Below are 72089 nucleotides of genomic sequence, written 5' to 3'. Positions count from 1 at the left end.
GGGTAGTGGGTGTTTTTTCTTTTTCTAACACAATTCATCATGCAACCAAGGGCCCTTTAGACAGAAGTTGTTATCATGTGGACCTTACAGCCAGTAGGCAGTCACGCTGATGATAGTGTGCCCAAGTATTCTAATGTAAATTTGTAACTTTAGTCCCAGAGTGTTCCAAATCCTTATTATCTCTTTAAAACACAATGATTTTTGTACAGCAAATTCGATGTGAGGTTGTGGTCAGTGAGCATTCAATTTATTGTCAGAATTTGGGCCACTTCTAATTGGAGCATCAAAAAAGGTGTTCAGTCTAAAAGTAACAAAAAAAGAACAAAGGCAGTTTTCTTATGTGTTTTTTTCTTGGCCTATTTTTTTGCACTTGCACCTTTATGGTAATTTCCTGACATCAAATATCTGTTTTAATGATATGATTGAGGGCAAAGTGCAGCTGAGGCAATTAGCCATTTTGGGTTAGTATTAAAACCTTCTCAGACCAACTATTATTATGGATTATCATAGATGCAGAAATTTATCATGTCATAGCATGGCATGATGTTGTCCAAGATAAGGACAATGCTGGACGATACCGCCCATCCACTTCATATAATATTTTTCCTTGAATTTTCTTTTGCTCACACTAGTTCATAGGGGAAGACTTAGGTATCGATTTATCTTCAAAACTGCTTTGGTAATCAGTTACATAGATAAGAAAGAAATATTTATAAGAGATTTTGGTCCATATTGACATGACAGCATCACAGTTGGTGCAGGACAGCATGAAGGTGCTATACTGGATTATGATCTCATGACAGTCATTTGACCAGAATGACATGTTCAAGAAACCCGTTTCAGATTCTCTGAGTTTTGTCACACTTTATATTGCTAGATGCAACAATCAGAAGATGGGTGCACTGGGATCATAAAGGGGTTGGCATGGTCAGCAATGATCCACCACACCATCACTGTCACGGACCCGGCTCTGGGGACTCGGGGTCCGTGGGCAGTGGGGACTGTGACTATTATTGTTATTGTTGTTATTATTATTATTATTATTATTATTATTTGGTGTGTTGTCTGCACTGCCCCTATGCACATCTGTATGTAGGCAGGTATGTGCGTGTGTGTGTTTTGCCTTTCTGCTGTGGCCAAGTTACAGGCACCTTCAGCCCTGGGGGCGTGGTCTAACTTGAGGGCTGGCCACACCCGAAGTCCTGGCCGCACACCTGCTCCTCATCTGGGCTCGTCGGGGGAGCTACACTCAACAAAAATATAAACGCAACACCTTTGTTACTGCTCCCATTCCCCATGGGATGGACGTAGAGACCTAAAATTCATTCCAGATACACAATATAACCATCCCTCCCAAACAGTGGTCACAAATCAGTCCAAATGTGTGGTAGTGGGCACATCTGCTATATTGAGATAATCCATCCCACCTCACAGGTGTGCCACATCAGGATGCTGATCTGACATCATGAGTAGTGCACAGGTGTACCTCAGACTGCCCACAACAAAAGGCCACCCTGGAATGTGCAGTTTTGTCTCACAGCAAAATGCCACAGATGCCACAAGCAATGAGGGAGCGTGCAATTGGCATGCTGACAGCAGGAATGTCAACCAGATCTGTCGCCCGTGCATTGAATGTTCATTTCTCAACCATAAGCCGTCTCCACAGGCGTTTCAGAGAATATGGCAGCACATCCAACCGGCCTCACAACCGCAGACCTCGTGTAACCACACCAGCCCAGGACCTCCACATCCAGCAGGTTCACCTCCAAGATCGTCTGAGACCAGCCACCCAGACAGCTGCTGGAACAATTGGTTTGCACAACCAAACAATTTCTGCACAAACTGTCAGAAACCGTCTCAGGGACGCTCAACTGCATGCCCGTCGTCCTCATCGGGGTCTTGACCTGACTGCAGCTCGTCGCCGTAACAGACTTGTGTGGGCAAATGCTCACATTCGATGGCGTCTGGCACGTTGGAGAGGTGTGCGCTTCACGGATGAATCATGGTTCACATTGTTCAGGGCAGATGGCAGCTGAGAATGTCCCAGTTCTTGCATGGCCAGCATACTCACCGGACATGTCACCCATTGAGCATGTTCGGGATGTGCTTGACCGGCGTATACGACAGCGTGTACCAGTTCCCACGAATATCCAACAACCTCGCACAGCCATTGAAGTGGAGTGGACCAACATTCCACAGGCCACAATTGACAATCTGATAGACTCCATGCGACCATGTGTTGCACTGCATGAGGCAAATGGTGGTCACACCAGATACTGACCGGTTCTGGGTCCCCAGACCCCCAATAGCGCAAAAAACTGCACATTCCAGGGTGGCCTTTTGTTGTGGGCAGTCTGAGGTACACCTGTGCACTACTCATGATGTCAGATCAGCATCCTGATGTGACACACCTGTGAGGTGGGATGGATTATCTCAATATAGCAGATGTGCCCACTACCACACATTTGGACTGATTTGTGACCACTGTTTGGGAGGGATGGTTATATTGTGTATCTGGAATGAATTTTAGGTCTCTACGTCCATCCCATGGGGAATGGGAGCAGTAACAAAGGTGTTGCGTTTATATTTTTGTTGAGTGTATTTAGATGAGCGATGGAGCTTCCACCGACGCTGGATTATTGCGTTTGACTACACGTCAGTCTTCAAACAAGTCAACTGATGCTTTTTATATTGTTTGCAAAAAATGCTGATCCTACCATGTGAATCTTTCAATAGAAATTTAGACTGTAGCCCATCTGGTTCAATCTCTGATGAGCTGTGTGTTCAGAGATGCTCTTATGCATACCTTGGTTGTAAGAAGTGGGTACAGTATGCAAGTTATTGTTGCCTTCTTATCGGGTTAGTCTGGTCATTCTTCTTTGACCTTTGACATCAGCAGGACATTTTTGCCCAGAGAACTGCTGCTCACCTGGAATTTTCTGATTTTTTGATCATTCTTCATAAACCCTAAAGATGGTTGTTCAGGGAAATCCTAGATCAACCCGTGTAGCATCAAAAAGTGCACTACCTTCAGTCACGAAATTACAATTGATGTATAACATGATGTATAACATTAAAAAGAAAATGGGACACCTAAAAAGTAAATAACATTAGACATCTATGTTTTATATGTTGTTTAAATTGTTTAAATTGTTTTTTAAAATATTTGTATTTTATTTATTTACTTTTTCACACAACAAATGTATTGTTATGTCCCTACAGTTCAAGATCCCAAATCTATATTAAAGATAAATAGATACATTGCATACGATTTGTTTAGTTTGCTTTCATCTAAGCAATAATTTACCAGGTTCTTAATTTGTCCACTCATAAAAGTTATGCTGTTTTTCTTTTGTTCAGCCTGATAACGGCCTCCCTTGCTTGCACTGACACATCTTTGTGCACCATATGTAAAATTACAGTAAAAAGCCGTAAAATACAAATTGAACACTCTGCATCAACTTTATCTATTATGTTTCACTGCTTCACTTGTCATAAATATTTTTTTGAAATAATTGAAAATAATTTTTTACCTCCCAAAAACTGGCATCAGCATTGGTCAAGCCTCTGGCAGGGGGACTTGTTCTTGCAGCTGAGCCAGCAACATACTATTTGTGTTCATTGTTCCATTTACATCACTGGAGTAGTGGATGTTAACATTTAGGATATTATTTATTTTTTAAATATGTTCTTTTGTTTGTTCTTTTCCTCAAAGACTAGAATCTAGCATCCCCATTTCACTTGTTGCTGCTTTCAAACGTGTTTTAAGGAAAGCGTGTGTGATTTGTGATTATTGAAACTCCACCACTCCACCTGCTGATCCTTTCCACTAATATTATGTGCAGTTTCTCTTTCAAATTATGCCCAGCTCCACCAGGTTTGCATCACCACCTGCAGTCAGCAAAATTGCAAAAACGTACTGGTAACATTTATTTGTGATTGTGACCTGAGATTTTCCTTGCTTGTGTTTGTAGCTGTGCTCTCTTTCAGGAAAAGTAGAGCCCCATTTTCTTTGTTTTTTAAAGTGTGCTCTACTGTGAAACATATAAACTCTAGGTAGAAAATAAGTATACCATGTGTATGGTAGAATAACACATCTGCAGCACAGTCTGTAGTCCTTCAGCTGATGTTTTGGTAACAGTATCCCTTTTTCAGATCTTAAAGGAAATGGCAACATCACACTTAGCACTTCCTGGGGAACCAGAAATGTTAGACCATGTATTTTATGTATGATAACCATCTGGCCGCTGAATTAATTTCCTTCTGCATATGGCATGCAAAGTCACAGTATATATAACACGATTTTATCATAAATTTCTATCCCTTCCAAGAAAAGATACAGCATATAAGTAGTACGTTTAAATTGTAGAATGAAAAAAAAGGGGGTTAAAAAAACACTGACTCTTTTCTTCTCTTGACATGTAATAATGAGGGCCAGGGTGGCACCTAGACCTGTTCCTAGTTGCCAGCCTAGGGGAAGTTCACACTAATCAGCCTGGTGTGAAGGTATTAGCCTTGCCTGTGCACTTGGACTGCCTCATTAAACACCTCACCTGATGGGTACCACCAACCAGATTCTTATCTTAAGTCTTTTAGCTTGGCCTTTCACTTTTTTTGAAAGTCTCTCACCATTCACAAACTCTCTGGTCCCAAGGAACCACTGTTTGCAACAGGACAGCACATTCCTCACGAGTAGTGAGAAAGTATAAATTTAACTTCAGCTGCATCTTTAGTTTAGAATATAAAAAATGGAGCATAGCGTTAATGCAAAGGTTGATAACACTTTAACACACTCATTAACATGAATTTACACTTCTGATTTAAGCTTGCCAAATTTTCTGTTCAGTTTTATACCAGCAATTTACAACAACAGTTGCCTCAAGGCATTTTATATTGTAAGACAGGTCTGTCTTACAATATATGAGACAATGAGACAAACTGGTAGGGGTTAAAACTGATGGTTGTCCAAGTCTTACTGGGGAAAATGTTGGACTTTTGAAGCAGATTTGAAATAAAGTGACTAAAAAGAACCAGAACTGAAATTATTTTTGGATTGCAGTACACACTGTGGTGTGTTGCATAAGTCAGATCTGAAAATTATCCATGTTGTTGATGTTTAAACTAAAACTGGGAGACAAGGACAAAAAGTCTCCCAGCAAACTAACCTGTACTTGGTTCAGGACCGCCTGTTGCAGAAATTTTAAAGGCGATTTTCAAAAGCAGAGAGGATCTCTGTCTTCTTGACCCAAACTTGGAACTGGTTCCACACTAGAAGAGTCTGTTTTGCTTTTAGAAGCTCTAGGATCCACAAGCCTGTAGTCTGAGGTCAAAGTGCTATATTAGGATAATATTAAAATATGATGGGGTCTGGTCATTCAGGACTGTGAGGACAAGGATTCTAAAATTCTGGATTTCACTGGGAGCCAATGAAGAGGAGATTATATGGGAGAAATATGATTTCTCTTTGAGTGGACAATGAAGCAGACCCAGACACACTCTCTGTTGGGTTGACAGCACCTATTCTTTACATCAGCTATCATGTTCATTGTTACAAAGTTTCAAATAATATCAAAACCAACAAAAGCCCAAAATGTGAAATAACGCACACAAGCAAGACTGTGGTGGATAAGCAGCCCAAGAAAAAACATCACTGCTGTGATACTTTCTGACTACATTGTATTATTTCTATTAGGTAAGTACACAAAGGAATCTCTGTCCCACTGCATGCAGGGTGCATAATTAGTTATTAAAGGCATATTTTTCTTTTATGTTCTCTTCTGGAGGAATAATGAAAAGCTACATGGGAGAATAAATATTCTGGACGAAGAAAAAGTGACTTTATATGATTAAATGCTTCCCAGTGAATATTGCTGGACAGAAGAGAGCAAACAGAATGGCCGCCAAGCTCCTGTGGAAGACAAACAAACAGGGAACTTTCAACCTCTTACAAAACGGTACAATCTAAAGGGGAATGAGAATAAGTGCAATCTTTGCCCCCACATATGGCTGCCGTGGGGAGCTGTGTATTTGCTTTAACAGCATGGTGGATCAGAAGTCAAGTGGCTGGATTCATTTGTTGGAGTGCTGAGGGAGTGCTCAGAGTTACGAGTGCCACAGAGAGAGGAGGAGGGAGAATCAGTGTCAGAGGATAAAGAGACTGGCAAGCCGTAGGAGGTGAGAGGTAGGTAAGCCTGGAGAGAAAAGAGAGACAGACAGACAGAAAGCAACACTGCTAGTAAGAGGACAAGTGAGAGGGAAAGAGAGGCTTCAGTTCCCAGAGCTCTCTGACAGACACTTGTCCCCAGAGACTTCTTATCTGCAGGGGGCATCTTTGACTTGATAATCCTGTTCTTCGTCACCTATACCGCCCTGAACCCTGAGCACACACACACATACACCTCCACCTCTGCACCTCTGCCCAGGGCCCAGGGGACCGAAAATCTACCTGTCACTGTGCCTATACCTCCAGGCAGCTTGTGGGGCAGTGCGGTGAGGGGTGGGGAGTTGTCAGCGTGCCCGACTAAGTCACCTTTCAGGGATATGAATCTTAATAAGGTGGGGATGAAGAGGAGGTGGGAGCAGATGCATGCTGCTGTTACAGTATGTGTGTTGTGTTTGTGTATGCATCTGTGTATGTGTGTGACAGATGGGGAGTAGCAGAGTGCTGACAGGCCCTCTATGCTTCCTGGCTGCCAGATTATTTTTGGTAATTTATAACCATTGTTGCTTAAAGGGACTTTTATATTCAAGGGTTACTGATACCACAAAACCCCAATAATAGCAATGGAAGTGGCTCCTGCAGAATGGATCTGCGGTTATTTCTGTGTTCTTGTCTTTTTTTGTGTGTTTGAGCATTTGTGTGGTTCTTTTTTTGTATTTATATATATGTAAGACAGCACTGAGGATTCGAATACACTCACTCATGGAGATGAGTGTTTGTGAGAAGGTGTGCAGATAAAAAAAAAAAAGAGTCTGAAAATGTACTATACTTTATGTGAACACAGAACATGGAGGCCAGATACCATAACCTCTTGAGTTTCTGAAAAATGGCTTGTTTATTTGGAATCACTGATGTTTATTGTATGGAGCCTAGTGTTATCTCAAGCACAGCAGTGAGCTCACACATCGGCTTCTTCATGCATGAGTCAGTTTTACTGGCTCCCTCAGCATCCCCACTACCTATTCGCAAAGGTTTTGGTAACTGAGAATTTATTTCTAAAAATGACTCTGACTAAGCGATACAGTGCAACGCACTTAATGCAAGTGTTTTTGATACAACGAATGGGAACGGTTCCCTTAAAAGAACCAACAAAATCTGCATTAGGAGACACATGAGGTGCAGGTTTTTAAAACTCCCATTCAACAAAGAGAACGAAGTCTGAATCCCATTCGGGATCTCTTTTCAATTTGGCCTTTACTTTTTCCCCCTTTGTTTTTATTTGGTTTTACTGGTTGGGCTCTTAAAATGCCGTCTTTTACAATATTAAAGCTCCAGGTTCACTTTCACTCCAGCGGAAAATACCAATGTCTGAGCACATTTTAGGTTGTAATAGCACTCACACAAATGATATTTTATCAATTACAGTAAACATATGTTTAACGGTCATCTTGTAATTTACCAATGGATTGTGTGGGAGCTCAAAGGGAGCAGAGCACAAGTATTTGACATAAATCTATAAATGATTGGCATCCTAACAGATTTTTCTTAGACTGAATAAGTTTTTTTTTTCAATGTTTGGTCTTATATAGAACATATCATGTTTTTTAGTCTAGAAGTGCTGTGACATTTCTGCATAATTCTTAGAGTGCAGAATTAGAATCCAATTGTTGAAGCACAGGAGACAGAACGAGTCAACAAAGGGTGAGTCATTTAATTAAAAATCCAAAAGAAGCATGGAGGAGTATACAACAAAGGAAGTTCAGCAAAGCCAGGCTTTCTTTATGTTAGCTGGCTCGGCAAAACCTGAAATCCCAATTGGAGATAATTAGTATCAACTTTTTCTGTTAGGTTCTGCTTTAAGCTCCTTGTTCTCTCGTATAAAAAGGGGTGTTTCACTCATCATATGACACTTCTTCTGAACAAAATAATATTTATGAGTGCTGGTTATGTTACGACTGGTTTGTAAGGCAGCAATACGAGGACGAACACAATATCCTTACAAATCAGTCGTAAACTAAAACCGGTCGCAGCAGATGGCCCCGCCCCTCCCTGAGCCTGGTTCTGCCGGAGGTTTCTTCCTGTTAAAAGGGAGTTTCTCCTTCCCACTGTCGCCAAAGTGCTTTCTCATAGGGGGTCATATCATTGTTGGGTTTTTCTCTGTATGTATTGTTGTAGGGTCTACCTTACAATATAGAGCGCCTTGAGGTGACAGATGTTGTGATTTGGCGCTGTATAAATAAAATTGAATTGAATTGAATTGAATTGAATTGAATTGAACTGGCAGCACGGTGGCACGGTGGTGAGCACTGTTGCCGCACAGCAAGAAGGTCCTGAGTTCAATTCCAACATCAGGCCGGGGTCTTTCTGTGTGGAGTTTGCATGTTCTCCCCGTGTTTGTGTGGGTTCCCTCCGGGTACTCCGGCTTCCTCCCACCGTCCAAAGACATGCAGTTTGTGGGGATAGGTTAATTGGATAATCCAAATTGCCACTAGGTGTGAATGGTTGTCTGTCCTTGTGTGTTAGCCCTGCGACAGACTGGCGACCTGTCCAGAGTGTACCCTGCCTCTCGCCCTATGACAGCTGGGATTGGCTCCAGCACCCCCCACGACCCTGAAAAGGATAAGCGGTAGCGAATGGATGGATGAATTGAATTGAACGCCCTTCAGCTGCCAATAAATGTTGATTAGTGGGTCCGATAGCACAGCAACTATGTAGTATTTTGGCTAAGATAAACTCGGTTGGAGGGCAAAGGGCTGCAGCTTTGTTTTTGCCCTCCAGGTGCGCATGTCCTAGTAGCTCTGATGTCACGTAAAAACTATGGATGGTTATTGTAGCAAAAGTTATTATAGATAATATCTCCATTGAGTTATGATGGTCAACCAAACTGTGATGTGAACGTGTGAAAATGTGTGTGTACATTTCTTTTTTTATACCAGTCAGAACTCAAGTTGACTGGGGCCGGCCTGACAAAAAAACAATTTGCCAGCACTGCTGATGAGAAGTTCCCAAATGATGGAAATTGCAGACAATTTTTTGAGCTATACAGAACTCTCACACATGTGCATGTGTAATTCAAAAATATGGCTTTTGATTCAAATGGTGAAATGAGTCAGATGAGATGAGCTCATGTTGCGCAGCTTGCTTGTAAAAATGAAAAAAGATAGGTCCCACTGTTTCATTCAAAAAGAGGACACAAATGAAGAAAAAACAAAACAGGCAATGAAAACCAATCCAAAAAAACACCTAAAGACCTACACATGAAAATGGACATGTGAGGGAAGAGGCGGTAAGCAGATAAATTTGACCAGGAAAGGTGACAGGGAAAACTGCAAATACACTCACATGTTAATGAGAGTGTGCAAACAAAAGAGAGGGAAACCAAAGAATGAAGTCCGGAAATAAAATGCAAAATAACTCATAAGGAAAGGACCTTTCAAAATAAGACAGACTGTAATGATTTTTCGAAAGTTAATTAAAAGAGGCATGAGAAGCACAGCAGGAATCACAAGAAGATTCAATAGATACCAGGACACAGCAGTACCTGTGAGTCTAGCGCTTTATTTTTAGCAAAACATGCACCTGTTAAACAGTTAGGATCACACACAGGAACACAGTAGAAGCTGAAATGTTGCTGAATCAGATGGGAATGCATTTATGTTTGATCAACGAGAATTTTAAATTTATTAGACTAGATTATGTGCGTGTTGTCATTGAGCTGAATGTGCAGCCTCTGATGCGATTGGCTACATCAACTATGTGATCTAAGGTCACGGAGAGTGTTTAGGGTCTTTTCAACATTAGACACACTCACCCATCCCTCGAGGCATAAATCGATCAGTTCCCAGCTTGTGTCCAAGTCTGGTCAGCGGCCTATGTATCAGCCTTCATCATCCATGGCCATCCTGAGGTTGTTTATATAATCTTGGATAGTATCAGTGGTAAATAAAGTAAATTCGAATTGCAGGTTTTGCCACCAACTCTCCTGGCTTCATGTCAATTTTTTTTAAAACCCACCAGTGTTCCAAAAATGAAGAATATTAAGATTTATCTGTATTTATTCATAAATTAAAACATGCAGAGATATTCATCTTATGATCAAATGCTAATAATACACACACATTCTCATATTATTTTTCTCTATGCTGAATACCACATTTGCATTTACCTTGTAGGCTAGAAAAGTATAAATCCCTGGGAAAATCACATCAACAAACATTAACTGAAGTCACAAGTTAGCAAACATGAGGTCTAATCAGTGAAACAAGATTGAAAGTGTGGGTCAGAGCTCATTTGACCTGTACAAAAATAAACATTTCAAGTTGTCTTATCACAACAGGCATCTGCTGATGTTAATTATGCCTGGAAAAAAAAGAGTACCTCTGAAGACTTGGGGTCAAGAATTGATGAGTTGATTTACATAAAGCTGGAAAGGGTTACAAAGTCATCTCAAAGTTTAGATATTGATCTGTCTACAGTGGGACAAACTGTAAAATCTATATATGGAGATGATTAAGTACTGTGGTCATTCACCTTAGAAGTGGATGACTCCAAAAGCACAACACAGAATGCTCAGTGAGATTTCAAGAAGAGAGAGAAAGACTTTCCAAAAAGATGTCAGTAGAGCAATATCAGCTCCCAGTCATGGATTTCTACTGTTTGCAATGCAATAGGATTAAATGGCACCTCAGTGATTTGTGATGCTTTCTGATACGCCTTCAATTTCTTCGATCTGTTATTCAAACTGGATTTTCAAAACAGGGGCTTTTTTTTCTCATCCATAACATTGAGCACATCTGAAGCTCATGAGAATGTGATTCAGCTGAAGATAAATGAAAGAATGACTTCTTTTTTAATAAAATCTTGCAAAGGCTAACATTAAAACGCATTCAGATCTGCACCCTCCATTCAAAACCACACTTTTAAACTAAATTTAGTCCAGTTTTACAACCTTAAAATCATTTTAGCTGCATGATAATCAGAAATATTCACATAATCTTCAAATTGATACCAAATGCAACAGAACTTTTTCCTTAAGGCAAAAAAAAAAAAAAATCAAAACACGACAAATGATTGAGCTCTGAAGATTGGCTGATGTCTCTAAAGCTGCACACAGGTACATTTTATTGAAAAATGTGATGACTAATGTACAGAAAATGTCTCAATGCAGGCAAACTGGTTGGCAGTTTGCTCACATTGTTACAAAGAAAGACAAATTATAGGTTTAATTCTGACCTGAGAATTGAACAATTTTCAGCAATTCTTGTCTGTTTCCTACACCGATTACAAATCAATCATAAAAGTTTGCATGTTAAAGACAGCCCTTTGGTATTGAACTATTATCTACACATACCGTAATGCTTTTTTGAAAGGTGAATTTGTCAAAGTGTACATTTATGTGCTTTTATACTGAATGCATGAATCAGGAAATAAAACAGTCTATCAAACCGGTAACTGACCCGCGAAAAGTTGGCTCTTCCTCCTGAACAGAAAACCCAGAGTTGCCCTTATCATGATTAATAGATTAATCATATGACCAGTCACAAACATGTCTACAAGCATGGACTGTGGACTGTGATTTGAAATTGCATGCATTTTGCAGTTGTGGAGAGAAATCTCTCCGGTGGATGTGTCACCTTAAATCAAAATTTTCCCTGCTAGAAACATTTTGTCCTGCTTAAACATCTATGCTATTTAAAATGCTGTATGCAGTATATTTTCTGATGGCCCTGACAAGGGCTGGAACCTATTGGTCAAGTAATAAAGTTGTTCTTCATATTACAAGTGTTTCTGCACCTTTCATCTCTTCAGATATTTCCTCTCCTCCATGCACCTTGAGCCTTTGCCAGAAAGCTTTATTCTGTTTCTGCAAACAAAAGAAAATGCCAACTGCATTAGGTATAGACTTATACGTATCGTGACCCCACCATTACAAAAGAATGTTTTGACTGTAATTATATTCCATTAAATTAAGGTGTTGCTAAAGATTAACAAGGGAACAAATATTAAAACATAATTCAAACCAGTAAATGTACTTAACTGTGTTTTTATAGTTCTATCACTATACTAATGGTTATAAACCAATGAAAAGATTTTCCCAGCAGGGGAAAAGGACAATGCATGAAGTTGATTCTAAAAATTATACATTTTTTATTGACACTTGTCAGGAGAAAGGTAATCTATAGACTCCCTTACTGTCTGTGCACCAGAATGACCTTAATCTTCCAAGAATGGTAACATTATTTTCAAGAGAAATGATTGGTCTGTCATGGTCCTGTACTGGTCAAGGTTTTTTTCCCCAGTGCTATTTATTAAGACTGCTCTCCTGCAGGCAGAGTCTCCTGTTCCCACTCTTCAGCCGCCTCACCTGTTCCTCAAGGCCATCACTAAAAGACCAGTGTAAGCATCCACTCTCCACCAGATTGTCTTCAATCTATAGTTTTCAGTCACGTCACTATTCTGGCAGGCAAAGCATCACTCCATTGTGATGGTCAATAGTGGAGAGGGGGTTGTATCTGTCTTGAGCCAAGACTACTTGGATCATTTATCTATGAAGAGAGACTACAAGTATTGGGGACTTGTAATCCATATTCTGCCTTTCATCTTTATTTGAATCCCTCAAAGTGGTGACGTCTTTTCAGTGATATCTAGCGGTGTCTTATAGAGAACCCCTCACCTTACACTGCCAGTTTGTGGCAAGTGAAAAACAAGCAATTATTCATCGTTAAAGGAAAAGAAAGTAGTACATAGCTAGCTTAAACGAACTACCACATGTAAATCTTGTGTTTTGTTGACTTGGACTTTTACAGTTTATGGCCAGGACAGTTCTGGCTGACAGCCAGGGTTGCTGTGGAGAAGCAGTGATTGGTGCAATTTGGCCTGTAAAGCAGGGTTAGGAGAGGTGTGTTCACAAGTTGGTGCCATATTAAAAGCCCTTCTGGCTGATGTCAATAAATGTTGGTTAATGTATCAATAGCACAGAAACTCCTCCTCTCCCTTGGCTTCCCTGCTTAGCCTCTTGTGTCCTTGTCTAGTCTCGTGTTTTTTGTATTACTTTTCCCTGGAACACTCTCTCACAGTCTGTTTTCTAAAACCTAAAGAGGAATTATGGATTTGATCAGCTGGTCCCTAAATGCAATTGACACCCTTTTCTCAACGAGAAGTCTGGGCTCGGGTGAGCCTGAGTGCTGAAGATATCTACCTATTTGGAACAATGATAACAGGGTTCTTGCTGATCTGAGCTGGCTTGGCCCTGACTTATCGAAGAATCAAGAAAGCGGAACCGGCTGTTCAAACCCCCACAAGGCTGCCCGCTGGGATTGAAACGATGGAACGAGGCGTGAGTTTCTCAAAATGGGCTCATTGAGTGCAGCACGGATAAGATCTTGGAGAAGCTTACGGCTGCCGTGAATACTCAGAACAAGACCTCTGAGTGCAAACTGGATTACATCTTGGAGGGGCTCGCTCAGAATAACACCTCTGAGCGCACACTGGATTACATCTTGGAGAAGCTCACTGCGGACGTGAGTTCTCAGAATCGGCTCTTTGAGCACAAGAATGACAACATCACGGAGCGTATGTTTGATAACATCACGGAGAAGCTCACGGCTCTCCAACGGGAGATTGAGAGACCAGTGTCGAACTGTTAGAACAGCTTTGAAATTCTCATGAGTTGTTCGCACTAAAGTAAAATCCACCATCACTTCATGCGGATACCCCTTCTGCGCCAGCTGCGGTCTCAAGGCTGGAGCTGAACAACAACACCCTGATAACGACTGTGTTTAGACTGTTCTTCCCATTCTATGCAAGGCCACCTGGGTTGGCTGGAAGACTGTTTACTTAGCCTGGCAGGGCGAAGGACACTGTCTCAGCTGAACTCTGGACACATAAACACACACACAAACACAGACATATATACACATGCAGATGTACACTCATCCCCCCTTCCCCTCCAAACGCCTTCGACGCTTATTCCCCTCCGATGCTGACGGTGGCTCAAGGAGACCAGCGCTTATGCTGCAGGCCCGGATGCACTGTCTACACTGGCTGTCTCTCACCCTTTACCCACCCCTGTTGCTTGTCATGTGTTTCTTTGGTGTATTAAGAGTTTTTTTCATGTGCTTTGTGCAGAGGTGTTTTTTTCTGTTCTCAAACTGATCTCCCTGTTGGAGCTCAGTCTGGGGGGAGTTATTTTTTTCTCCTTATCTTTCCTCATGTTTTGCATTTTCCATTGTTATACCTCTCTGACCTGTCTTCCCCATGTGATGTTTGTGTCATGTATGTATGGTCAGAAGGGTGAGATGGTGCTGGCAAAGGTCGGCAGCCTTAACCCAATTTCCTTCGGGGGTCAACCTTCAGGATCAATAAAGTTTTATTGAATTGAATTGAAACTATGTGGCATTTTGGCTAAAGGGCAAAGGACCACAGTACTGTTTTGTCCTTCCATACCCCAGTAGCTCTGATGTCACATAAAAACTATTGATTGTTAAAAAACTGATTGGTAATCCAGCTGCTCTGTGGATCTTGTGTTTTCCATCTTTGGTTTCTTGTCTTCTTGTCTTCTTATTACCAACAAGACTCACTTACCCTGTCCTTGAAAGAACTGGGATCTTTGACCAGTCAAGCCCTTAGGTTCTCTCATGATTCTTCGAGTGAGAAAACACTCCAGTAATAATCCAGTGTCTGCTGCAAAACCTGCCTGGACTAATTTCCATCTCCTGTCTCACAGAGTTACTCATCCAAACTGTGATTGCAGTTGCAAGTTTCTTCGTCATTCCTGGGTCTTTGCTGATTAATGAATGTAAGAAAACATGTGTTTTGTCTTGTGTTGGATTCTGCTTCAGAGTTCTCAGACTTCTTAAACTTAGACTTACCTTTAATGGTTATGCCATGACCAGACTCTTCTCCCAAACATAATGTGGCAGGTTAGAATTGCAGCATATGGCACTACGCCTCAGTAAAAAGTCCACCATCCCTACACTGACACCCTGAAACCGAAAGGACTGCAAAGAATAAAGGGTGACTGACTGACTGACTGACTGATAGACATTGCTGTGCCTAGAGTCACACTGCCAGTGGGTCTAAAAATCTCGGATAAGAGTCGAACTGAGCTGTTCTCGATCCAAAAGTTCTTCACATCAGACCAACTTCACCAGAAGTTGTGCACATTGTGTCACTGTCCAAATAATTCCTGTCACATATTATGTGCTGCCCTGTTCTGACAGACAGACGTAATCAAATCCAATTATTCCACTTCTCCCTTTGCTCCCCATTAGTGCTCATCTCCCATTCTCCTCTCAATTTCCCTTCCTGCAACAAAACATTTGAATGACAATGGCATAGTCCAAACACCAGCGACAGACACAGTGCTCCTGCTCTTCTCCTATGCCTCTCTCACCCTCTCTCCTTTCCACACGTTCTCCTTTCTGAAATCGATAGAAAGGAAAACAAAATGACAGGGTTTCATATCACTGCTGTGATACCCCGAGACTACACAGGGAAATGACTATTTCCACACACAAAAGGCTCCATTACTGCCAGGTGACCTCTCGTCATTGTGTTCCTTAACCTCCGAGTTAGACACCCCAGAATCGGCACGTCGGTGTGTGTGTTGGCAGGCGTGTTTGTGTGTGTTTATGTGTGACTGAGCGATGTAATTGTGTCTGTACCAGAGCTCCTCATGCAGTGAGGAGGAATTCATCCTGTCATTCATCCTCAGGTTTTTTTTCCTCACCCTCTTTTTGCTGTCATGTTTGCAATGACTGCGTGGCCTTCTATTTTTAGTCGTAAGACTTCCAGCTTTAAAAAAAAAGGTGCCAGAGGCAGTGCTAATTATATTTTCCTTTGTCCATTGAAACATAGGTGCAATTATTTAGGAAAAAAACATCCTATTGGTAGTTAAGACACTTTATTCTGTATATCCACAATGGACAAATTATTGAAGTGCTTCCACAACCCACTGCCTCTGTGTGCATTAACATATAAACAAGTAATCTTGGTATCTGTGAATACACACAAAGATTTAATAGATGTATTGTAACAATACTGATTAATTCTTTTGCAGCATATTTTTCTTTCTGTTCCCCACATTTATCCCCATTTCTTCCTCTGTTACGGCTTCGCTATCTTTGTTTTTCTTCGATTGTCCTCCAAGTCTAAGTGGATTTATAATGTACATTAAGGACAGTATTAGCATCCACCCACTGTATATTATACATTCATATTCACATTATGCATGTTTAAAGTTTAAAAAATTCAAATAGTAAGTCAGAGTATTTTCAAGTAATCCCTGTGGGCCAAAAGCTCAGGCTTTCTGCTTATAACTCTTGGTCTTAACGCATGATGTAAAAGCAGCTATCCCAAATATGGTAATCTCAAGTACACAGCTCTGCCTGAGATTACAGAAATCTCACCTACCTGTTGTTCATACCTCTGCATACGAGGGGCAGCCAATCAGAAGAAAGTTGGCATTAAAACATGTTGGAGGAGAGCTCAAACCAGTCTGTTTTTCACACTAAAGATTATTAGAATGATCGTAAACTGTGAATCATAAAAAGCTATATTAGAATAGAATTTTCGGGAGAGCGTGAGGTCGCTGCGTCTACACGCGCCGCCATTTTCAAAGTCATTTTTTATATATTTTTTATATTCATTACGTGACGTAGATTTCCTGGAAATTGTAACTACCCATCGGGGTTGCAGTGGCTGAGGAGATACCACAGGAAGATTTCTGCCAGATTGGGTTCCACCTTCTAGGTTCCCACTCTAATGGAGATTGTTGATAATGGAGATGTCATGCACCAAGCTGCTGAAAGACTCAGTGTCAATAATAATACATGTGTTGTCAATTTGCTCATCAGAATTATCATGTTCTCAGTAAAAGAAATAACTGCAACACATTCATTGTTTAGAAACAGTTATTTCTCACGAAACTAGTGTCCCGTGGTGTTTGGAGCCAAAGCAAATAAGTGTAATTTCTCTGAAACAGGGGTGTCAGTAATGAGGTGAGGTAAAATACATTGTAGGCAATTCAACTGAGCCTGGTATTCTGATTAGAATTGGTTTAAAGCCCCAAAGAGGATTAAAAGCACTCCATATAAACACCTCAATCAGGCCAAAATCGACCAAGCAGATTCAGAGAGGTGAAATAAACATTTTCATAAACAATTTTCCAAAAATGGCAGCTTCAAAGTTGAACCGGTGCTTTGCAAAGAGCAAACTCTTAAAGACTGGAGAACAACACATGATGGTAGCTACTGTGCTGAAGAGACGATAGATAACCATAATCAGGTAGCTGATAGCTGTTAAAGACAAATGAATGACATTTTCATCACTATTTTGCATGTCACACTGTTACGATTAAATGTGCCGGATCACCTGTTTAAATGTAAACAGAATCTTCAATCAGAGGATTATAAATCAGAAGGAAAAATGATGTATGTGCGTTCACACTGTGTGCGTACTAGTACACTGTCTCTTTTCATGACAAAGGAAATCCCATCCAGCCATTGATTCATCATCCATCATCCATCCATTTTCTTGTGCTCATTAAATGCTAAAAAAAAGTCTAATAAGAGCAAATAAGTAACATGCAATACATTAATCCAGTGTACACTTTAACACATGAATTTACCCATTCTACAACAAGATTCCCTCTAATATAAATCCAGCTTTTTTTTCTTAGCTTCATCCCTTCCTCTTCCTTGAGATATTGCATCCTTCCTTCCCACCCTCTGCTCCTCCTCCTCCCTGTTGTCCATCTTTCCCTCTGTCCCTTTTCCCCACCACTGCCTATTCTTCTTGGCCTTCCACTTCTGCTTTTCCTTGGCTTCTAATCCTGCTTCCACTACCTGCTTTCTCCTCCTCCGTCATACTCGCACCATTGTCCTCCTCTCTTATCCCTCTTTACCACCTTCTCTCATCCTCCACCTGGCTTAAGCTCAATCCATCAAAGAGCTTTAACGATAAAACGTGACCATTTTCCTACTCTTAAGTCTTCACTGTAATCTGTTTTCTTTAATGATACGTGTTTGTTAATTTGTTTGCGAACGCGGCGATGATAAACACGAGCAGCCTTTAAGTGTGCAGTTTTAGAAATGATGAAACTTTCTCCTGACATCTTGGGAGGCAAAAGAGGAATAATGATGCGGGGATGATATTTGTGAAAGTAGATGCACTCGGCTCTTGCTCGGAGCATGTTCATTCATTTACTATAACCATGCAGCGACTGAGTGACTCGGAATAGTAGTGTCGCTGCTAAGTGGAACAGAGAAGGGGAGCAGCTGGGCGAAATTCACCTGCCACTTCCAATGTGGATCAGAAATTGCACTCACACCAGCAAGTTCTTCTCCAGCAGTGGGAAGAAAAAAATTAAGGGAAACAGAAGGACAGAGCATGCTGTAGCCATACAAATCACAGACAGTAGATTGAATGGGGGCAGTGATGGAAATGGGAAATGGTCACATTCTTTGAGACCCGCTGTGTTTGATAGACAGCGTTTCATGGTCTGCTGAAGATGAAGCAATGGGTGTAACACACTGATTTACAGCAGCCGTAACACTGACAGAAGCCATAAGAGAAACTTAGTCTGCTGGAAGTAGTTTATTCTTTAAAATCGATGAATTACGAAGTAGAAGTGCAGTTTCATTATGTCCCAAATTGTTTAGCCAAACATCATGCAATATTTATTTGTATATTTTGAGAGAAATAAATGTTTTTACAATATATTTTATGAAAAAGTTAGTCAGGTTGGATGATCGGTGCCCAGCGTCCATAACTTTGACACTGACTTTGACTTTGTGCTTGCGTCCTCAGTGCCTGTGTGCACTTGGGTGCATGCAACAAAAACTTTGGTTTGAAAAAAGAATTTTCTATTCAGTTTGATACTACTAGAGAAAGCACACAGCAAGTGGTTGGATTTCCCAAAATGTACTGAAATTCTGAGTTTCCTAAATTCCAAAAACAAGCTGGATTTAGCTTCAGTTCCGCAGCAGATATTGTTTAAAGTAACAGTTGGCAGCAAAAACATGGAGATAAATCCACAATAAACATTTTATTGTAAAAATTACATTTCCAAACTGATATTGTTTTAAAATACTCTCAATTTACTGTGTTATGATATATTTAGCTGTAGATCACTGTAATTTTAAAGTGTCACTTCCCCTGGCATTATCTGTTGGTAACCCACAGATGACTGAACAAGATTTTTTAATAATAGAATATTTGGTCTTGATTTTTGTTCTAGTTTCCAGGATTGTACTGTTGAAATGATTAGCAGTCATTATAATCGTTGTGCCACTGCATTTCCTCATCACTGTTTGTGTCTTCTCAGCTGATTTCAGTGTTTGCCCCCAGTGTGCAGTGACGCTTTCCTTCGCAGGGAGGCAGTGCTGTGTTATTCACACATTGATGGGAGCTACAATCAGGCTGAAAAGAGCCTGCATCCCAAAGACTGACAACAGATTGCTAATGTACAATATATAAACTCACAGATAATCACAAAGCTCCAAATTTTTACAGAGCACCTCCTCTCCATCTGTGACCGACCAGCCCTACTTTGCAACCTCTGAGCCCATCAACATGGCTGCTGAAGCGGTCCCAGTAGCTGGCCTTGTCAGCACAAGACTAGAAGTATAATGGCATGCTACAGGTGAAATATGCTGTATCTGAAGAAGAAAGTAGTTGATCTGCAGACTTATATCCCCAGCTGTTGTTTCTCTTCATGTGCAGAAAATAAAATCTGCAATATTGCAGATGAGGAATGTGGAGAGAAGATCAGAGAAGAACATCAGTAATTTCTTTTGGGAGACACAGGGAAAAAGAAAAGTTGGTATACTGGATAAGAACCTCATAGTATAAATGTTGTAAATATTGGGTCAAGCTACTGACAGAAAAACAGGTTGAAAAACAACAAATCAGACACAGAAAAATAGACAGCTGGTCAGTCATTCAGACAGACAGTTATACAGGAGGGACATGCTTCATCATACGCCGACAGAAAGTCAAGACAGCCATTATGCTTATACTGAAGAGCCCGTCGCTCAGTCGCTGACAGCAGTATATAATGCCACGCAGACAGAAACAATTCAGCAGGCCAACACACTGATCTCTGCACAAACTTGCAAGACAGGCAAGTAAACACTGTGCATCCCAGATCAGCTCATTTTAAAGGTGGCACAATCAGGCAAGCGGCAGCTGGGACTGGCCATCAGGGAGAAATGTGGGGCCGCGCTGCCCCAATATATCCATGCAACATTAATATTTCAAAATTGTTTTTCTGGGAATTTATAGTCTGGCTAGCTTGGGTTGTTGCCCTCCATCACACACAGTCACCTAAATGTAGCAGTGGAGGTTTGAGATTTTTGTGTAAGATAATGATTGTTTAGCAGTCACAAAAAGGAGACAATGGCATACATTAGTGTTAGACAGTGTCTGTCTGTCTGTCTATCTATCTATTAAAATGCAAGTTGATTCCATCCATGTTAATAAATCCTGCATTACAGCCAAACAAACTAAGAACAAACTATATGAAGATGTCATATAGGAGGAAGTATCACACAAGACTTGTGCTAAAATTCCCTGCAATCTATGTGTTGATTAGTGTATAACATATCTCCTCAACTAACGTCAAAAACAAAAGCAGTCAAAGCAACGGGGGACGTTTTTTCAAACTGACTGATTTGTCCAACTAATGAGTCAAAAATATTCAATTTGCTGTCGCATATAACAAAGAAAGGGGAAAAACAACTTTGGAAACTTAAAAAAGAGACGTTACGCTTAAAAATCAGTCCAGTATAAATAAATATCCAACAAAAGCATCCTGTTTGACGAACAGAGCGTCAGATAGTGTCAGCAGTCACCTCTCGGTGTAAACACTGACTGGACAACATAATCTACATGCAGTTGTGGTCAGTGCGGTTTCCAATAAAGGAGAAGCAGCTGTGCGCCGTGACGCCCGCGCGAAAACAGGGAGAGAAAGACAGAGGGGGTGGGGGGAGGAGAAGGAGAGATAGGGCGCGCGACAGATCTCATCTCTCAAAATCAGCCAGTTAGTATCACAAAACACAAGAAGCGCAGGTGATCTTCAAACGTTCCGCTGTTTGCCTCCACCTTCCAAACTGACTTTCGCACCAAACTTCCGTCAGACGTCCAGCATGAGCGGAGGCAAACACCATGGATGTGCCACATGAGGCGGACCGGAGAAACTGAAACCACCGCTCAAAGTTTGTCTGTAGAAATCACTGTGACTCCGACTAAGCAAACAAACAACTTTATCCGTGTTTTTCTCAAAAACATCACTTGTCGCCTGCCACTTGGGATTGCTTGGATTCCGCGGTGTGTCTTTATATGTTCAGCTGGGGAGACGCGTAGCTTTTCGGCGTGGTCCGCTAAAAGGAAGGTGACATGCAGGTTCTCAGCTGGACCATAGTTCTCCTGAGCCAGTGGATCCTACGGAAGGTGAGTTAACTGTCATATCGAGAAAAGGGAATTAAATGTGTGTTGGTCCACGGAGATTTGGATGATTTCGTAGAGAATCGTCTTCCTTCTTCCTCTAGAGGTTTAGTTTCCTAGAGATCACTCACCTGAGAAAATGATGCAAGCAATAACCTTTTACTATTTCCTCGTAAGAAATCGCATTTTAACTGCGTAAATCCTCCAATTAGTCTAACTTGGCTTAAAGTTATATCTTCAAAACACCAGTTTAACCACGAAACAGACAACAACACGCCTGTTTGGAGGCTTAATTTTGCTTTATTTGACTGCAGAAAGGGTATGGTGACTTTTGCCCGTCTCCAAAAGGCGCAGATTTCTGCTGTCTGAGCATTTCCCCTATTAAGAAGCCCCCTCCTTATCTAGTTATCTATTTGTGCTCTTAGCAACTTCCTCTAATTTTCCTTCTGAAGTTAAACGCGCCCGTGGCTTCTTTTATTATCTCGTCATCGCTATGGCAAAGAGTTTGTGCGCCTAGTTTGGCTGCTGCAGCTGCTGCTGTGTGTGGATGAATATGCGCGTGCACGCACACGCGTGCTCAGTCGGCTGTGCACATTATATTAGAGTTTCTTCTTTTTTATTCTTTACACTGACTGTAATAATGCACAGACTTCCACACATGACAGAGTACAATACAGTACAACAGAATACAATAGAAGGCTGGCTGTCCCAGCAGATACACAGCATCTGTGCTCAGTGTGTCTTTGGCCTTAGCTAAATAAAAGAGAATAAAAACATGACCTTTCACCATATTCTTCCTCTTCTCCCTTTTCCGTACCTGTGACTCCTTCATCTTCCTCTTCATCTTTGCTCAATTTAGTTTTTCTCCAGTTTAGATCTCTTTATCACTATAATACGCCGTTTAATGCGTCTGCAAATAGAGTTTTGGGGGTTTTTTTAAAATAAAAAACTGTGAAACTGTTTAATAATTCTTGAATTTTGACAAAACATTTTAATTTGCTTTTTTTTTTTTTTAAAGTGAAGACTGTGAAGTCTTATTAACAAGCAAATGCTGCTTGATTTAAGTGACAAAGTGTATGAAAAGATGGCAGCTGGGCGAAAAACCTTGAGTTCCAACAGATTTGCCTCGTGGCCGACAATAACCAATATTCTCTCCAAGCAAAAAAACAAAAAGTGACTCAAAAATGACTTGTCTGTTTTGCAATTTTTTTAAAGACTTTTTGCTGCTGGCAGATTGGGGTTAGGTTGTATTGTGACAGGTAAAAGCCCCTGCACTTCTTTTGAAGATTGAATGCAAATCATTTCACCTGCCAAGTAGGACCGCTAAGGCTCATCGTGAGAGTGCCACTAGATTCAAGTATTAGGATTGACTTGGTAATAGATTGAATCAACCATGCTTTTCTGTAATGTGCCATTTGAAATTGTTGCGATAGAGATGAAGGAGGACAGAATCTTGTTTGTTTTCACCAACTATGCCGTGTAGATGATACAGTGATTTGGCTGGCATAATATGACAAGTTGCCTCCTTGGGAGCACTATTAGGTTGAGGGATTAAGGAGTGACGAGCTAAAGGAGGCAGTGAAGAAGTGAAGGCAGGTGAAAAATTGGGTAAACAGCGAGGAGGCATGAGGGAAAAGACAAGTCAGCAGAAGGAAAGAGAGGGCTACGCTAACCACACCTCTAACTTAATTTGACCACCTTTAATGGTCTATTAGAGTAACTTAAAGGGCTGTTTAAGTACACGTGTAAGTGCATAAGTGAGTTTGCAAGGGAAGACGGGGAGACAGAGCGAGAGAGAATCGGAATTCTCGCAGGGTACCTTAAACTCATTTTATGGTTTTTGACAGCATGTAAAATGTAAAACCTATTTTGTAGATCATTTCCATAATATCTTTAAAATGAATTTGCTTTAATGTATTTGAATGGGTGGTTTTCATATTCATGCAAAAAAAGAAGAAGAGAGAAACCTAATAAAACAGTTGCACTTCCTTCATAATATGTCCTCTGCTGCGATATTATAATTTTTTCCACCTTGTGCTTTGAAATGATAGCTACAGTAACAGTACTACAAAAGAAGAAAAGACGTGTGAAAAGCTTCTTTGCTGTTTTATGCTCCCTGTAGAAACAATAGCATTAGCCAGCATCTCAGCCTGACAAAATCCTCTTATCTCCCCCCATAAAACAACTAGCTATATACCCCAGGGATATTTCAGAAACTGAGTTGCTTTGATTTCATTATATATAGTCCTACTTCCTTTGCAATCATGTCTCATGTATTCTGCATAGCTTTGCGTTTCCATAGTCTCCGTAAACGTGTGTGAGAAATGCAGCCGAGTATGTTTCCATGCCTCAAGTGCGTGCCTACATATTATTCACTTATTCGCGCCATTGTGGGGGAAAAAATCTGGGCTATCAGAAACAGCAGGATCAGATGATTTTCCATCAGGGATTAAAGCAGGTGGTTGGTGGTTTCCTTCCCACTTGCTGTCTTTTTGCCCATCCTTCTGGCTGTCTGCGGATCATGTGAACTGTCAAGCAGACAGGAGCCACCACTGGCCTGTAATCTGCACAAATTATACTCTCCATTTACAAAGCGATTAGATATGTAATCTGATAAAACATGATGACTGAAGCAATCACATTACTGCTGTATGTGTTGCCTCTGAAATTATTCCCTGAGATCAAAGAATTAACCTACAAAAATAGCACAGATTCATACTGTATTTTAATTTTTTTAAATTTCAGTTCTAAGACAGTTTGCTTAACCCGTTTGTGCCCAGATTTTTTTCAGAGTTGTAAGGCATATCATTTTATCAGTTGAGTCCCTCTGAATCATGTTATGTATTTATTTTTTCCATTTTGTACTTTTTTTTGAAGAAAATAGCATTTTTATGACTGGCAACAATTGTTGCCAGTAGTCACACAGCTTGTCACTAGGTCAAATGTCACCTAATAATAATAATAGAGAAGTAATAATAATAATATAATAAGAACAAAATAATAATATAGTCATAATAAATAATAACAAAAAGGTGGAGCCTCAGGTTCCCCTGTATAAAATTCAAAACATCAAACAATTTGAACTGATTTCTTTATTCTCAATTTTTTTATACTCAAAAACTCAACAAACATTTTTTTCTTAGAACCTCTAAAAACATATATACATATATAACATATTTCTTCCCATACATTCCATCATCTTTCATGCATGTTCTACTCAGTGTGGTACTTCTTGAAGCACTCCACATGTAGTGGCACATCACACTTTCCACACGCAAATGATGTGCGTCCGCCGCAGTTCTTGCATCGCTTGTACCTGCTACCAGTGTTGCAGGGCCAGTGGTTCAAATTATCAAACCTGGTGGCATCAGTTATCGCCACCGCCATTGAAGATCTTCTGCCCTGCCTACTTGGCTTTGTTCCATGGCGCAGGAGGAGGGTCTGGGCCACCAGCCTCTGGAAGGAGAGGAGATCCTTCTCCCCGCTTTTCCAGGACCTAAATGAATGACAAAACAAGCATGATAGATGCATGAATGTGCATCGTTTCATCCTTTCTACAACGTCATGCCCCATATGTAGAATGTTCTGTAAAAGCAATATCACACTTGAGTTTGTGATGTTGGTCAGGATATCATCACTGTTGCTCTTGTCGACCGAAGAGCACTAGCGATGACCTCGAGTCAAACATCACCAACTCGATTGTGATATCACTAAATAACATACAGCCTTGTGTACCTGTAATAGCACCAGCTGTTCACCATGGCACTGTTCAGGGCCCAGCTGAAGCATGGCCACCACCACTTCTTGGACCGGATGTTGACTCTGTAGCGGCTGACAAACTGGTCATGCAGGTCCACTCCTCCCATGTGTGTGTTGTAGTCCTGGATACACTTGGGCTGTCTGACCTTGTCCATAGTCCGCTTCTGTTTATTCCATCTCTTCGCCTCAGTTTCGGTGAACTCCCTCTCCATGTTCGACACCACGGTGACCACGCTGTTGTCATTCCACCTTACAATCAGCTTCTCTGCCTCAACCAGATACTCAGCATCTCCTCTGGGTGTCTTCTTGAAGGTCTGGGGTGCTGTGAAGGGAACGTTATGGAGCTGAGTTTGTCGCATCGTGCCACAGCTGCCATAGCCTCTCAGGGTCATCTCATCCACCAGGGACAGGGTTGTGAAGAGGTTGTCGTGGTAAAACTTGACTCCAGGTGGCACTTCAGCTTTCTCTGCCAGGCCAAGAACCACACTTGGACCCTGACTCACTGAGGATGAGCACCCAGGATCATCATCGGGGGGATTTGGCAGCTGCATGTCCGAATTAGGTAGAAAGCCGTCACCTTTGAGTATTCTTGATGGGAGGCGGTTATGGTCACCAGTGGCCTCATCATCAGATTGGTCACTGTCACAGTCTGTGTCATGTGCGTGCATTTCTGACTCAGGCACAACTGTGATGTCCGCCACAGTTTCAGAGTCCTGCAGCATGGCCAGGATCTCTGCTACGGTGTACCTAAGGAAAGGACAACATACATGTTAGCTAGCAAGCGAATTTTAGCTAGCAAGAAAATGATGTATGGTAATGTATAAAAATCCTATACACAGAGGCCTTGAATACCTGTGAATTTATTTAGCTAGGAATTATTCTAAAAGGACTAAAATGAGCCATTGTACATCATTCTACAATTTTAAATAAGTAAATTAGGAGCAATCCTGCAGACAGTGTTTTCCTTTAGTTAGCGACATGCTATGTGCCCACTGGCAACTTTTGTTGCCACTCACAGAAATAAGCCCATGAACAAAAAAATATTTATCCTAGGTACAATTTTTTTGGGGAGGGTTACTCTAGAGACTTGAATGATTAAATAATTATAAATATGTTTGGGGGGAAAGTCATAAGAAATTTATGAAAATTACCTCTTTCCAGGATGATTTGCATCCGCCATGTCTTCAGCCAGAAAGAGCGGGAAGCAGATGATGTCATGCGATAGGAAGCACTTGGAAACGATTTTTTAAAAATCAAAACCTTTGTCTAAGTTGTCTACTAGCATATAAGTGGAAAAAGTTGCATTAGTACCTTTGAGATTTTTTATTGTGAGTCGAAAATGACAGTGATAAACTTTGGCAACAATTGTTGCCAGTGGGGCTAAACGGGTTAAGGTCAACCAATGATCCATTTTATTTAATTTGATTTCTCCTTCTTCGACAGCACCATGCCCCATTTTTGACAAACCATTACTTGTGAAATGAGTCATCCCTTGCTTGATGCAGTGAACACCTCAGGCTTTGTATTAGCCTTAAGGAGAGGGAATTTAAATGTGCGAAGATTGATGTAAAATAAAACATTACATAGATTCTGCTTTGCATAAAACCACAATCATCATTGTTTAGTTGTTGGAGTGCACGTAAGACAGTAAATGCAAGCTTGATTGTATTTTGATCATTGAATTATTGCACTGTTTTTAAAATTTTGCAGAGGTAAAGTTGGGTACTAACAACCTTAAAATCCCACTAGTGTTATGAAAACTCTAGATGATCCACTTATAACAAATGGAGGCAAGCAGCAGGCAGAAAATCACTATAATGGTGCCAAAATTAAATTACAAACAAAGTGTACAACCCTCTGTTTGGCAGACAGCTCAGATACATGTGGAGTTGCAAGAAAGGAAGCATTATGTGTGAAATTATTGATAAGGCAATGGTATTATTTTTAAGATGCATGGAAAGAGAAAGCCAGAACATGCTGCAGATTCTGGAAAGAGCTGCTGCTCTTCTCACGGCTGAACAGGCCTTTGCGGGTGTTTGCTTCTTTCCCTGTCAGAGCTTTCAGTTTCTGTTTGACATGCAGATAGAAAAGATGACCCTGGGTCAGGCTTTCAGTTACCTTTCATGCACTGTGAATTTATTTTTCCAAAGTTTTATGTAGTTTAATCCAATTTTCTTTATATAATGCAAAAATTATAACAACAGCTACCTCGACGTGCTTGCAACCTTTGAAGCCAAAGCATAACACAATCTTTAATATAATATTCAACTCTCAATGCTGATAATTATTAGTTATAGGGAAATGGATGCAAACTGCATTTCGTTGCCTTGTACCTGTGACATGTGCAATGACAATAAAGTTGAATTCTATTCTATTCTATTCTATTCTATTCTATTCTATTCTATTCTATATGTTCAGTTGCTTAAGTAAGAGTTGTAATACTGACAACAGTCATGCATGCATGTAATGAGCTTCAAATAAAGTATTCACTAAAAGTGCTCATAAAAACGAAAAAGGATCCCAATCTTTTTTATATTATTCTACTAGATTATTGTTGCGCATGCATTAGTATTTAAGCAGGATTTTACTTTTGGCCAAACCAGTTTAATCTATACAATCAGTTAGTTTAATCAGTATCAGTTAATCCTATCTTTATTAACTGATCAGTTGTAGCCTCCAACTTTAAAGTAACTACAGCTGTAAGTTATTTATAATCAAGCAAGTTGCAAAAAATGGAAATACTACAGTGCAAGTGAATCACAGAACAGCCCTGAAGTGAAAATACTCAGTTATATATCACTATCACAAGGGTTTATTTTCATGTAATTCTGATTTTACTTCACAATTTCTATTTTTGTGTTGCTTCATGTAATGGTAGTGTCATCACAGCTGGTGAATTTGCATTCAAACTTTGTAATACAAGATTTCTAAGACTTAATTAATTTTGCTGGTTCTATATTTTCTGCCAGTTTTAATTCTGAGGATAAAAGTATGGTCATGCTGCTAGTAGTTGATGCTATTTCTAAACGCTCTAAGTTACCCAAGAATAAAAACACCAGGGGGAACTGATCCAGGTGAATTTCCTTAAATTCATATATACAACAAAAGCACGGGTCTTAAAAAGCCCAGGTTTTGTGTAAGTGTGAAAAAATCTAGTATGGAAGCTGTTGTTGCTGTATATTGGGCTGTAAATGGCACGTCAGCTCATTTCCTTACTTCATTCTGCCAGTCTGAAGCAGAACATGCAAACAGACTTTTTCAGTTGAAGAGAAATATCAGGGAAGCAAAATTCAGGGTTCCCTTAAAGTTCTAAAAACTATTTTTAAATAAATTTTAAATATGAATATTTTGCATGTGTCAGTCCTCTTTTACATGTCCTGTTTTACACCTACTTAAAACCAAAGTATATTTGTGTTACTTTGTGAATTAAACACATTTTCAAAATTCACAGTTTTTTTTAATAGTTATTAAACTCTCACTCTGATTGACACCATCATAGTACAATCTGTTCAACGATCAGTAACAAGGTAAAAAGGTTTAGTCATTAAGAGTGAAAAACTGTGAATACGTTGGAGTGCTATTTGAATGAAACGTGAAACAATTTTCCTTTTTGTTTAGTTGTTGCTCATTTTTTCTATTGTAGGTGAAACATTAAAAAAATTTTGCCTCATCATTATCAGTAAAATGATCAGTACCATGCAGTCGTGTATCACTTTACTGCATTGATGGTGCTAATTCTGTTAGCACTGTTAGCTTTTCTCTGCAGAAAAGAGAGAGGAAGAAAATAATATAGCATGTAGGTATTGGTAATTAAATACAAATAAAGCTAAACTTTAATTATTAATAAAGTGGAACACATTTTCAGTCATATTTTAACAAACTGATAAGTTAATAAATAAAAAAACAATTAAAAACACATAAAATGAGCTGAAAAATGTACATTTTATATGCTGCATCTTGAACCAAATGCTGGCGTATTAGGCTGACCGGTTTCCTTAAAGCTAAAAATAACAGCAAAGTGAAAATCCAGAACCCATCACCTGAAATATTTGAACGTTTATAAGACTAATTCATGCTGATGCAGTGATGTTAGTTGGGCTGTTTGTGTGTTCTTGTATCAAATTGAGGGCTTGTGCAACAACTGCACGTGTAAACTCGCTAAAATCATCGGTTCACCCTTTTAACAGTACCATCCCCTGTAAAGGATCAGATGAAATTTAACTTAACTCTTAGTGTTTATTCCATGTCTGCTGTTTTCTATAAATATTCCAGAAAAACAAAATTTTAATTAAATTAACTAGGACAAGCTACTTATAGTAAGAAACAAAAGCAGTTTTGCATGAAATAAGCCAGTTTCTCTGTTGAATTTTGCAAACTAGCCCGCAGCTGTCAGAGGAGTCTTGCTTTGGTTTAGACTGACTGGGCTGTGAGTGCCAGATGGTGGGCTTTCACATTACTGCAAATAACACTGGCAATCGGTTGAAGCTTTTATGTTGGAAAGAAACACATGGAAATCAGAGCGGCAGAAGCAGACAACTTGAATAAATTCCCCTTTTCGTGTCTCGTCTGGTCTCTATTGGTGCTTCAGGAAGCTCAAGTTAATAGAAAATGGTAAACACAATGTCTTTTGTTTGGTAACAGTTTAAAGCATCATGGGAGATATGGCAAAATGTGTTTTCATTGGTTTAATGTTTGGTGATTCATCTTTACTGGCTCAATGAAACATATCTTACTGTGTTCCTGTGTCAATCTGAATTCAGCAAATGAGAGTTTAATAACTGAAAAAGGCTTTAGTGCTGCTGATTGCATGTACAATTTTCTCTTTCATAAAACACTAATGGGGAGTTTGGGGAGTTTATTCACTAATGATTCACATCATTCTTTTGTATATAACATCATAATCTGCAAATTAACACAGTTGTTAAAAATACTGTCCTTAAATTATAGAAACTGTGTTGTAGGGTGTATTTATGTAAAACACACACACACACACACACACACACACACACACACACACACACACACACACACACACACACACACACACACAAGACCATTCAGTTACTAGTAAAAAAAACATGAAGTTAAAATAGGTTGAAAAATGAAAATTAATAAAATGTTATTTATATTGCATATTTAAGGGAAAAATAGCAAAAATACTTTAAAACAAAGCTTAATAAGATGAGTTTTAGTTGGTTTTTAAATAGGCTGTCATTTTAAAATAAAATGCTATAGAGATGATTTTTGCTACCTCATAAATTTAATAGACACAGCAGGACACAAGCGGTTTTAATGTGTCAAATTACAAGTTCAGTGCAGTACATATACTTTACATATAGGTTAGACTGGCGCATCCATTGATTCAGAGTGGTATGTGTACTTGCATTCTAACTATATCCAAAATGAAGGTTGACATATAACATGGATTAGAGTAGCAAAGGCATTCCTTTATTCATTCAGACCCTGGTGAGACAAACACACAGCAAGCCAGTAAGTGTTCCAACCAACATGTCACAGTGTAAGCTTTAAAATTAGCACAAAACATCCCTGACCTGTTGCTGGAAAAGTGAGTTCTTGAGCTTCAGTGAAAACGCGGCCAAACAGAGAGAGGCAGAACACTGGGCTGCACATCAGACCATGCGACCCAGGTTTCACTGCCAGGATAATCTGGAAAAGAAGGCCTGTGGACAGCTGCTGCCTTAGCCTCAAGAGGGTCTCACGTCTCCCGGCCCAAGCTACCGTCCAGCCTCCGATGCTGATCTTTGTGTAACTGCCAGCTTGAGTGGTGGAGGATGTGGCAATAATGGAGATAGCTAGAGGTTTTTGGTATGAAACTGTGTTTCTTGTTCTATTTTCTGTCATTATCATTTTTGTTTTCTCACAGCCTTTTATAGTGGCTCAAAGTTTGTTTGGTCTGTATCTCTCGAGTGAAGGTGAGAAGGATGAGGGCAGAGCGGGCAAAGCACATATGGAGGTCCGGGTCAAGATAACCACACCTGAACTGTCTTGAACTGATCTCTAGGCACACTGCAGAACACACACTCACACAGCATTTTAATGCATCCCCGCCTATCTCAATGGAAGGTCTACCATTATTACAATAGTACTGTGTATGACTCACCAAGTCATATAGAGCAACAGTGGAAAATTGCTCCTCCAGAGGAGTTGGTTGGTAGCTTAGAAAAAGGGGGTGGGGGGTGGGGGTTCTGAGGAGCTGATAACATCAATTTGAAAATATGCCTCGTAATCTGTTGGCTGTAAATATGTGCAACACAGACGTGCATGCAAAGAATGGACCTGCGATAAAATGAATTATCCCCAAACACTCGCATTTACAGCTGAGAGATGAAATTAAGGAATGCAGGGAATAAGGCTTCGTGATTGTTCCGTGTTGTCATCACCAACGTGGGCTTACACAAAGCTTATTTATCACACAGCAATTACCACTGAGGTGTTACAGCTATGATGGCAGGGAGGAGAAAATGAACACTTAGCTGACGCCGATAAAGGGACACTACAGCTGGGTGTGTCGTGACCCTGTAACGCATCTGCCAAGAGGGCAGACATCCATCACTGCGTGGTGTCCTGACCAGAGGAGAAGGGCAGCTGGAACTCCATCACTTTATCCATCACCTCCTTTTTTTCTAATGGCAACTTTAATTCAGAGTGAGACCCAAACGTTTGAGTGCATTCTTTTAAATATTCAGGTTGATTTATTTAGGAGTTGCTTTTTTTCTGGTGCACTTTAAACATGCTGTCTGGTCAGGTATATATTCTAATTATTTCGCAGTTTAAAACATCTCCCAGTTTTATGACGGGTTATAAAGACAAAGTCTTTGTTTGTCTTGCTTGTTTTTAGCCATGCTAGCAGTCAATCCACCACTTTGCTGCAAACTAAAATATCTCAGCAACTATTAGATGGATTGCTATGACATTTCGTACAGACATTTGTGGTCCCGATAGGATGTATCTTAAAGACTTTGTTGATCCCCTGACCTTTCTTTAAGCACTGTCATGAGGCTGACATTTTCCTTTTTAATGCAATATCTCAACTATAGGATGGATTACCATGAAAGACACACACTAATATCATTATAAAGATGAAATATTATCACTTTGGTGACTATATAACGTCCTTTAAAGCTCCACATCAGGTCAATAAGTTATTTTGATCAACGCTTTGAATTATGACCAGGTGAAACTAGTCCCAACTGTGTCTTGTATTTATAGTGAGAAAAAGCATGTTGCTAATATTCTAACATGGAAATAGTCAATATTTTAGCTTTGAAGCATCATAATCTTATTGTTGTATTTTATAAGTTAAACCCATAGATACAAAAGATGGATTTAAATCGGAAACGTTCTTTTTAATGGTCAGCAGGGGGCGACTCTACTGGTTGCAAAAAGATGCTTGGTTGTAAAGAAAGCTACAGGAAAACGACCCTTAGTTCTTTCAGTCAATGACCTCACTAAACGCGTTGCTGATGAGTTTATCAGTGATTGATGCATATTTTTGTTTGTTTGCTGTAATGTATTCTGCTGTTGTTTTTCCTGAATCTCCGCTGGGGTTTAGTTGTTGTTGCCCTCTTTTGCGTGACTTAATAAAATAAAGCAGCAGAGGGAGATTCTAGGTGAAGTGGTCAGCCCTACTTTGGATTGGTCTACTCGCGTTGCTCCACTTTGAGAGGTCCCCAGCCATCTTTGTGATGTGAGCAGCGTGTTAATCTCTCTCTCCCTCGCTCTCTTTTTCCTGGCTGCAAGGAGCAGAGTCGAGCTTTGGAAATAGATCACATCAGAAGGGACGCTTGGCTCCTGATGATGGGCACTGTGTTTGTTTCATACATGCATGATGAGTAGCTCAGCTCTCGGCGGGGGCCACCAGTTATGGCATAACGCTCAGCTCCCCCTGGGAGAAAACACATGCTGTGCTTCATACTTTTGCTATTTGATACAGCAGTGTGTGTTCACGTGTGTTTACTGGTGCGAGAAACAACCATGTGAACTGAACCCGAGCTCACACGGAGCAGTGAGACAACACGCAGAATCTTAAGACGATGACAGATTGTGCAAGTGTGTGTGTGTCATTGTGTGGCGGTTTGCATGCACAATTTCCAACTACTTTTATTAATACACTAAACAAGCACTTTAGTGGGAACACCTGTGCTGCATTATGCAATGACAGTTTACAATCAGGTCTTATACATTTTCAGAAACGTGATAATTCTAGGTTGTGCTTATTATTAAGGTCATAAAGGGTGGACGTGGACTTTCATTGAAAAGTATTGCGTATAGTTTGCTCCTTTTGCAATCTCTTGTGAAGTGAACAAAATATCTATATAATGCAGCTGAGTGCTCGCAAAGTCTGCACCTTATTTTTCCACCTTTTTTTATACATGTGCAAAATATTTGTTTATGAATATCACGCACCTGTAGCAGTTAGGTGGTATGATTGAGCCCTGGGTATTCACAGCATCTTATGATTAATAGTAACACACCTGGGGGAGATATATAGAATAGGATTTTGTAATGAAATATTAAAGCGTAATCCAAGCGACACCAAATATCATAACTCATGGTGCAGATGGCAGAGAATGCTCAGGGTCAGCTCAGTGTGAGGACCCTGCCTCACATGAGACTGTGGAGGAGGGATTCGTTTTTTATCATTTTTTAATATCGCAAGCACAGCTTGTAATGCATTAATTCAGACAAGCATTGAATTTATTGGAGAAGGGAGGGAGGATGAGATGGGGGAAAAAGACATAGGTAACCCAGCTGGATTGGTGACTCTTTTGGTAAGCCTCAGTATGCATCGAGACTCACAGTATCTTAATAAATAAAAGATCACGCAGCGGACATATGAAGGGTTTCATGTTATGTTTTTTAAGCAGATGTGTAATAATATAGTCTTGTCATCTTGCATTCTTTTTTTAGTCTGTGCAGGATTTCAGAAGCTACACAGGATGTATTATTCGATACACTTTCACGTTTTTGTTTGTTTTTTGTTCTTTGGGGTTTTTATTTTTATTTGTTTCCTGCACATTGTTCTCCCATGTCAAAACTTTCTTTATATATTGTTCCCTGGACTCAAGCTTAATGGAGAGTGGTCAGGAGATTTCAGTGGAGAAGCGAGCACTCCGCAAAGACCATTTGGTCACAGATCCCTCGCGCCTCGCACAGTCCATTTCCCTGTCTTTCGCTCTGGCTGTCTTTCATCTTACAGCTCTCTCACCTGCACCTGTCAAAACCTTCACAATTGAGCTTCTATCTTCCACTTCATTGTGCCATTTCTCCTCTTGCAAGCTCTTTCCACTTCCTTGTCTTCCCTGCTCCAACACCTTGATACTGGTCATGCCCGGCCTGCGACTAATTTTCCCAGTGTGTCTGATTAAAACGTAGCCATGGAAGAAATAAAATATGTCGAGAGAATTTCATAGTTTTGGCTTCCAGGTTCTCGTGTTCTGATATTTTTGTGCTAGGGAGACAAAATTTGGCCTTTACTTTTTCCTTTTTCCTCTCCTGGTGGTTTTTGGCTTCAGTCACCACTTTTTTCTCTGTGTGTTTCTGGATCGAGACGTGGCAGTTCTTGCTGCTGAATTATATAAAATCTCTGCTTGGTTTTTAGTTAATTAGCCCGAGCAACGAAGAAGCAGGGGGCACGGGGAGATTGATGGCAAGAGGAAAGAAATGGTCTGTGTGGAGGCGGCGAGGGTAGACTTTCCCTCCTTTAACTTAGTCCAAGTTGGCCCAAAGGAGGCTGCTGTGGAGGGAGTCTAGGTCAGGGGTAAAGAAGGAGAGGAGTGAAGAGCAAACTGAACTTGAGGCTGTGTGGGCAGAAGGAAACATCAGAAAAACATCTCACATCTTAACTGCCCTCACAAAATTGTAATATACTCCTTATGCAGAGCTTAACTGTCAGCATGTGTTGGAGGACCTTGACATGCATTTTACCACTCTGTGCTTTTAATGCTATTATAGGTTCTGAACGAGAGAACGATGCATAATGTAGCTCTGAGTGAGGAAGTAACCTCGTAGAACCAGTCAGCACATATTGTTCTCATAAAGCTTGTGGTATGTTTGTTTTCGCTATTAGCTGGGGTGCAACATTTTCTTGGTAAGAATAAAATCCACTTTTAAAAATGCCTGAGAGGAGAAATGCCTGACACAGTAGGCTGCGATTATTTCTTCATTAATCTGAAGTTAATTGCAGACATCTTGAATTTGTGTATCTGGAATGATCGCTAGATTTTTTTTTCCAGGAAAAATTGCATGGGCATCAGATTTATAGTGCGTGCCTTTTGACTTCTTTAGCGGTTCCTACACATTTTCATCCCGGGCTGTAATATATTGCTGTCCTGTCCCCTCTGTTATGTGCAAAATGTCCTTTGGCATTGATGCTTAGACACACAGCCCACTGCAATATTAGTGGCCAGAGATAATGGTACTATTTTAGAGACCTGCAAAGTTCACCTTTGGATGTTGGAGGGAAGGTACTGGCATAAGTAGGAGGTTTGTCAACCAGGAAACAGATGTTTTTTATCATGTTTTAATGTGGTTTTTTTTTATTTATATATATATATATATTTAAAATTTTTACCTTCTAATGTCACTCCATTTTTTTTCCTTTGTGCTTTGGCTTCCATTTGCCGGTTAGTTTTAGGCACTAAGAACTAATTGGTTGGGTTTGAGAAAAAAACTGGACCTCTTATGAATAAATGAACCACGCCGGCAGCTTTGACAAAACTGCTTTACTTTACAGAATAACAATGGACTGGTATTTCTAAAGCAGGGGTATTCAATCTAATTTAAGTAGATCCAGTCAGAGAAAATTTTCTCAAACAAATGTCTGGAATATCATTCATGTCCTTTTATATTTATGTATATTTATATTTATATGTTTATCTCTATATTTATTTATCTTAATATTTATCTATCAATATCTCTTTTTCTACACTCAGTTTATATGAGTGTTTGATGTTTGTTGTATATTTGCTGCTATGACAACTCAGTTTCTCTCTGGGATTAATAAAGTTTCTCCGATTCCTATTCAGTGGCTCTTCTGTGTACATACATTACAATGACAACAATAAAGAAAAAGGAAAACACTGCACCAATTAAAATAACTCTACTGTAAATATGAAAAAAATAGAAATGTTCCGTCAAAATCAAATAATAGTTCTGTGTTTGTAAACGTGGGCCTCTGGGTACAGCTCTAAGTTCTAAGGTAATAAGAGATGTTATTTAAATTTTGCTGAGTCGTAAATGTTTTAGCAGATTATCTTTCATGTAAATCCTTTAAATCTTTGTGATGTTTAAAGGCTTATATAGGAAACTGTCCAGTCGTATTACACCAGACTACGCTGGTTGATAAGCACTTAAAATATCCATGCTTTACACTGTAATATTAAAAGCAACCTTTTGTATAACCACAAAAGGTCAGTATATTTAAACAAACATGGATAAAGCTCCTAATGGGAATAAATGTTCCAGGACAGTTATCAACTTGCAGGGAGACTGGTTTTTCATCATAATCAATTAGTTCCTACAAAATCACAATTGTTCCCCATCAGTAATCAAGTGTCTGAGCATATAAACTTACCAAACCTAACACATAAGTGATATATTAAGAATAACAGCAATGCTATTGTTGTCCACATTAGCTGTGCAACTTGCTAATGTGCTTTCCTGTTGTCATAGGAATGTTGCTATAAAAAAATGAACACACTTTATTTATGTTTAGCAGAGCTTTGACACTTTTGCTCACTTGTGCAGCCAGTAAGAGATAATTTGGTGCACTTGACTCATCAATGAGACATTGTGAAGTTAACCGAAGCAGCTCTAGGAAGTAGATATAAATACACATGCTTTGTTTTAGGCCAGCTTGGCAGGACTTATGCTAAATGTTTTACACGGTGACGTAGATAAGCAATGAGAGGAATCTCTGGCCTGCCAAAACGTTTACTGTAGGTGTTTTCTGTGGGAGAGAATAACTGCATGGACTTTGTGCTTTGTAACACTGCAGACATTTGACATGCTGAAACAGCTTGATATGTCTGCTTTAACACTAGAACCAATTAGGTGACAACAAACACATCAACACTTTAGATTTAGATTCAGTAGAGGGAACCTCAGATTCTGGCATTAATGGAAGCAAGTGGGACTGCAGCACCCATCACTCACAGCTGGAGCAAAACCACTCATAAAGAAAATCTCGTTTCTTCTGTTTCCTGATCAAAAAGGTGCAGATGGAACCAGTTTCCTAAAGCCTCAGTTCACTCTGCTCAGCAGATGTCACCCTCCCCTCAGCAAACACTTGGACAAACCCCAACCTGCTTGTAGCGACATGACCAGTCAGTGACAGTGACATAATATGGCACCTAGAGAACCAGACAGACAGAGAATGAGTTCTAGGAAGTGATAGAGAGACAAATGAAGAAACAGAATCATATGTCCCACCAGTGAGAGGCTGGGCATCTCTCTGCAGAGAGCTGTGCTTCAATAAGTTCAGCTGAGGAGAGCATGAACAATACGATGCAGCAACAACAAGGAGAACAACAGCAGGATGCTATCCCTGAAGGACCGAGCAGGAGATTGCTGACCATACTCTTCTTTCTCTGCCTCTGACTTTGGGAAAATAAGTTGCAAACAGCATAACCTTAAACTCCCAGTGCATGTCTGCTGTAGGGAAATATGTTGCATCATAGAATGCATGAAGTGCAACTGACTAGAGTTTAGGGATGAAAACACAGTCATGGGTGAGCTGAGCTAATATGCAAGTTCTTTGATGCAGCTGGTCCATCCTGTTTTCAGTGCAGGACTTTAGACTTTGGAATTCATATTTGCGTGGGTTCTCTCCGGGTACTCCGGCTTCCTCCCACTGTCCAAAGACATGCACTTAGTGGGGATAGGTTAATTGGTTAATCCAAATTGCCCATAGGTGTGAATGTGCGAGTGAGCGAGTGAATGTGAGCGCGAATGGTTGTCTGTCTCTGTGTGTTGGCTCTGCGACAGACTGGCGACCTGTCCAGGGTGTACTCCGCCTCTCGCCCTATGACAGCTGGGATAGACTCCAGCGCCCCCCGCGACCCTGAAAAGGATAAGCGGACGCGAATGGATGGATGAATTCATATTTATTTATTATTCATATTTATTAACTGAATAGCTGCCGACCTCCATCAGGTAGTCTACATAACAAATTATAAGACGACTGCATTTGCACAAAGAAAATTTCTCACATGAAATAGCAACCCATTTTTAAAAATAAGAAGATATAAATAGCTTTGAAAGCTTTGCTTAAACACCTCTGTTCAGCTCATTCATCACTGTTCATGAACAAGTTTTTTTTCTGGCCAATATAAACTCCTCGTGCCTTAAAATGGATTGGATGGCACTGCACACCTTTACCTTAAGCATGCACAGGTCTATGAACATTCATATTGTTCCCCACCCTTGTTTTCACCAACCATTCCACTGTAAAACACCCAGAAAGTGATACTGAAGAAGCATGCCAGTGTGTCAGACTGGAAATGTATTTAATGTAACCCTCTTTAACATGGTGAACACAGCAAAGTCACGTCCAGCTTGATAACACAAGTCTTCTGCTTGATTACATTTTCAAACAGCGAATGTTATTTTACTAGTCTTTAATCAACACTTCTGATCGACAGCTACACCCCACACGTTTTCAAGTTGTCTCTTTAGGTGTGTAATTAGCAAGATTTTTGAGATTTGAGTGGGTGAGATTGTGTGAGATTTGCCACTGTCGCCCTTGAGATCGGCGGTCCACACCAAAAGCGGTGTCACAGCTAGGGATGTTTCTGGCTACTGGCTGTTTAAACGAGAGAGACAAAATTAGGCTAGGCCTCGTCTGAAAGACAGAAACACCTCAGAAAACATTTAACACTGAGCACACTTCAAATGGACAATGTTCAACACTGGCCAGACAAATATTTAGGAGCTATATGAAATTGGTAATCATGCTACACGTTAATCAAGTGTTGCTGAAACATGCACAAACTTGCGCCATGTGTAACATTGCAAACACACGATGTCTGATTAGTTTGGCTAACGACAGCAACAGCATGGCCTTGGTTTCTGAGGGTGTTTTCACACCTGTAGGTTGTTTTCTTTGGTCCAAATCAGTTTAAGTGTTTGTAAACTTGTAGCTTTTCCTTGTGGTTTGGTTGTGAAGTGAAATCCAAGCGAACCAAACTGCGTCACTGCGGGAACGACAAAAGTAAATACACGAAGAAGCTGCTGTGTTCAAAGACTGTTCGAGAATCTACAGTCATATCACAGCTAGTTGTTAGCACATACAGACATCTATAGTGCCTTGCCACATTGACAATACGAAGCTAAAACGGCTATGTGACATTTTTAGCTCAAACTTACATTGTACGCCTGATTTGGTTCAGATTGAGGTCAATCATAGACCAGCGTAAGTCTAAGGTTGTTACACTATTAGAATTTCAAACTCAGTACCTATACTCGATACCATTTTCAATACCATTAAAAGACAATGGCAATACAAACAATAACATTAAGAACAAAACTACTTTTAACTTGTCTGAAGCAGGGCAATATTATAGATTAAGATAACTAAATAAGTGAATTTTTCCCAGAGATAGTGTTAAAATGCAATATTTGTAGGTTGACTGAGGGAGTGTTTTATACTACAGTTCATTGCTGATCAAACAGAGTTGGCAAGCTAAACGGCAACTGTTTTGTTTAATTGTTGGCAGAGTTTTCTCAACCTTAATCTGGAACGTAACACTTGTTAGAAACAAATGACTGGGCTCTTTAGTCAAACTAATGCTGTCTATTAACATTAAAGATGGGCAGGATGGATAATGTTCGCTATCTAGCTCCTGTATTAACAATATTCTTTTACTATTGGTCATTCGTGCTAGCTGCTACCTAAACAATAACTTAACAGATAGTGGATGTTGCTGGCATTAATGTGGTAGATGGGTTAATATTCATATTAACTCTTTAATACATAAACCAAACTCTCAAAATTCCTCATGAAATGTTGTTCGGGGTTCTGAATCTGCTCCAATTCATTTGTTATCCCGCTAGTGAGGGTTGTGTGAAGTTGTGCATCAGCTGGAGGAGGCATGTATTGTTGGCATCGATACTGTTACAATTTTTTAGTATCCATTAGTGAATATTTAAAAAAAAAATTGAAACCTTATTTAGGTCAGAGCAGCGCTGCATAAACATGCGGTCTCATGTATCCCTGCTGTCCTTTACCACTTCTCTTACCTCCTCCTCTCAACTTCGGTGTCATCCCAACTCTACTCGTTTTGTAGGTATTCATTTCCTTTACATTTTTTTCTCTGTCACTCTGTGCTAGGATGTTTTTGCACACTAGAGATAAGGAGGCCAGGGTGAACTCATGTCTTGCTACATCAGACACCAAAGTACTGTGAGGCCAGCAGTGTGCCCTGATGGCCTGCTGAACCACATAAATCACACGCATGCACACACAAGGACAGAAAGAAATTGATTAAAAAGATATCTGTGAGAGATTGGCTGCCCTGTTGCCTTGTAAAGCAAAGTGTACATTAAAAAAAAGAAAGGGAAAAAAAACATAGTATTTCATATACGTACCTGTGCAGTAGTCTGGTATCAAAAAGTGCTGTGTGAGACCTTGAATGAGTAAAACCCTGACTTCTGGAGCACCACAATTTACGATGGGGTTTAGTAGATGAACATCATTCTTATGATGAGGACTTAACCTTAAAGTAACATCAAAAATGACACATCCACAAATTTTGCTCTGGTGTAATTGTGCACCTCAAGGTTTATAACATCTAACAAAATCTCATCAGGCAAAGCAATTTCTGTTGAACTAGATGGACATTATTTGAAGATAGCAACATCCACTAAATAGAGATTAAAATGAGATTTACAAATGAATGCTGCTGATGAATGTTTTTGTGTAATTTCCTCGGATGTTTAATCCATGAGGTCAGTGCTTCTCGCTAGCCCCTGCTGCACCACCATTTCAATTGTATAAATCACATTCCTCCCCCATCTTTTTTCCATTTTTATACCAGATGCACTCCCAGGTCTAGTTATGATCTTTCACAGGGTGCGGCATTAAAATTTTATGCGTTCTTAAATAATCCGTGTGTTGTAGACCATGTTAACATTTTTCCGCAGCACCTAACTAAACACCTCTGCTGCCTTTACGCCGATTGCATGCACAGTGATTTCTATTTTTGCAAGAACTGATTTTCATCTGTGATAACAAATGTTCTTTGTTGAGATATCTACCCACCCTCCTATTTTCATTTAGAACGTCTGATGTAGCAAAGATTAGATTCTGTTGCCAAACGGTTTAGTTAATGATTTCATTCTTGTTTCTTTATTGAGATATCAGACCCCACTGTCTCCTTTCCATTCACATTTCCCGTGTTGCAGAGATTACATTCTGTTGCCAAATAATTTCATACTTGTTTTATAGATCAGATTGAATGTCATGTCAGATAAAGAGATGTCAATTCTTAAAGTCTTAGTATTGTATGTCCAACCAACATTGAATGTGTGCTGTGCTATTTATTCATATTTATATTTTCTTCCTTCTTTTACCACAAGCTAGGAAATTATTTGTCGTTCAGCTGATCAAATGAAAAGAGTTCCACTACTTTGGAGAAATCCATCTGATTAGAGTTAAAATAAGATGTGTTGATGCGTGGAAACATAAAAAACATAGAAATGGGTGAACCCCCGTTCATAATGTAATTTGTTAAATTGTTATGAAACTCTTCCCCAATAACCTACCTATTTGAGGGTTTTTTGTTTGTTTTTTTGTTTCAATATTTGCAAAAAGAATGTGTTTTATTTTGTTGGAAGCTTTTAAAATGAGTAGAGATGCTGTTAAATATCAACCTCCTCATTGCTTTATTCAAAGTCTCTGTGGTGCTGCTTAGATAAAATCCTCTGTATAAAAATTACTGGTTCTCAGTTGATCGGCAGTGACTCACTTTGCTGACGGTTTTATCTGTGATACGTGTCTTTAATTTAAATTCAGTCTTTTTCTCTGTATTCCTCATGACTGTACTTTGTTTTATTGATGCTATTTGCTTTGTGCCCTCCGAATGAGTCATGAAGAAATATACACTCACCTGCCACTTTATTAGGCACACCTGTTCAACCGCTCGTTAACAAAAATATCTAATCAGCTAATCACACCGCAGCAACTTAGTGAATTCGCAAATTGCCAAGACCCCTGCTGAAGTTCAAATTGAGCCTCAGAATGGGGAAAAAAGGTGATTTAAGTGACTCAGAACATGGTGCTGCTAGACAAGCTGGTCTGAATTCAGAAAATGTTGATTTTTCTAGGATTTTCTGGCACAATTTCTGTCAGCTAAGAACTGAAATCTGAGGCTACAGTTTGCACAGGTTCATTAAACTGGACAATAGAAGATTGGAAAAATGTTACTTGGTTTGGTAAGTCTCGATTTCTGCTGTGAGATTGGCCGTGTGGCATAAACCACATGACAGCATGGATCCGTCCTGCCCTGTATCAACAGTTGAGACTGCTGCGCTGGTGTATTTGTGTGGGAGATGTTTTCTTTTTGCCCCCTGAGCCCCTCAGGTGGAGCTACAGTCTACATGAGGATTGTAGTTGGCCATGTCAATCCCTGTAACACACACATCTCCTGATGGCTTCTTCCAGCAAGATAACACAACATATCACAAATCTCAGATCATCTCAAACTTGTTTCTCAAAATGAATCAATTGTACTTGAATGGTCTCCACAGATCTAAATCCAATAAAGCATCTTGTGGAGCCTTTGGTGGAATGGGAGATTCACATCATTCACATCATGGATGTACAGCCAGCAAATCTACAGCAGCCCTGTCATGTTGTCATGTCAATATGGATCAAAAACTCTGACAATGTTTTCAGCGCCTTCTTCAATCCCTGCCATGAAGAATTAAGGCAATTCTGAAGGCAATAGAGGTATTACTGTACCAAGGTGTAAAACAGGTAGCGGTGACTGTATATATTTAAATATATTTTAAATCACAAGGTTGAAAAATGTATGCCATTTATCGTCTTCATCTAATTTGAAATATTAAAAAAATACAAATTGTTAAAGGAAACCTTTCCTGGAACTTTTTTCTTTTTTGTCTTTGTTATTATGACGTTAAAGTCAGCGTAACTGAGGCTTTGCTTTACTTTTTACAGTGTAACTATTCCCTTACAGGAGAGGGAAAAAAGTAACCATAATCATAGATAGCATTACTTCCTACTGACAGTTAATTACTAGATCTTATTTTAACACACAAATTTTAGAAGAACTTAAAATCAAAGTATATACTTCAAAAAGCGAGAAAAAGAAGCAGGTTCAAGTTTGACATATTTTTTTGCATCAAAGAAAAAGGTTGAGATGGTGCACCAGCAGTAGTGTTCCCTGTTAGAAAAAAAAAAAACCTCCACACTCAATTTTATTTTGAAGAATTCTCACTGCTTCACACTATTCTGGTATGATCCATGCAGCAGTTTGTAAACACCACTGTATGAATTTAAGTTGGCTCCACTTTTGTTGTCATTTAAATTGATCTGGATTTATTATAATTCTAGCACTCTCAAGAAGGCTCACTTTCAGTCTAGTTTCCCATTACCAGTTAATTGGGATGGCCCAACAGGGATGTGAACAGCTTTACCAAGACCACAAACAAATGTGTAAATAAAGAACGGCTGGCGGGCTGTATTGACTTGAGGATGTATTGGCAAAGCTAACAGACTGTGTTAGATTGGTTTGTTTGTGGGTTAAACGCTCCCTTGACATCAAACCAACTGAAATGAGACAATCTTAAAATTGTTGTTGCCTTTTAGAGCTGTTCCAAGGACACTGTAAAGGTTTATAGCTAGGAATTGTACAAGATAGTCCATATCTGCACTGGGGAGAAGACATTCATTCTTATTACAGGTGAAGTTTACGCAAGAGAGAGAAAAATATAGTCTTCATGTCTGATTTCACTTTGTACTTTTACCTACTTTACTTAAGTATTTATACTAGTTTGTTTTTGTGCCTCACTGAATTTAAATGGAAGTACGTACTAACAACATTACACATTGCTGATTTAAAAACTGAGAACAAATGAATAAAGTTTATTCTAAACAAGTGAAATTATCCATTTATAAATGAGATCAGCAGAAAGTTTCCATTGTATAGTAATAAAGCTTGCTTCCCTTGCAGGTACCTTTATTTAGTGCAATGCTCACTGTCATATAAATAAGGAATCATAAGAGTTCTTTGACTAGTCTTACACTTTTCACCATGCCCACTTTGAGTCTGGTTGGACTCCTGTGTTGCATCTTTCTTTCTTCTTATCATTTCTGGATGTCTGTAATAAAGGCTTAAAAATATAACCTGGAGGATGGCTCTTGTCAGCGAAGGAAATAGAAACTGCAGCATTGATTTTGAAAAATTCACCTTTGTATTTTCTTCACAGTGTAAGCATGTCAATCTTAATTTCACTCATTTCCTTTGTCTCAATTAACCCTTTAAGACCTACAGAACCAAGTGCGCCAGAGCTTATATTATATTTTTACATGCTGTGGAGCCGTTTTTGGGAGCATTTCAAGTTGATATACATCAATACAACCATTATAGCCCAAATTTTAATAATATGTCTGCATTAAGTGCATAGTAATTACATAAATTGCAAAAAAGTGCAATAAACTACAAAAAAATTTTAAATCGTTTTTGTTTTTTTAACATATATTTCTAGTTAGAGAAATTTAAGAGGCTTATCCCTCAAAACTGTAAATACAAAAAAGTTGCACAAAATAGTTTCCCACCACAGGAAATTTATTTTGAGTGTCTTCATAGTTTTATTTTTGAAATACACCAATTTTTATATACTGCAGGAAAAACAAAAATAAATATTATAATGCAAATTTGCAAAAAAAACAGCATATGCATCAAAATAAACTATTTCCAGCAGTGCAATATGAGTCCTAAGCATCCCAGAAACGACACAGAAAGTCATAAAGTCAAACATAACTTTTAAAAACACCAGTATAGGCTCATAAGGCCCTGATGGTAAAAAACTACATTTCCGCAAAATGAAATCACTTTCGGTTTCGGGCAGGACATGGCAGACATGCGATAGTTGATGAACGTAGGAAGTGTTACAAACAGCTGATCGGATTGGCAAAGCGTGTTTCTGGAATATTATGTTTTTGTTGCTGCAAGTGCTTTTTATGCAGTTTTTGCAAAGCTATATGTGGAAGGAAACTGTGACCTAGGACAAGCTGATGGCACATGTATGTATGGATGTAAGTACGACTCCTCCGATTTCATATGCAAAAAAAATTATTGTGCTAGCTTACGTGGTTGCAGTGCTACCGGGATTTTACAAAAGTTATGCAAAACGGAGCGTGCCGCTCCGACCGGCTTTAAAGGGTTAACTGAGGACACCTCACTCCCGGAAATCTCTAAGTTTAAGAAAATGAAACTAAAATTATCTGCGGGATTAAACTATGTACAAAATATATATATATATGTTTACGTTTGTTTGTTTTTTCATTTGATTGGTTGGTCAGTTGTTTTGGTTTGGGTTTTTTCTTCTGGATCTGTATGTGCTCACAGAGTGGCAATCGCCTCAGCATGCTACACACCTGGGTGTGAGCACTGAGCTCAGAAGCCCCTCCCACATGTTTGCAACGAACAGCCAGTCAGAGTTGGGTCATGGCCAGTTTATGCTTGCTGTTGTCATCACCATTAGTGAGGGCCCGTGTGTGTCACGCTATGTATCAGTTTGGCACAGCTGGGTTGGAGAAATCAGGTTGGTGACAAGTGACTTAGTCTTTACTACCAATGGCACATCGATGCAGGAGCTCAGATATGGAGAAGAAGATGCTTCAGCATCTTGAAAGGATCAGGCTTTCTGGAAAAACCCAGCACTGAAGGAAGGATTTTTTTCTTAGACTTTTTCTTAGCGATGACAGAATAAAAAGATGATTCTATAAATGTCCATAATAGATTCACGTGAATTTTCCATTAGAATGAAATTAATCTATTGTAACTGTACATTAATGTGATAAAGTTGTAACACTGAGTCAGACAAAAAAAACCTTAATATGAGTACAGTGCAGATCTCACCCTTTTCCAGTCTAGGTGCAGTAAGGGCAGAAATTGAATTGCTGAAAGTTACTGTTTGTTTTGGTGAAAGTTTTATAGTGCAAGATGCATTATGCCATTACTGATTCAGTCAGCAGAGGGGGTTGTCAGGAAGGATGGAGGGAGAGGAGGAGGAGGAGAGTGCAAAAAACTCTGGCTAAAATTAAAAAATGCCACAAAATGAAATAAAGATGAGTGCTCCACTGAGCCACAGACTGAATATAAAAGACAATCCTGTGAAATATACATGGCTGGCAGGAGAGATGAGCAGAATGCTAAGCTTCAAACCTGTAACCCACAACACAGGCCCTGAGCCTGAGCCTGTTGATCACCCAGGAACATTAAGGGATCATGCCAACAGCAATGATCTGTCCAACGTAGTGGTTTTCTGATCACCTAGGCAACAAGAGACAGGAAGACATGCAGTAGAAAGGACGAGACTATCTCCCATATTTAATAAGATTTGATGTTATTTTTCCCTGTCTGTAATGCTTTTATTATTGCAGATTGGCTTAGCTGTGAAAGGTATTGATTGTGAGCCAGAGCCCCAACCGGGACTGAAGGAAACAGAGATGGAAGGTGTGAGCTGTCAACTGCAGGTGATTTGTATTTATTAAAAAACAAAACAAAAGAAACTCTTTCCCTCAGTTCTGTATATGGTGATATTTTCCAGCGTACTTTACTCTAAAGCAGAGAATGGATCATTTATTAATTTAAATCAAAGCCGTTGGAACTTCAGGGCCTGAAACACTACCTTAGGGAGATTTAACCGTAATAACAGGTGTGTGTGCATGTAGCAACATGTCCATGCTCTGTTCATGTAAGGGCTAAATAAGTATATGCTTCTGCCTACTCCTTTTCAAACAACTGCATGGAAAGATTTTTATGACATGTTGGTGAATGTATATGTTTGAAATAAAAATGAACTGAACTGAAAACTGAAAAAAAAAAAAAGATTAAAAAAAGGAGAAAAGGAATTTGATTAGATTTGATCATCAGAAAAAATACAGACATTAAAGACATACTGATTCCATATTGGGCTGGCTGTACAGATAATATTAATAGTTTAACTACGCTTAATCAGAGCTTTATGGTCTAATTCTGATTTAATCCCACTTATGCTCATATGAGGTACAGCAAGATGTTTAATTGTTTTAGTCGCTCCAGCAAACCCTGATCTAAAAAAGAAGAAGAGAACTGTGTGAAAAAACAAAGATGATGACTGAGTGATTGTGTTCACGTTCCTATTCTTAGCCCTGCAGTGGGGAAACAGAACTAATGATGCTTCCTGACCTTAATACCAAGAGCTCAAGGTCAGTCTCCACTGATGCATCATAGGCAAGGTGTCCTGGACGCCAAAGACTGCTGCCAGATTGAGTCTGTATAGCTGTTGTTGTGGTTGACTGTGACTTTGCCCCAGAATTTATCACTGTTCTTCCTGAAGGAATACAAACAGATACAATCAAAGAACAAGCAATCTATTCAGCGGTGGAGCTCTGAGGGAACTAGCAGCAATTCTTTGGCAAGTTTACAGACCATTTTTCACTGTGGCTTCAAGTTATGCGCTGATTATTTCACAATAATGCAAGTGGAAAATTAATGTAAGAGAGAGAAAAGCTGCAGGATTCAGAGATGGGGGAAGATTTTGATTTTAACGTGTGACAAGCTTTATTAAAACTTTCTTTTTATCTGGCAGCGTCAAAAAAGAAAAAAATCTCTAAATGTATAGGCAATTCAAGCTTTCAAGTGCTGCTGCTGCTAAAGTGAACCCTTTTATCCACATACTGAAACCAGCTCCATTTGGTATAATAATAGCGGATGGGAATTTAAAATGACTAAAAACATGCATTAAAGTGTTGCGTGGAGGAGATAGTTGAACACAGCAGGGATCGTATGTTCAGGTTTCATGTATGCCTTTGCATAGTCAGATTTCTTCCATTATGAGAAGAAGAAAACGACCATTTATCATAAATAAGAAGCAAACAACACTGGGATATACAGCAAAAAATATAAGCTTGCAAGATTGGCCACTCGCCTCCTATGTTTAACAAGCTTTTCCATAATGCTAATAAACAGATTTGTTGTAGTTGTTTTTTTTTTTTTTTTGTTGATGGCACAGCCGATAACGACGCAAAACCTGAAAGAAACTCAGGTGTATAAGAAATATAATAACATTGGATGAGATTTAATATCAAAGCTACCAATTTACCTTGTTTACATATTTACTTGTTTAAACATTAGCAGAAGAAGTTCTACAGCCATCTTCCACCTGATTTTGTCAATAATCTCCCAGTGAAAGATCACAGAGTGTCTGTAAATAATCACACAAAGTCTGCTTTACTTAACTGATTAGAAACAGCTTGTTTCCACTCACCTGTTACAGAGAAACGAAAAAGGAGCACAGCGAGGCAATATGGAACATTATGAAAGAAAAAAAATAAAAGCGAAAGGGTGAATTGCAAAATAAAATGGAGGGAGCCAGCACAGAGGAAGTGGGAACTCAGAGGAAGGCTAAATGTTGACTAGAGGGAGGGAGAGCCAGCCTGTCTCACTTGCTTGGATCATTAATTTGTGTTCTAATTAGCAGGAATGCCACAGTTGGAATGTGATGCCTGCGTAAGGACGACGAGCGTGTGTGTATGTGTGTGTGACCTGCCCTGGCTCCGAGTCTCCTGGCTTGTTAGTAATGACAGATTGACGCTCTCCTGCACCCCCCACCCACCAGGCCCACCCCATACCCCTCACCCAACCCACCCATCTGCTCTGGAAAGACACCAGATCTTTAGACCTGTCTTGTGTTTGTGCCATGTGGGTGTTTGTGCGTGTGGGCGTGTCAGTCGGCTCAGTTTTTGTCATTCTTCAACTGGTCGGACCAGTAGGGAAGCTCAAGAAAATTCTAGTCATGCTTTGTAGCGACCATCAGTTTTTCTTCTGTAAATGCCAAGGCCGAAATGGCTTTATAGGCTCTTTTGCTTTTTAAGAATATACTGTTCAAAGTGAGGCTGTGCTACACGGATCGCAACATCACTGAAATTTTTCAGTTAATCAGGTTTGTTTGTTCAAGATGCGAAATATCACGAGTCCTTGGATTCAAAATTACAAAAGCCCGGCGAGTAGCTGAGTGAAAGGATGAATTCGCTTGAAACAACAGTCAAGAATTCCATCTGCTAAATCTGAACGAGTTCTGTGAAACGGCAGGAATTCGGCGGCATAGGTCACTGTTCATTTCCTGTGTTTTCTCACATTGTGGATAAACTGCATCGGCCAAGCTTTTCATCATCTGTCCCCTGATTTTTAAAGACCCAGACGGTGCAGCGAGCCTTTGCCTCCCCGGGGCCTGAAAACATTCATTTAGATAGTGCCAATATCCAATCTTCCAGTATGTTTCTTTTGGACATATCTTTAAGGAAGAAACGAGAGAAATGTATCAGCGCTGCTGTCCTTTGGTCAGTGACATCACATTTATAAAGTCTGTGTGTTTTTGCACTCTGGTGTGTGCTTCTGTATATGTTTGTATGTGTGTTAGTTATTCCAGTGAAGCATCTAGCCCAGGGACAGAGAAGAGCTGGTCCACAGTGTAATTGAACCACAGATCCTGCTAGACTATTAGTCACAAGACTTGTTCTGTCTATAGCCACTCTTGAATCCACATGAGTGAAGTGAATAGGCTGGTCAGTAATACAAATGCAGCTATCACAGTTAGCCAAATGTTAACTTTTTATAGGTTTTGTTTAGAGAACATAGTTAAACACCAAAATAAGCATCACAAATAAATGAAATCGGTGAGTAATTAGGTTCCAATATAGTTTGTAAACCATCTTTTTGGATCAATTTTAAGCTAGGTTAATTTGTTGGTAGCAAGTTTCAGAGATAAATAACCAGGCTTCTCATGTGTTTTGTTCTCTTGCACTTCTTTATTCCAATTACACTGCTTTTCAAATCTCTTATATATTGATATTTTGTTTAGGCTAGTGCCATAGTATATCACCTGTGATAATACCGCATACATTTTACATCAGCGGTCCCCAACCCCCGGGCCTCGGAACCGGTACTGGTCCATGAGTCGTTTGGTACCAGGCCGCAAGAGTAGAGGCTCAGGTGTGAAATGTATGGTTTTTAGGGGGTTTTTTGGTTTTCAGTGTTATTTTGTTATCATTTTTATCGTTAACTCGGTTTTCCTGGATCTTCATTTTTTCGGTACCGGTACTAGTTTTATTTTGTTGTATTTTTCCGCGACACCTTAAAGGCCGGTCCGTGAAAATATTGTCGGGCATAAACCGGTCCGTGGTGCAAAAAAGGTTGGGGACCGCTGTTTTACATGATATAAAAATGTCATATCGCAATATCTTTGTATTTACATTTCCTAGTGAGGTCTATAACAAGAAAAGGCCAGGAATGTCTGAGAACAAGAGCCAGGAGTGAGCCTCCAATAACAATTTAGTTTCTAAAAGGGGAATTTCACCAATAACCTCCAATGAAATACAGCATTTTAAAAAATACAAAGTTTAATTTTAACTTGTAATTTAATAAAATTTAAAGAACAAAAATACAGTACTTTGTTAACTATGCAAAAAAACTGTTCCCACTTGAGGTGAAAACCAACCTGTGTTTTTACTTCCCCAGTGAGGTAAAAACACACTACTGAGCACAAACAGGCTGTGAAAGAAGAAGTGCTAACAGCTGGTGATGTGTGACTCAAATGTAGACTCAATCGAGCATCACTGGAGCTCTGGCTAACTGCACCTCACATGACAAGAAGAGCAAAGGTGGATGCAAATTACTGTTGTGGTTAGATCTTGAAAATATTTTGTTATTAAATTATATTTTATATTTTTTATTGTGTGATAATAATGTGCAGCTGCTGAAGAATAACAAGGTTGCATTGTATTCAATACCACACATCAGCAGTGCGCAAGCTGCTAGCATTAGACCTAGTACAGTATGAAGGAAGCTAACAGAAATCGTTTAGCATTTTGAAGGCATTTCGTGGCTAAGACGCCAGCATCTTTTATTTGTATGTTTGCAAAAGCGTTGTACTTCACCACAGACTGTGGTCAAAGTAAGCTGAGACAAATGACGAGCTCATTGATGACGACAGTGCTTTCCCTGTCAGCTGCTCTCTTTCTCTTACTCCCTCCCTCTCTCTCTCTCTCTCATCTTTGCTGTCACTCGTCACATTGTTGGGAAGATTTTATTGCACTTACACTAACATATAATCATCAGTTCAATTAATAATATTACACTTCATCTGTCCTTAGGTGCTCTGTGATTTTACAGCGAGCCAGAGAATGGGTAATATTTATGGTCACCGTATTGATCACGTTGCAAAATTATTTTCATTTGTTACATTTTATTTTGCAAAGTTTGGAAAAGAATGTTTAACTTAAGTGTGGTTTAACTTACACACATAGAAAAAATGATTCCCAGTCTCTTCTTCAGAGTCTTTTAATATTTTTAATGCTACATATAACCAAACCTCAGGTATCGGTATTGTATTGTAACTAGAGACAGTGTCATTAGTGCAACCCTAACTGATAATAGCTTCGACGCGTGTGTTGACTGACAGATACTCCCTAGCGACTGTCTTTTGTTGGGGGGTGGAGGGAGCTCAGTTATTTTCAGCCTGATGGAAAGACAGCAGACAGGTGGCTCACATATAGGCCTACTTACACCATTGGATACCATGACACAAATAAACGCAGTGGACACAATTGTCTGTGGAAAGACAATCCTGTGTTTCTCTGCTTCATATCTACTTTGATATTGAGCCTCAGAGTGTGAAACTAACTTGAATGATGGAAGACCGGGGTTTCTGGAGGAGGGCGAGCAAAGAGGGGGAAAAAGAAAAAGCGAGCGTGTGAACGAATGCTTCGGACAGTTCTGGATGAGCAGACACTGACAGGTTTTCTTTCTTTTTTTCTGTTCTGGCCCCTGTCTCTCTCTTTCTCATTCGCTCTCAAAATATCATTACTGCACAATTCGACTTCTCTACATCTTTAGAAAGGATTTTATATGAGCAGTTGTTGGATTGATTAGGTTTCTAGCTACAGTGTACACCCACCCCCCATCTCTTCCTGAGGAACAGAATGAGAGCAGGGCCGCTGGTCAGCACTCTGGTTTTCTGCATCCAGATGGTAGATGTGAAAGATCCCAGTTAGGGGTCCCAATGCTACGTCCTTGAAGCTGGGTGATTTATACACTGGCAAAGGCATCTAAAAGGCAACTAAGGAGAAAACTCCTATACATTGTGTGATAGTATAAGGATGTGCTGGATCGTATGTTTAATTATCTTTTCTGATATGGGAGTTTTTTTAGTTCTTTATTCACAATCATATTTGATATATTTCATACCTTTGCACTCTTTGTGCTAATAATGCTACAGGATCCTTGTCACTTCATGCTCTGACGCAGGTGTGTGTGTGTGTGTGTGTGTGTGTGTGTGTGTGTGTGTGTGCTTAACCTTCAAGTGAACCTCACTTGAACCTCAGCGTTTCTGAGGAGTTTTATTCACTGGCACCTCCCACTGTTTTCTCTCCAATTAAGTCTGCCATCACCCTTGGTGAAGAGAGTCTGCCCCAAGCGCGAGAGCCATGTATCCCCCCACAGGTCTGAGCTTTGGCCCCACTCGTCCCCACTCAGCTTAGGTCCCAAATGCATGGAGAGCATCCTTCACACCAGGGAACGTCCAGATATGTATTAGTATTCCCTTTTGCCAGCAGTTCCGAAATGGGTCTCAGAAGTGTGAAAGAATAGAGGATAAAAGAATCGAAGTGTGAGGAAACATAGGAGAGAAGAAAGGACAGATTTATGGAGAAAGAGTGGAAGTAATTAAGTTAAATGGATCAATAGATCAATAGTTAGCTGTGTTCTCGCCATGGGGTGTAGATGTCGGAAAGCAGGAGGTGCTGGAATAAAAGGAAAAGAGATCAAGGTAAAAAAAAAATGAAAGAAATTGGAATATTGTGAAATTTACCTTGTTGTTAATTAAGAGACTGCCATATTTATTTAACTTTTTTTTTTGTTAAAAAATAAACATGACCAAATGGTATCTGAATCAGATCTTCCATGTTGTGTAAACCATCATCTTTGCTTGGTTGATTCAGTTTTGTTCATTTAACAAACTGCTTTGGTACTTGTTTGACTTGCAAATCTATTCCAGCTGAGTAAAATGGTCTGTTCGATAAACTTTTGTTTTGTTTATTTGATTTATTTATTTTTATCGCTCAAACTCCTGTAGTAGTTATTTGCACTTATGCACAATGTTTGAAAAGGACTGTAGCTCCTTTTTTAACATGAAGTATTTTTTTATCAGCAGCTCCTTCTGTTGCTGTCATTTTGTAACAGAATCCGTAGAAATCGTCATGGTAAGCATGATTTTATGATTATGAATCCGTGCTGTAATTTAACATTGTTCAAATCACAGAAAGAATTTCCATCATATTTTGTAATACGTTTGTTTTATTCAATACTTTAAATATACTTCAGGTTGAGTGATCTTTAGCAGTACATTCATTGATCACCATTTTGAGTCAAAAGGTAATGTTCAAATCGAGGGATGAGAAAAAGAAAAGGAGCAGGATGGAAAGATGGAACTGAGCAAGGATTGTGTTCATGTGTAGTCGATGATAAGTGGAAATGTATTGGGAAAAAAGCAGTTATGGAGAATGGAATGAGGAACTTTAGGAGGAATGAATGGATGGAAAAAAGGCGAGAGCTTAAGGAAATTAAGGATAATTCACAGATCTGATCATGAGCTTAATGATGAGTGATTGGATGAAAAGATAGAGGGTGTGATAAGGAAAAAGAAGAAAGTGAGGGCAAAAAAAGTGGCAAGGAAAACATTAAGGATAGAAGTGGAAAAAAAAGGAAAAATAAAGTACAGTACCAGAAGACTTTCATAATCTCATCATGGATAGATGGATGTAAATGATGAACTGTCAAAGAAGGAAAGCAGCAGTGTAAGGATAAGGAAAAAAGGAAATCAAGGAATATGAGAGGACTGTGGGCTGGTGGTAAAACAAGGCAAACGGTGACATGAACAAGGTTTGAATCAAAGATAAAATGACTAAAGGAACTAAAGAAAAAACTAGAAACTAAAGAATCAAATCAAAACTAGAGACATATGCTAAAGAAATTTTAATTTTATGATTTTCTTTAAATATTGAGGTAACAAAGGAATTTTTTTCAGATAGAAAAACAACCAAAAAATGAAACTGTAGCTAGCAGAAAGATGGCATAACAGAAATTAAGATCCATCCAGGTATAAATGAAAGAAAGGAAGCAGGTAGAAGGTAATGGATAAAAAAGAATAAGAACAAAAGAAGGGAGGAAATGATTGTGGCATTATATTTATTAGTAACCATGCGAATGTACCAACTTCAATACCCTAAATGCTGCAAATTAGTGGAAAAGCACATAGAACAAGCATAAGACACAAATGAAGGCAGCTTAAAATGAAATGAAATTGGTTGTAGGCAGCAGGACTGCAAAGGGATTGAGGGGAGAAAAAAAGGGAAGGCGAATGGAAAGGAAAAAGAGCAGGTCTTTATTATGGTGAGTAACTTTGACACGCTCGCGTTGCGCCCAGTGCCAGTCCATCCGTCATCCAGCTCTCCTACTGATGAGCATTGGAAACAAATCTGAGGAAGCCGGGCTTTATTTTGCCGCCTGGGTGACTTGTCGGAGTCGTCACAAGCCCATGTGTCCCTGTACCTCTTCCCAACTGACATCTCCCAAGCTCAGTTTCACCCGCTGGGAATCTCTGCCGCTCTTCTCTCTGTTTTCCTCCATCTCGTCTATTCATTATGCAGATAAGTTGGTTTTTTTTTTTCTTTGCCAGTCCCCTGTGTTCGTTTGATTCTTTATTTATCTCCGGTGTTTTTGCTGTTTATCTGTTTGCAGAGAGTGTGTGTATATGCGCTTGATAAGTTGTGAAACACAGAGGGCATCAATCACTGTCACTTAGCTGCTCAACATGTCGCTCGTTGCGACAGAGCCCTCCTCCGAACCTAATCTCGATGAATTTCAAACTCTTCCAATACATAAATCTGCAAGGGAGGGGAGGAGCGTGGGTGGGGGGGAACTTTAGTGCTTTTCCAATCTGAGTCAAATATATGTTTACACATTTACAAATGAGAAATCCAGGAGTACAACGTCAGTTCTCATATTCTCCACGCCCATGGCAGCCTGCTTGGCGATGCAGCCCCTCCTGCAGCAGACTTCTGCAACAGTTATTTAGATGAATGATTAAAGTTAAACCACAGCCAGCAAGAGTCTCACCATTCTTATTTAAGGAAGAATGGGGAAGCTGTCATCTTTTGATGCATTACCCAGCATCTTGCATGCAAACAAGGCACCCCTTCTCTGCTGATGACACCATGCTCTTCTGTCCCCCCCCCCCCCCCCCCCTTCCTTTAAGATGTGTCCCCAAAGACCTGCTTTGGGTGATTGATCAGGTGGTGCGGTTGCATCAGTGGAGACATGAAGGGAGTGTGCCCACCCAGCAAGCCAGACAAAAACACTTCAGCATGTTGATCTGATGTGATCAGTAAGATAGAGGGAACAAAAGTGGACAAATATGACTCCTGAAGTCTGGCCCTTCAGTGGGAAGTTTTCTAATGGCTTCATAGATAAATTGTGTTTCGTGTCATCTTCCTGCATTTTAACTTTTGGTAAACTTCGTAGAGCAATACTGTAAATATACTGAATGCAACAAATGGGACATTAGCAGTGTTTTCAGCATCCTGTTTTGTAAGTTAGTTTTAAAGGTATTGTAAGCTTGTGGTAAATTGCAAAAAGGAAAGATTTTAAGAAATCACAATTAGTTATCTTTGTCCAGTAAAGTTTGTTTTTGCTGTCTTAGGTCTTTTCTAACTAATCTATATTTTAGTTGTTTTGTAACGATTCTTATGCATTGACCAAGGAAGGTTTAAACACAATGAGTGACCTTAACCTCACTAAAATTCGTCATCATTGTCCAACAGACTGTGTAGAAAGAAGTAACCACAGCTGATATTTCTTTTTGTTCAATACTTCCAATATTTTTAATTTCTACTTCTTCTGTTAATAAAAGGAAAACTGCACATTAAAACATATAAACTGCCCTTTGAAGCAAATCAAATTAATTTTATTAATAATAAATAATAATACAGCTGTAATGCTTTCAAATCCCTTCAAGTTAGAGTAAAATTTCACCAAATCTTTTTAGTCTTTTCTTAAAAAGATTTGGTAGTTGTTTGAACTTGCTAGTCTCTCTATTTGGACGTTTCCCATAGTGCGCTAAATGCTTTTTGACATGTTCGTGCTGCCAAAAATTGAACACAGCAAGATGAAATAGAGATTTGACCGTGAGCGTTGCTCTGACTTGTCAATCCTCGGACCACACCGTGCTAAGTCCTTCTGCGGTGATGATGACTATTTTAACACATAAGATTAAAAAAGAAAAAGTTTAAAAAAACAGTGCTACAACATTCTGTATGTAGCATGTGTGCTTTATGCTAACTGCCACTGTCAGTTAGCATGCTAGCTATCATAGGAATCAAGAGTGAATTCTTCTCTTACTGTCTGGAAATTGTTTGGTGGCCTCTCTGCTTCCTCTCTGTAGCCAAGATGACAACCATAGATGGTAAGAAATGGCAGTTTTTTTGTTTGTTTTTACCATTATGAGTACACCATCCAATGAGCTTCATTTAGCCGCAGGTTTTTCCCTTTTTGTGCACTCAAAAAGTACTAAGTGTGGACTTGAGACACAGCATTCATCTTAAACTGTTGCTACTTGGATGTAAGATAAAAATGATAAGTTAAGCAAACGTTTTTGAAATGTTTCTGCTGCTTGCACAGCAGGTCGAGTTGAAGGTGGCAGAGTTGAAGATGTAAAGGTCTTCACTGGGATTGCCCAGGAGGAACAGGATTAAAAATGAGTGCATCAGCAGGACAGCTCAGGTCACACGTTTTGGAAAATAAGTTAGAGAGACAAGGTTGACGTGGTTTCGGCATATAGTGAAGTTAAGAAAAGTACAATTAGTTATCTTTTGTTCAGGAAAGTTCCTGACCTTTCTGAGGTGTAAGGTTAGTGGATATATCAGACAAAAGATCTTGAATTTTGTTATTTCTTTCCTCTGAGTTTTTCAAACTTTTAACTTTCATTTTCCTAACTCCTCCTTTACAGACCCCTGGTTACTTTTTAGTTTTTCATGTTTGTAATTATATATGTGGATGATTTTCTGAGTTTCTGAGCACTTGAAAGTAATTTACGTATCCACAAAACTTTTAATATTATAGTTGTATTAGCTAATCTTAACTAACCACAGAGAGAGCACAAAGCTCTGCCAAGGCAACTCACTCTCTGGGCAGTGTTTACGCTTAAGGGAGCAGTATCATATTTTGTACAGATTCAATTTGTTTTCTTTCTTCTTTTTAAATGTACTTTAAGAAGTTTATAGTGTGGTAAAAAAGAATGCATTTTTTGGGTTAACTTAAAAGAGAGGCAGGTGTAAAATGTAAAAGTGAGAGCAGAGGTCAAATGTAACATGATATTTGGATGCAAACTATAATGGGACATTTAGAATTGCTATATGCCTGAATGTACCTAAATCATTTCCTAAATGTTGCCAAGACAAACAAAGGCAGTAGAATTTTAAACATAGTTTTAAGGATGAAAGACATTTTATGAAAGTTTGACCTTATTCGACCTTAAAGAAGAGGCGAGCAGGACAAAGTAACGTATTATTTAGGATCCCATACATAGTTTTAAATAGTTCTATATAGCATTATTATCACTTTGACCTTCAGGTCAATCTATCGACCTTGAAGGAGAGGTCAGAGGTCATATTTGCTGTTATGTGAAATCTACTTTCTATATCCTGACAATACACACTACACTTGAAACAATCATGATTCTAAGTTGTAAGACTTTTTGTTTTCAACCAATAATTGTCCTTGATGTAAATATGTAAAAATTGCGTAGGTTTCTGTTGTGTGTCTTGTGTACTGTTTGTTTGTATACGTGTCTTTCTTGCTGCTTGTACACCCAAATTTCCCCTTGTGGCACAATTAAAGGATTATTCTAAATCATTAAGTTGACCTTTAAGACCTTGGAGGATGTAAGTCAAATTTTGGTAGATTGTTAACGCAACTCTACACCCCTACAAAGTTTTATCAGAATTCATTCAAAACTTTTTGAGCTATTGTGTTTACAGACAGATTGACAGGCACGCAGGAACGCACACAAACGCTACCAAAAACATAACCTCCTTGGCGGGGGTAATAAATAAAACAAATGTTTTCTGGAGGTCTACAGCAGCACATAGATTCTGTTTCCTGTGGGAGTAGTTACGTGATGAAGATTAAATGCAACTGAAAAACAACTAAAACCGATTTGGCTGTCAGATGAGCTCTACAATTGACTGCTTAAACCTGTTATATTACATGTCACCACAATTAAGATCTCTTTTCATCATTAGGGAAGCTTTAGATCAATGCCAGCACTTAAACATACTTGAATGAAAGCACTTACATACAATGCTGGCAGCGATGCCCAGTGTTTTCTTAGCATTGTATGTTTATTTGGCAGTGGCTGATACTTAGCCAGTCACTGTGGAGTCTCCTGATTTAATATAGTACCATAATGCGTTTTGCAAAAGACTGTGTTAACAAGAGCAACGTTGTTTATTTAATGTGGTAATCTCTGTGGTTGCAAAGGCTATTTTTAGTCCCATGTGCTATAACAAGAGGTATGTCGTTCCAAATGTAAGAAGAACATAATTATTTCAGTTTGTCGTTGTAGCAGGCCTTGCTGAATTTATAAATCACTGGACAGCAATATTTATCTTTGGAATACACAGATAAGAGTGACAGGTGGATTTAGATTATGATGCAAATAAAGAAGCTTCAGGTGAGGCTTTGCTGTTGCAGGTGTAATGTTTAACTGTATTGAACGAGTAATAGTCAAAAGGATCGTAAGCCAAATGGAGCCTCTTATTTACTGCAAAAATATGAGAATATGTTTGGCCTTGTAATCTCAGTCTTCAAAAACAAAAAATACAGCAATTTCTTTCCAAATAATGTTTCATTTGCTTGAATACATGCACATATTTGTACATGATGGGTCCACTGCAAGATATTTGATGTTCTGTTTATATTTTTTTATTTTCTCTGTTTGTTTTTATGCTTTTTTTTGTAAAGAAAAGTACATGCAGACACATGGATGTGTTGTCTAACAAGCTGCCTGACCTCTAATGACCTTTCTTTCACCGCTGGGTTTTTGTTGTAGATCTTCTGCTTGCTTGGTAAAAAAAAAAATGACTGGCCAGTTTTTCAAGCAATTGAACTCCCACTCACGCTGGCTGACTTGGTTAAATTAAAATGTTAATTAATTGTGTAAAAATATGTCTCAATATACAACAGTTGGAAGTTCTAAAGTTGCCTTGTTGTGCCAAGACAATAAAACAAACCTGAAATTCCCATAACTGTGAGACATTGTAGTTTTCTACATTTCCCCCTTAGTCTAATTTTAGCACATCTGCAATATTTTGCAATATTGTCGGCATATTACACTTAAGCCAGCATTCAATACCCTCATAAATCCTCTAATATAGACATCAAATGGTAGAGAAGCATCTCTTTCTTTCTTCCTTGAAACTAAACCTTGTTTTTATTTACCTTATTTTCTACACACTAAAAAATACAGATTCTTTAAAGCTGATGATGAACTAAAATGCTTATTAAATTTAGTCTGAAATATGGAAAAATACTTTATTTCTTCTTCAAGTGATTTTTTTCAGAACTGAGCTGGTCTTCTTGAAACAATATTACAGATATTATTTCTCAAGAAACCTCTGATTATTCTCTATGGGGTGAAGTGTTTCTCATTTTTGTCTTATTGCACTCATAATCTCACTCTGTGTCGTATATATATTGTCTTTTTACCTTTTCTCTCTTTGCACTTTCGCCTCATATTGTCTTACAGACCTCTCTGCTTTCTCTACACTCATTCTCTTATTCTTTTTCTTTTTCTCCCTTGCTGTGTTATCTGTCTCAGCTCCATTTCCTTGCTCCCTGATACTCCCTGACTCAGTAGCTTTCATTTTCATGATAATCGAACGACACCAGTGGACTGCAAAATCGCTTTTACTGCTTTTTCCCCCTCTTCTTCCCCCCTCTTCCTCTCTGTCTCTCTCTCTCAACAGTCTCTTGCTCCATTTTTCCCCTACTGGTTTATCTTCTTTCCTCCTGGCTTTATTTTGCTTTTTGTAATTAAATGTCATTTTCAGCTCTCTCATTTTTTTGGAGGGGGGGGGGGGGGGCAGGGAGTGGGAGGCTAAAAGTTAAAAAGTTTCTTTTTTTGTAGTATGATTATTGTTAAAACAGTGCAGCGTGACTGCTGTTAAAAACTGAGCACGTCTGAGCTACAGTACCACACTACCACCATCGGATATGTTCAGTTCAGCTTTATTTTATTCTCAGTCTACACGTAGCTCAATTACTACTCTGTCATCAAACTTCCATCCGTTCTCAGAGATGTTTCTTTTTATCCACATCTTATATTTCTAAGCATCATATTCATAACAGATGCAAATTATAATTCCTGTCTTCCGGCAGGCATCTTTGATGTCATTTCAACGCACTGTAAATGCCCCAGACTCCACATCTTGCTCCTTTTACTAGAAGCAGCAACATCTAACACTGCACCACAGACTGGTTTATAAAATAAGGCATAATAATGCTACAAATATGACCTGAAAAATAACACAAGCTGTGAATAAGAACGAAAAGATGCAGTTACATAAGTTGACCTGCACAAAAGAATTCATCACATTTTTGTGATTTTTTTTATCCGAAAAAGTTGTAATAATGTTATTACTCGAATTCATGTGTAACCTTTTTTACTTTTTTTTTTTTTTAAATCAATTAAACGTCTGAGTTCATATTCATAAATATTCAGATGCATGACAAAAGCACAACACTGCAATGTGTGATGTTATCATATGTGCTGAGAACATTTCACTCAAAAACATCATAAACTATCAGTATATTGTGACATCCCTTGAGGGGATTTTTCCACATCAGTTTTTGATTTGTGTTTTTTTGATTATTATCTATCACTAAAAAAACATCACAGTAACTGGATAATTCTGAGGAGGCATAGTTGAAGGGAAGGATCCAGTCAGCCTTAAGTCAGTAATGTCCAAAATCAGTTTGTTATATCCTATGTTTTGTCAGTGACATTTAATTACTCCATCAGTCACAAAAACTTTCAAATTTAATCAAAGAATAACTCTTTATGTGAAGAAAGCACCTTAAAGTAATCATTGAATCACACAAGCACAAACGCTTGTGAATCTGCCTTTTTATATGCACAGCTGTATGAAATAACACCATACATGCATCAGGCAGGTGTATTTCTTAGGTTGCCTATATTAAAAAATAAATATTATTAAATCACATCAACTGAGTACAAAACTCTTCTCCAGTATTTAAACTGCTTTTGTCATTATTGTACAGATGTATCAGCTGAGAACACACACATCATCTTCCATTTAGTTGTGCTGTGTGTTCAGGTGTGTCTTGACTTCCTAAAGAATTTGTGCTAAGATACTGTCACCATCCATCACTGTGTTTGGTTCGGCTGATTCAGAGTTATGAGAGCGGCGATACGACTGTTTTGTTAAGTACTGCAACCTCTGAGCTATTTTCTCACCTCGCTTTGCAACGCAGCGAGGAGGAAAACAAAATGGCAGGGGTGCTGGGAGAATGCATGCTCTGATCACTTTGGACTTGTTACTGTTAAATGCATGCATTAGCACAGTAAAACGGGACAGTTCAAATACCGCCCTTCATTTTAAAGGCACAGCCTTCTTCAGATGAAGGTGTTCATACATCAGCTATGATGAAGCGAACCAAACTAATGTAACAGCTTATAATCTGTCGAGATTTTCCTAAACAGGACTCTGACACTCAGATTTCCTTTTGCTTGAACTGTTTCAAAGATGTCAGGGTCATCTGAGAAATGAAAGGCCTTACCCTTTCAGGGTTTTCCGGCATATTTCAGAATGCAGTGGTGGATGAACAGAAATGTCTACAAATTTCATCTTTGAAGTTCGAAACTACAAAAAGAGAACTTTTTTACTGCAAGATCCTTCGCTTTCCACAAGCACAGATTGATGGCATTTGCCTTTTTCAGAAATGGTGAAGGTGCATTTAGGATAAATAGGAACTTCAAAGTTAAAAAAAAAAAAAAAAGATCTGCATTCAGCTTTACATCTTATTGTCCTCAGTTAACATTTTGCAGCTTTTCCAAGTCTTCTTGAAGAAAAATGAGATAACTACTTTTAATCGCAAAGGCACTTGAAACAGAAAGTTAAGAAAAAACAATCAGTAGCTGGCATCAGAGCCTGTGGTTTGTAGTGCTGTGGGAGGGGAACTGTACATTTGACTCTCCTGTGTGACAGCAGATCAATGCAGCCTGGAGCGCAGATAGAAATGAATTGATTGTCAACAATAAAACTCCAATTAAACAAAGGAACATGCCTGGGAGAGAGCTCAGAGACAAGCAGCTCTCATCTTCACATCTGTCCTCGGGGGAAGAATGGGAGAGCGTGAGGCAGGAGAGGGAGTCGGGTGTGGGCTGAGGAGCCGGGGAGCATGGTTCATTTCCTCTGAATACTCTTGCTATCAGGAAGGTGTGGAAGTTATGGATGAATGTGAGAGTGAGCAAACTGCAGACAGAAGATCAGATAACCGATAGACAGAGAGTGCAAAAGAAAGAGGGAGCAGAGGGAGAAGTGCTGGCATTGATCTAAAGCTTCCCTAATGATGAAAAGAGATCTTAATTGTGGTGACATGTAATATAACAGGTTTAAGCAGTCAATTGTAGAGCTCATCTGACCTTATTTAATAGGGTAGTGTGAAGCCTCTCATCACATAGTCTTTCTTTCCCTCACTACAGCCTTCTCTACCTGCCTGTAGATGTGTCTCATCGCTTTGTCTGTCAGTTTTGTCTCAGCCGCATTGATAATCTCCTCATTGAACAAATTCCTACATTTCATTCTTGTATGGACTTTAAGGTAGGTTGGAGGCCTTCCATCTACGCAGCAACTAAGGGTTGCTTTTTGCTCATATGAACCTCCAAATGAAATTTAAAGATGATTAATGTTCCCTATTCCTAGAAAATGTACAAGATCTTCTTACTCTCTCCTCTCCTCATCTCACTTCTCCACTAATAACATTTTCTTCACTATCTCCCTTTATCTCCCGAGCGCTGTAATCTGATTGTTCTTTCTGTGATTGTGCTGTTATTGAGTTGTCTGGATCATACATATGTATAAGCTCACCACAATACTTATGCTGTGCTCTGCTGTGATTTCCTGCAGCATACAACCAAACAGGAGTCCCATCCCTAATTGGAGGAAACACTAATGCCATGTTGAAGCGTGTAAAAGCTTCCCTCTGAAAAAGAGGGGACTCACACCAACCCCTGAGTCAGGTTTATACGGAAATGTTCCTTTTGAGTCATGCTAAGTTTGCTGGAAAGCTGTAAAAGTCCCCAAGTCTGACTGTGTGTGTTAATGGAGTTGTTTTTTCTTGACAACAGTGGCTCAGATATAACGTGAGAATAAGAAATACAACCTCGGAGTTATGTAGCTACTTTGGTAGACGAGTGATGCATGTGTTTCTTTTAAAGTACAACGTAAAACTAGCTGTCATCCACAATTTTGTGTTCTCCCAGCTAGCTGCACCTAGATTCATTTTTAGCCAGCTGTGGGGCTGTGGGGATGGCAGTCAGTCTCTTTAGTAGATGGCCACACTTTTTCATGCATACAAGCTTATATTTGATCAGATACAGTGCTTAACAAATTTACGAGTCCACCTGTCATATGCTCCAGTGCTCCAATTTGAGTCGGCACCCTGGACTTCTCTGAGAAGTCAGAAATTAATCAAGCATAACATTCAACCACTAAAACAAATTTTTCTGTTCAGGAATCCAAGTGAATGACTGTAATTTGGGATCTTAATCAAACAATAACTATTTTTTTCTGGGGTTTTTTGTTTTTTCTGTAAAACTGTACATTTGAAAATTCAAAGCTAAACACACTAATTATATTCTAGTATTAAAAATATAATTTGGATTAAAGAACTCATGCATTGCGGTGGATTTACCATTACTGTTGTATTTCGGTAATTACGAATACTGTTAATTTAGGGATGCTGTAGCATAACCCTTACATTGGGTGGTGGTTGTCGTTGCAATTGTTGGCAATCTTTAACAAGGAATTGTTAAAGAATGATTAACAAAACTTATAGATATATAAATAGATAGATATAGATAGATACACACACACATATGTAACTGGCTTAGAGTCATTCAGTTCTTGATTTAAGGAGTTTTCATCTTCTCGGTTTCAAGAGATATCTTTTCTGTCTTTCACAGAGTTCTTCCCACAGATTTTCAATCATGTTTAAGTCAGTTGACGCTGACGACCACTTCAAAAGCTTCAGCTTGCATTTCTTGAGGTATTTTTGGTGAATTTTCTAGTCTGCTAGGGGTTATTGTCTTCTTGTGGGAGTTTCACTTTCTTTTCTGACATTGAAATCCATAATTTGCTGATACCTGGTCAACCCACAAAGTTCTAAAATTGCCAGGTGGCTAATAATGCCATTCTCTGGCCTCACTTATGAGTTACTTATGACCTGACAACTATTTTGTGAGTTCCCGACAAAAAAAAAAGTTAAAGAAGAAAAGCTGATTTTCAAGGTCTGTCCACTGAAACATTTGCAAAAACGTCTTTTCAATGAAAAAATCACAAACTATATAATTTACCCAGGGTTGGCTACCACTTACAACTCTAAGTTCCATTCAAATCGAAATCATAAGCTGAAAGAGTGACTACTTTTTAGTTGTGTGTGCGCACCTGTGTGCTTTTAGCTTCAGCACCTCTTCATCACTTCAGCAGTGCCCCTCTGGCTATTGCTCTAAAAGTTACTTCTGACTCATTGTAACTTAACTGAATAGGCACTGAGGAGGAAGAAAAGCATGAAGGTTTATTTCTCAAATCTTTCACTGAGTGCGGCAGCCTGATATGACCTTATAGCAAACATCTGCTGTTTCAAAAAGTCTATAGCTTATGGATTTCATGTCAAGAGAAAATATCTGATATTTATTCTAACATATCCTCACCCTTTAAATTGATTTACTGTCAAGCACAAAAAATTTCATATTCATGCTAATAAAAAGTCCATCTATTTATTGGTTTGTGTTGGCATTTTATTATTTTCATGCCACAGAAGAAGAGGGCCTTTCTCTGTACTCATCTTTTTCACTCGATCGACACTTGTTAAAGTTGCTGACTATGTACAGTTGCTTTTCCCCCTTCAGAAGGACTTATGTCAGCCTCAGACCCCCCCCCCCAGAATAAAATCACTTTAAAACTTCGTACAGCTGACCCTGAAGGTTAGGTTGAGGTTCATGGTGAGATGTTGCCGCTGAAGTTTCTGGATTATGATGATTGTGCTTGTTTAAACTCTGGGCCACAAGCTTGAGTAATGATTAGGACTGCACCAGCAGAGTGTTAGCCTGACAGATGGCAACACATGGAGTTAGCTGACAGCACTGCTGACAGCGCATTCACAGGAAGTCCCCATATTGCATGCACTGTACACAGGCTTTGTTGCTGTACATATTCTGATGTTTTTCTGCCATCAACTGTAGCTTGTTTCTACCTGTCAATGCCAAAGTCAGCTCACATCATCTATTCACAGACTTAAAATTGCAAGACCTCTGCACATGCCTGCTGTCAGTGCACCAGAGGGAATTGGGGTCTGTTGAAAATCTGCAGTTAGACATTATCCCAGTCACTGGTCATTCATCTAAAGCTTTCTTCTTTTATAAGTTCATCCTGGAGCAGTCGATACACTACCGTTTATTTGCTCTTCAATCAATCTACTTAAAAATCAGCTCTGCGGGCATGTTAATTAAATTCATTTCAGTTTAATTCAATTATATATATATCACCAAATCACAACAGCCTCAAGCATGGAATATATCAGAATCTATATAAGTGCTATTGTTTTGCATCTGCAGCAATATGTAGTTGTTTTTAGGTCGGAGGTTGATGAAAGATGAGGCAGGCATAAAGCTGCTGGTCCCACTGCATTGGATACGAATGAAGGAAGACAGAAAATGTCCCAACCTAACTAGACACAAAGATGTGATCCTGTACCTCTGTTTTTTGGGTTGGTGTTGTTTATCAACTGGGAGAATAGTTTTTTAAACTCCATCCAAATGCAGCCTCAGGGGAAGTGCATGTAACCCCTCTGAATAGTTGTAATACTTGGCACTGTCACTTCATGACAGCTTCAAGCTCAAAGTCTGTGTGTGTGTGTGTGTGTGTGTGTGTGTGTGTGTGTGTGTGTGTGTGTGTGTGTGTACATATGTGCATATGGATAGGAGCATGGCAGTGATGTGATTGATGAGACATATAAGAGAGCAGAGCAAGATTTCTAGTCAATCAGTCCTGTGAATAACCACCTAGGCTGTGGATTAAAGGCAGAAAGCTGTCTGCACAAACAAAGGCTCACATCCATTACCTTACATGTAGAGTTGTTTTGCTCTCTGTGGCAACACTGACAACAAAATTAAAGTGTGTTAACAAAAATAGATCTATTTTTTCTCTTGAATTCAGGACATGAAACGTAGCAACATCTAACAACTAGGATGCTCGTAGAAAAAGAAAACTTGTGGGAGGTAAACATGAATGCTACCAAAGAGTGACCTTTGAAATATTTATAATTTTAACAACGAGTGCAAATTGAAATTGGACACATTTGAATTATATCACATTATGTGTATTTACTTTTCATTTGACAGAACAAAGAATAAACTGTAGCACCTCTGATCTCTGTCTTTACCTCTTTAAAAATGAAGATACAAAGTCAGCCGAGGACTAGTTGCAAGCCGTTGGTTCCATACTTAGAGTTCTATATTGTAGCATTTAGCCAGCACAGGGAACAGGAGTGATGTGGCAGCCACTATTTAATATTAAATACCTCTGAGAAATGCACCAAATCCAATAACTGCTCCAAGACTGTAAATACTTATCCTTCCCAGACTGAATCCCCTCCAAATCACTTTCAATTTGACATTTTTTAGTGGGGTCCTGACACTTGATCAGTTTCTCAGTCAATCAGCTGTTTGGCACTCATCTAATATGAATGGAGTCCTATTTTACAGGATGCTGTTCTTGACAAAGAATAGCTAAAAGGTTTTTGGTTTTTAGGCAAACATGCAGTAAAACTAAATCTAACTTAAAACTCAAAACATTCTCGGTATATGCGGAGCTTGGCATTATAGTTTGAGACATGAAAATATAGATATGAGTGAGTAGCATTTGTAAGAATGAATTACAATTCCTAAAAACTTGGAACTATGGTAGTAGGAGCTGGGTTAAATGGATGGATGGATGGATGCTGTTGTGTTTTTGAAAGGTCTGTCTGGTAGAAAAAGACATGAAAAGGCAAAGTGCAGCATTGTCAGTTACACTGTCAGTAAAATTTGATTGTTCTTTGTCTCTTCTGCAGGTCCAAGGGTTGGAGAGGCAAGTGGACTTCTCAGATCTGGGCCCAGTGGGGGCGGTGATGAAGACTCTTCCATACGGCATGGGCGGAGGCACCGTTGGAGGAGTAGTTAAGCCGCCGTACCAAACCATCTTCTCCACACCGATCGATCAGATACCGGTGAAATCCAAGCCACCCCCGTACAGTTCCTATAGCCCTTATGAGCTGGCCCGGAACCAGTCCCTGCTAGTGGATCAGACAGGCTACCGCTCCAAGCGTAAACCTGCACTAAAGACAGCCATGAAGACCAAGAAAATCTTTGGCTGGGGGGACTTCTACTTCAATGTCAAGACCGTGAAGTTCAGCCTGTTGGTGACAGGGAAGATTGTGGACCACATCAATGGGACTTTTACTGTTTATTTTCGCCACAACTCCTCCAGCCTGGGGAATGTGTCGGTCAGTATCGTGCCACCAACCAAAGTGGTTGAGTTTGAGGTCCTTCAGCAGCATCATCTGCACCCCCACACCCAGCAGAACGTCCAGATCCAGGAGACACAGCAGTCCACCATCGATCCAAAAGAGGCAAAGACCTTAAACTGTCGGGTCGAGTACGAGAAAACCAACAGATCCAAGAAATCCAAACCCTGCCTGTATGATCCGTCTCAGACCTGCTTCACAGAGCACACCCAGTCCCACGCTGCTTGGCTTTGTGCTAAACCTTTCAAGGTGATCTGCATCTTCATCTCTTTCTTCAGCATTGATTATAAGCTGGTTCAGAAAGTGTGTCCAGACTACAACTTCCAAAGCGATCACCCTTACTTTGGATAAAGTAAACGAGACTAAATAGAGAATAAAAGAGACACTGATGAGTAAAATGATAATGATGGAAATGATAGTCATACTGATCCTGTTAAAAAAAGCAGGGGACAGTTTTTTTGCCTCTAAACAGCTGTGAATTGTGGATTTAAATCATGTATATTCAGACTTATGGATGATTAGGATGTGGCTGATTTCACTGACGTCTTTTCCAACTTTGTATTTGTTCTGTTTTTCTTTGTTTTCTTTTGTTTTCTGTAAATATTGTACTCAACCCCAGCAGACTTATTGTTTTTAGATATTTGTTTCTTAGTGTCATTTCTTTCTGAAGTTGGAGGCTTGGTTACAAACAGCTGGAATCAGTATTATGCCCTTCGAGTACAAAGTAAGCCTCTGAGGCAGCCGAACAGTGCCATCGCTGTATGGCAAACGTAATGTTATGGTAGACTGACTGTTAATCATCCTCTCAGCTCTACATTTAAACCCTGGATATAAGAGAGTTATATGTATGAGAAATGCCATGCTGGATATGCATACAATATACTGTATGAAAAAGCACATTAAAATCTCTTAAACTGTCTGCCTTTTACTGAGTGAATGTTTTGGTTCAGAGCTTGAAGCAAATTTGCAAGGCGCAAGCTGTGCAGCGTTTTCATGTTATCTAACTCAGCAAGGACACTATTATGAATTAAGCTACATTTTACTCTGATTAGGAATTCATGTTCCAGCTTTCAGCTAAGATATGTAATTTTAATTTTCTCAAATATATCGAAGGAAAGTTTGTTATGGATTGAATTTTAACATGAAAACCAACCGTGAAACATTCTTTAGATGATAAAGTTTGACTTTTTGAAGGAGTTGATATGTACAGTAATAGAATCCAGCAGCCTTATCTGATGTGATTTTTAATTACATATATCCTGGAAATGGAAAAGAATAACTATTGTACTGAAGGTAACATGACTGACAGATTTATGTTTGTTTGATCATGCAACCAAATAAAGTATTGCACACCCGAGTAAACATTTTTTAGTTGTGCCGAAACCAAAGGGTATATTGTATTATTTTATATGTATATTATGCTGCCAATGCTATGATCTTAACTACCTAATAATACTTACTTGATCAAGGTGTTTTATGCTCAAAATATGAACTTAAAAGAAAATAAAGTAGGACTGGCTCGCCACCAAAAGAGTAATTATTAAAACTGATCGGGGGTTATAACCGAAAGCAAGGATCGCCCCACCTGCCTCTCTCTTAAGCAAACCAACCAAATGCAGTTTGAACAACTATTTAAGGCTGATTCTTCGTTCTTCGCAAACTCTCAGCTCAAAGTCATTTGGGTCCACACACCTTTGATCCGGAAATATTGGTGCACAGAATTTCATTAGAAAACACATATTCAGTGTTAATTAAATCTTCACCTTCTCTGCCTCAGTATCTTATGGTCATGATGATTTAAACTGAAATGGAGCCTTACACAAGTTGCTATGGACAAATGCAGAAGTTGGTGAACTTCCCTTCTTTTTAGACAGAAGCTTAGTGAAGAGTTGTTAAAAAAGTGCTCGGGATTACTCACAACTATATGTAAGTGTACGTTTGAGTGCATGTTTGTGACTGGATGTAGATGCATGTGAAAGCTACAGTAAGGTCCATAAGTATTCTGTTAATGAGGCTTTTCTGTGTAATTTTCTCTGTGTATACCATCACTGTGGATTATAAAGCAAACAATCGATACGTCTTTGAAATGCTGACTTTCCACTTTTATTTAAACAGCTTAGGAAAAGAATTGCTTTAACTATTAATGAAAGATTTTTTTGCATACTAGTCTCCCATTTTCAGCAGTAACTGGACAAAATTCCCCTCACATAATTTTAAATATAATGATTGCTGTCAATGACAGTGTGAAACCTAGAACCCAACAATACATGCTGTGTTCCCATGCTCTGTTGGCTTGAAATCGGGTGACTAACTTAAAGATTATCGCATTGCTGGCAGACTCTGGACAGAGTCTTTTAGATGTTTTATGGCAAAGTTTTCTGTGCTCTTCTCGGTCTTTTAGTGTTTCAAATGTAGCCAATTTCTTTTTAAAATGAACTATATTGTAGATTTAGACACTTCTGAAGGTTTTTCTATCTCTCTGATATTTATTTTGTTTTTTCAAACCAACCACTTATTCAAAATCTCTTTTAACCTTGTATTGAAAGTTCCTGTTAACAGCCAGACGCAAGTTCAACACTTGGAATCACCTCTGGATTTTTTTTTTCATTTTTTAATTTGGAGTTGATTTTAATTTTGTCATGAAATAATGAAGGAATTGGTCTCACCTGGCCATGAAGCTGCTTATCAGTCAACTGTCCGATTCCTTTCAAGCCTCAGAGGCCTGTTTATAAAAACAGATGTAATTTTTAAACTGTCAGTGAAGTACTTTTGTTAAACCTTATTAATTAAAGCTGAAAGTCTGCATTTTACTGCCCTATTTGAAATAAAATCCACAGTGGTGTTGCATACAACAGCAATAAAATGTAGAAAAAAGTGTCATTGCCCCAAAACTTATAAACCTAACTGTATGTTGAAAATGTTTTTGTGTGTCTATGTTTGTCCAGGAATGTCATAGGAATTGAGTTTTAGTAAAATAAATAATAAATTATGAATGAATATAAATAATATAAATAAGTCGCACAATCATCAATGCATAATACAGGGCCCAGGAACAGGAACATAAAAATAACTCCAACCAACAGAACCAAAAGCTGACCAATCAAACAAGACACAAGGAGGAACAACCACTAACAAATTATACAACAACAAACAATTACTTCAACTTAACAGTTATCAGACACAAAACTAACCGAATACTGAACTCAGAGAAACTGAAAGAAAACTTATTTAACCCTTAGATAATTCTGGGAACATTTCGTGCCACTCAGGGTTTTTTTTTTTTTTAATTTTCATGCTATTTTGGCTGCCCAGGATGAATAAAGCTCACATTTGCCAGAGGATAACTGCTCCCTCAGTTCCTGAAATTAGCTTAAAATGGTTAAGCAACACAAAATTCTAAGCATCCAATATATACCTGCACACCATGCTACCAACTATGACGAAGAGCTGGCAGCTTTAAAATACATAATGATTTAAAGTAGAAGAAATTATTACTACACAGTATTTTTGCAGCAGTTTTCGGGAACCTGTCATTTTTTGTCGTTAGGATCAGG

At 39.2% G+C, this 72089-nt stretch overlaps 1 protein-coding gene across 1 annotated transcript; it reads left to right on the top strand.

Moving 5' to 3' along the window:
• Positions 1–21173: 21173 nt before the first annotated feature.
• LOC147331503 (neurexophilin-2-like) lies at positions 21174–69886 on the top strand. The gene is made up of 2 exons (XM_086294361.1): positions 21174–21613; positions 68083–69886. The coding sequence occupies exons 1-2, from the start codon at positions 21560–21562 to the stop codon at positions 68884–68886; spliced, it is 858 nt and encodes a 285-aa protein (XP_086150487.1). The 5' UTR covers positions 21174–21559; the 3' UTR covers positions 68887–69886.
• Positions 69887–72089: the final 2203 nt, after the last annotated feature.

This window comes from Aulonocara sp. 'chitande type north' Nkhata Bay, linkage group LG5 (genome assembly GCF_057382095.1).
Source record: "Aulonocara sp. 'chitande type north' Nkhata Bay isolate Kocher_YH1m ecotype deep benthic linkage group LG5, A_spYH_male_GT1.1, whole genome shotgun sequence".
Lineage (NCBI taxonomy): Eukaryota > Metazoa > Chordata > Actinopteri > Cichliformes > Cichlidae > Aulonocara > Aulonocara sp. 'chitande type north' Nkhata Bay.
This window is presented reverse-complemented; position numbering and strand designations above follow the sequence as displayed.

Bases quoted from the DNA above. Each gene is read 5' to 3' on its own strand.
- LOC147331503 (XM_086294361.1), top strand. From the start codon at position 21,560: ATGCAGGTTCTCAGCTGGACCATAGTTCTCCTGAGCCAGTGGATCCTA. The intron at 21,614-68,082 runs GTGAGTTAACTG...TCTCTTCTGCAG, and splicing joins GCCAGTGGATCCTACGGAAG to GTCCAAGGGTTGGAGAGGCA.